The sequence below is a fragment of the Daucus carota genome, chromosome 3 (assembly GCF_001625215.2).
Source record: "Daucus carota subsp. sativus chromosome 3, DH1 v3.0, whole genome shotgun sequence".
Taxonomy (NCBI): domain Eukaryota; kingdom Viridiplantae; phylum Streptophyta; class Magnoliopsida; order Apiales; family Apiaceae; genus Daucus; species Daucus carota.
Genome location: NC_030383.2, coordinates 2,272,948 through 2,330,129, shown reverse-complemented (window position 1 = coordinate 2,330,129; position 57,182 = coordinate 2,272,948). Strand labels below are relative to the sequence as shown.

Here is a 57,182-nt window from a genome sequence, read left to right as displayed (position 1 = left end):
TATAATGCTAAAAAAATAACATATTGTTAATAATCAAATCAAAACATGTCGTTCGTGACCAAAAAAATCCAACATTTTTTTTTGAAGGAAAAAAAAAAAATCAACGTTAAATTTTATTCAGAAAAAATAAAATAAAACAATTTTCGAAACTAAATTTTTTAGGAGTCTCAAAATGCGTGTTCAACTCTGGTCCTCCAAAGTATACTACCTAGGACACATACGTAGTAATACATATAAGGATATAGACACATATCAGATCACCGTAATATTGCAGACTAACACTATATTTTAATAATGCTAAAAAGAATAACATAGTGTTAATAATTAAAATCCGAACCTAACGTCAGTGATAAAAAAAAAATCTGAACCTAACATTAGTGACAAAAAAAAAAAATAGTTCAGTGGTAGGTTTTTAAATAAATAATAAGTTGGGTGGCAAAAAAAATCTATTTTTCCCAATTTAATTGAAAAACAAGCAAAAACAGGTTGTCAATAACTAATTTTTGGCCTTTACCGAAAGCACCAAAAATATTATTTTTTATATTATAATTTAAAATATGTGACTTTTACCGGAAGCTGTCGTAGATTTTAATATCAAATCTCAACAAAATAATATTGTTTCAATATGTGACAGGCTTCTAGTTTTTCTGCCTTCTGTTCACACCCTTCAAAGTAAATATTTTCGATCTTTGAATGTAAAACCTTCATAAACTACTCCTATTTTCTAAACGATATTGAGAACTAATATTATGCAAAAATGGTACTGTTGAACTAACATCTACGATCAGCCCGAGAGAATGTTACTTCTGATTCATCTCTTAATCAAGAAGCAGTTCATTCTTCGAAAGGCGATAGGAAGTGGTTATGTTGATTCAAGTAGCCTTTTATGTGTTTGATACAAGTTCTCTGTACACTATCAATGCTGTGAAACAGAAATGGTACTGCCTTTCTGGTTTTACGTTTATGTTTCTTGTTTCTTCTCCTCTTTTTAACAATTCTTACAATAAAATCAGATTGTTTTTTACAACAAACTTTGTTAAGATAGAAAGAGATTCCATGTACAGATACTTGTGTCATACATTAAACATTTGCATTTATCGCTAACTATGAATTAGTGTACATGTGTTATATCGGAGCATCTATTGACTATTTGATCTCTTCTTGGTAGTTGCTGTGAACTGAAGATCGTGTTCAGACCACTAGTGCCGTAAATTGCATGTTACTGCTAGCTAATTCTGGATTACTAGTATATGTAGATAAGCATTCATTGACTTTTTTGTTTTGCCAGGTTGTTAAGACGTGATTAGATGAGTTTACTATGATTTAAATATTTGCATTTTTGCTAATTACTAATCCTATGAATTAGTGTACTTGCAGTAGCAGCTAAGAACCCATTGACTTCTTAAATGCTCCAGGCTGTTCAGGAAGTAATGTCAGATGAGCATATAATATAAACAAGGGGTTTGTCTAGTGTGTGCCCATGGGCACATTCTAAGCGCGGAGTTTTATAAGTTTGGCAGGTTTTGATTGGTGTGGTTGTTGCATTTGCGGGGGGGTCCACCATTATTAACATGCAAAAGCCAATCAAAACCTCCCAAATTTATAAAACTCCGCGCTTAGCATGTGCCCATGGGCACATACTAGAAAAACCGTATAAACAATGCTAGTAATACTATAGCTGCAACTATTTCATCAATCTCAATATACATATATCCAATATTAGGCAATAATCATTATTGTTAATCTTTCTGAAAAATAAGCAATAATCATGGTGGGTTTAGCGGACATTCCAATTGTGGGAAAGTTTGTGGAAAAAGTATCTGAATATACAGTTGATGCAGTGTTTCGTGGTTTGCACTACATGTTCTGTTATCAAACTCTTGTTAACGATCTCAAATCTGAAATTGAGAAACTTAACATCGAGAAGGAAAAGATATCCAGGAAAGTTATGGAAGAAAAAGCTAATGGGAAGACAATTGAAGACTATGTAGTGAAATGGGAAATCGACGTGGAAGAGATCCAGAAGAGTGCTCAAGAGCTTTCACCTTCATACAGCTGCATCCAGCATCTGCCCATTCCTAATCCCATCTCCCGTTTTCGAATTGGCAGGAATGCAATGAAGAAGGCTGAGGCAGTAACTCAACTCACCAATTCCGGAAAGGAACATCTAACTGGAGGGATTGCATACCTTCCAGAGGTTATAATCATGCCAAATTCTGATACCACATTCGAGGAGTTTCAATCCAGAAAAGATGCTTACCAGAAACTCTGGGACTCGCTTGTGAATGAAGATGGTCCTCTGATTCACGGCATATATGGAATGGCCGGAGTTGGAAAAACTCGCATGATGGAACAGTTTTGGGAAGATGCCATAAAGAAGAAGATTTTCAAAAAGGCGGTACGAGTTAACGTAGGCAGTGAAAACGTGGAAAAAACAAAGTTGCAAGAACAGATTGCTGGCCTTCTAGATTGCAATTTGGCGTCGGAAGTTATGGAAAGAAGAGCTTCTCAGCTGGAAAACAGTTTAAGGAATGGGGATAAGATTCTTCTTATATTAGATGATGTTTGGAGGGACATTCACTTGGACAATATCATTGGAACTCCATTTGACAATGGTAGTAGTTCTTCCAAGGGTTCTAAAATTCTCTTCACATCTCGAAAGAAAGAAGTATGCCTGCATAATAACTGCAAGAATTTTATTGAGGTCCAAACCTTAAGTCCTGATGAAGCTTTGTATCTGTTCAAGAAGACTGTTGGTTCTGCTGATTCAAATAATCCTCTACCGGATGAATCCCTGGTGAAAGAAGTTTGTGATAAGTGTGGTCAATTGCCATTACTCATTCATGCGGTTGGCAAAGCATTAAAAGGCAAGCCTCACTATTGGTGGAAGGACGCACACGATCAACTTAAGAAGGGCAAATTTGAAGAAATTACTGATGTAGATCCGCAAGTATACATCGGTATTAAACTGAGTATTGATTATCTACAAAATGATGATGCCAAGTCATGTCTTTTTCTCTGTTCCATGTTTCCTGAAGATGCTAACATTGATATGAAGATGCTGATCCAGTTAGCTACAGGCTCGCAACTTATACCCAGTGGAGAATCAAGAGTACTTGCTATGGTTGATTATCTCAAGAAATCTTCTTTGTTGCTCGACTCTCGTGATAATGCTGAAACTAAGGTTCATGATATTATCAGAGACGTAGCAAGATCCATAGCTTTCACAGATTCAAAATATGCATTTTTACAGGTAACATGCAGCTCACGGTACTTGCCTTCTCAGGCCAATAATAGTACCCGAAGATTCTTACGTTTAGATGTAGAGACTGATGTTGATTTTGGCGAGCATCAGGTATTCCCAGACCTGCATACCTTGTGGCTACAAAGCAACTACCATCCCTGGTGGGGACAATCCAACCGTCCGCAACAGTTCTCAGGTGGCTTCTACAGTATGTTTGTGAATCTTAGTTGTCTGATGCTACAAAGTGTGGACATTTCTTCGAAGCACTTCTCTCTTCAGCCTTTGGGTAATCTTGGGACGCTTAGTTTATTAGAGTGTGAAATAAGCAACACGGATGCTAGACTTTTTCCCAAAAGTCTAGAATCTCTTTGCATTTATGAATGTAAGCTCCCAGAGCCGCTGGATGTAGAAAACCTGGAATGTCTTCGAAAGCTAGAGATCCAAGGACGGAGAGCTGTATTGGTAAGGGAGAATGTCATATCTAGTCTATCCAGTCTCGAAGAATTACATGTGTCACATGGATTCGTCCATAGCTATTACGAATATCATATGGAGCCCATAGTGAAGGAGATTAGTAAATTGACTCGTCTCACAAGTCTACATTTTGAATTCTATGAGGATAATACTTTTCAAGGTACAGATATATCTTTTAACATAGACAGATACAATATATTTGTCGGTCAAAGGCCACATGAGTATTCTCGCTATGACCAACACTGGGAAGTTCCATTAACGAGGTCGATTGAGTTGATGGGCAATCACTCGAAGCCTTGGGAAGGTTTGATTGTGAGCGCTGAACAAGTGGTTTTGTGCTACAGCAATGTAGACGCGAGTAGCATTTTCAATGATCACAAAGGAGCATTTGATGACTTGAAAATACTGAATATTTATATATGTGACAACATGGGGCATCTAGCAAGAATATCACGGGATGGGATTCAGGACAGTGTTCAATCAGCAACATGTTTCTCCAAACTAAGCATTTTGAAGATTAGTAGGTGCTCTAAATTAAAATACCTCTTCTGCAACAACATTGCAAAAACTTTGGTACAACTGCAGGAGCTGTCCGTAGATCATTGTGATTCTATGGAAGCGATCGTAATGAATGAAGGCACAAGTGATGGAGAAATCATAAATTTCTCCAAATTAAGATCACTCGATATAGAAGATATGCCCAAACTCAGAAGCTTTTGCGCAGAAAATTCCGACTACCCCTCTGCTCAGTCTCTGGTCCTTTTGGATAGAATGGTATGTTTTTCTTCTTTTCTTTATATCAGGAAATAACAATGGTTGAATTAATTTATGTTATTAATCAAATTTTCGTTCAATTTATTATAATATTAATTAGGAATTTATGTTACATACTCATCTCTCACGAGGATGTCAAAGAGTAATACTCCACTATCCCCACAATATTTCCCTACCTTGTATTTAAAGTGGTAGTGCACTTGATTGATTATATATATATGTTGCAGGTTGCATTCCTTTCCTTAGAATATATATCCATACGTGAGTGTGGAAGCTTGAGAAGAATGTTCGCATCTTCTGTTGCCCGTGATCTTAAGCAGCTTAAGAAAATGATAGTAAGAGAATGCAAGGAAATGAGAAGTATAACTAGAGTTGATGAACAAGAAATCAGTGATGGCATACTGTTCCCTGAGTTGACATATCTAGAGCTAGTTGATTTGCCAAATTTGATGAGTTTTTGGAGTAATCAAAATGGAAAAGCTGATACTTGCAAGGTAATACAGCTAAACCACCTATTTTAACTTTCATTGAACTAGCTTCTAAGTTCTAACTGCATGTAAATGAAGCTTCTTACTTTTAACTGTTATAATTTTCAAGGGGAGTATTTAAATAATTCCCACCTTTGTTATCACCCAATTTGACATTGCATTGATTTATGTAGCAGGCACCGCTCATCCCTCGACTCTCGCCAAATGTTGTTCCAGACTTCCCTGATCCCAAAAGTTTTTTTGATGATGAAAATTTCAAGTTGTATATGCCGATTTTAAACAAGGTGATAGTTGATAATTGTCAAATCACAACTCTTTTCACCTTCTCAGTTTCAGGAAACTCCAACTCGAAACATTAAGTGTAAAACATTGTGAATTTTTGGTGAACATTGTTGAGGATTTACCGGGTGATCAGATTTGTGACCAGATTATCACACTCTCTCTACTCACAACAGTTGAACTTGCAAGATTGCCCAACCTCAAAAGGTTTTTCCATGTTGCAAATTATGAATTTCATATGCCGGTTTTGAAGATGGTGGAAATTTGTGAATGTGGATTATCTGATACTCTTTTTACGCGCTCTATCTTTAATAATCTCCAACAACTAGAAGAATTGCATATAAGTGATTGCAAACTGTTGGATGGCATCTTTGAGGATGCAGTTGGTGATGAAATTGTGGATATGAGTGACAGGATCATCACACTTAATCGAGTCTCTACGGTATATCTTGACGGATTACCAAAGTTTAAAAGTGTTTTCTATGGTGCAACTTACGAGTGTCGTATGCCGGCTTTAAGGAATGTGACAATTGCTGGATGTGAACTCCATATTCTTTTTACATGCTCGGTGTTTCGAGAAATCAGACAAGTTGAAAAATTAAATATAAGGAGCTATGAATCGTTGGAACACATTGTTAAAGAGGTCGGTGGTGACGAAACCTTTGGGGTAAATGGTACAAGTATCATCACATCCCCTCAACTCAAATCAGTTGAGCTTCAAGATTTGCGAAACCTCAAGAGTTTCAGCTACAGCAGGAGCTATGTTTTTAATATGCCCAAACTAGAGTACTTTCAACAGAATGACTGTAATAAGATGGAATATTTCAGTTTCTTGGATACTAGCGCCCCGTTTGTACATGTTCATCCAAATCCTGACGGAAGTGAAGCATTTCAAAACGTGAACGATTATGTAAGAGAACTGGCAAAAGCGAGAGCTGCTAGGTGACTCTTGGGTACTTAGTGGTCAAGAGTTTTACAAACATTTTCTCACATTTCCAGTGATATAGAGTTGTAACAACATGTGGTGGTTAACAAGACAAAGGGAAGCATGTGTGTTATCTTTTAGTGTTGTTTCTATTTTTTGATTTTCAAAGAATGTTTGTCTAACACTAACCTTTATATTCTCCTGTTGTGTGTTTAAGAGCAGACAGATGAGCTTATAGTTTCTTCTGGTACACATGCTTTAAAGTATTTTTATATAATTTTCGATCATCGAATGTAATTCCTCCATAATTTATTTTCTAAACAAAATTTAACAACTAATATTATGCAAAAATCAAACATCTATCATCAGCCCGAGAGAATGTTACTTTCTGATTCATTTCTTAATCAAGAAGCAGTTCATTCTTTGGAAGGAGGTAGAAACCGGTTATGTTGATCCGGATTAAGTAGCCTTTTTATGAGTTTGATTCAAGTTCTCTATACACTATCAATGTTGTTAAATGGTGCTGCCTTTCTGGTTAACAAACTTTATAATAAAATCAGATTGTTTTTTTACGATGAACTTTGTCCATAACTTCCAATGCACAAGTAGAACCTTGATAAATAGTATAATGTACTCCCTCCGTTTCAAATTAGATGTCCACTTTAAAAAATCACACAGTTTAAGAAAAGTGGATGTTCACAAATTAATTGCATTAAATGATTATAATATGTGGAGTGAGATTGATCTAGGAAATATAAATAAGAGATATGTGGAGTAGAATTGACTTAGAAAATACTCCCTCCGTCCCTTTTTATCTGTCCATTTTGGGAAAAAAAAACACATACCAAGGAATAATTGATTGTATGAACTTTTTCATTAAATACCTCTAATTAATATCTTGAAAATGGTGAAATACCCCTACTTTATGTCTTGAAAACATGAATTCAACCAAGTTTTAAATAAGTCAAGCCTTGAAAATTGAAATTATGGAGATATATTTGAAAACTATCATTAAATTAGTTTTGAAAGTATAAATGGACAGATAAATATGGACAAATTTTTACATCCAAAGTGGACACATAGGGACGGAGGGAGTATGAATTTGTATTGAAAGTTGAAGTGGACAAGTAATTTGAAACAAAAAAATTTCTTAAAAGTAGACATGTAAATTAAAACGGAGGGAGTATAAAATTTTCGAGTCTCAAAATTATTCATGTAAGAACATATAAGAGTTACACAGAATATAAGATCATGTAATGGTTGCCACATTATTCGGAAACATTTTCTCGGAATCAAATCGAAATACCTGGCATTACACGTTGATACACCCTGCAACTGATTCATCTAACACTGCTGTTGCTTAGTTCAGTTACTAGCTCTTTGTTCGGTTCTCTCCCTTTTTTTGCTAAGTGCTCGGTTCTTTATTTTATTTCTACCTCCGATCTTTTTCCTTTTAGCTAAATATTCATTTGTTGTTGTCCAAGCAAGCTACTAGTAACACTCGTAAGTAGTAATCATGTATTCATGTGTGTATAGATTCTTCGGTGGCTAGACAAGTGGAGAATTAAATCAAATTCTTATGAACTTCATCTTGGCTTCATTTTTAAATAAACAATATTATATCCAGGAATCAAAATTAGGCCAGTGCATAATTATCCCGAATCGATAAATCTGGCTGATTCAAGCCGTAAAAATCAAAATTCTCGATTTTTTATTTGATTTGTTACCGGTTTTGATAATTGAATATTTCTCGATTTACTTTTCAATTTCAAATCGACTGAAATAACCAAACTTAACTGTCAATACATATATTTTCTAAATAATATTTTTATAATTAAACTTAAGTATCTTAATATAGTGCATTATCAAGATTATTTCTCTATTATAAAACTATTTTCACTTTTGTCTACGTCCTTATTCATGATCACTAGTTTACTACTAATTAATAACTAGCTGTTTTTCAATTTTAAATAAATAATATTCTTTTCAAATGAAGTGGATTATTTTTATTCATAACAATAAACAAAATATCTAGAATTTTTTTTAATTAAAGAGTTAAATAATGTCATCTTTTTCTTCTAAGTGTTTTGTAAATAAAGATAAAATACAAAATTATTTTTTTAATCTAATAAAATAACGTAATTTTTAAAAATATTTTGACTTTACCGAGCTGAAGGATTCTTATAATATTCAGTTTGGATTCAGTCTCTAGATTCTTAAAACCTAAAACCGCCCAAACAGAGACGTGATCGGCCTTGCCAAAATCCTATATTTCAAATGACAACGGCAACTCTCGTATTACGAGAAAAGGAAGAAGACTACAGCGGCCAATCAATGGGTGGGAAACCGAAAAGGAAGAAGACTACGGCGGCCGATCGGCCAGCTGATCCGCCGGGAAATACTCACCCGACTCCCGGTCAGATCTCTGGTACGTTTCAAATCTGTATCCAAATCGTGGTGCAAGTTCTTTTAGTTTTAATTATAGCATTTGATAATTCAGATGTGCTTAGGGATAAAAAGGTAACTTAAATAAGCAGATTTGTAAAACAGCTTTTAGAGTGAAAGAAACAAATGTACTAGGAATGAATACAAACACTGATACCTATGTTAGTGGAGTTCAAACTGACATAATCAAAATAATGGTGCAGGTATTATAGTTCATGTTGCAGCGCCATACACGCTAATTGGTACTGGTACGAAGAAGAAGCATTTGCGGACGTAAACGACTACGTAAGACAAAACACAAAAGTAGAAGCTACTTAAGTTACTCTGATGTAGTCAAGTGATTTGCGAACATTTGCCTACATTTCCGGTAATACAGAGTTGTAATGCTACTATACCATTATAAATACGGTTTTTCTAGTAGGCACATGCTAAGCACTAAAACTCATAAGTTTTGACACATTTTGATTGGTAAGTTTCTTAATAATGATGGACCCCCTTGCATATACAACAATCATACCAATTAAAATCTCCCAAATATATAAAATTCCGCGCTTAACATGTGCCCATGGGCACACACTAGACAAACCCTTATAAATATAATTAGTATAACAACCCGTGTATCTAGCACTTAGATTAGATAACTCTCATAAAATTGAATGTGCTTTTCTGAAACTTGTGTTTGTATATTATTGAATCAGTTCAATAGCCATAATTATTGATTTGGTGCTGGCCATGTGATACAAATATAAAATATTTATACTTTTTAAACAAAAGAATTCCCGCATGTTAATTCCACTAGTCTTGTTCTAAGCATCCACTGACTTTTTAAACACTCGAGGCTGTTAACAAAGCAACTAAATGCTCCAGGCTTTTAATAAAGTGATGTTAGACTAGTAGCAGTACTATACAGGATCTTCTGGTGTGTGTTCATACTGCTACTGCCTCCTTGCTTCCTTTAATTCTCTCTTTTATTACTGTCCGTGTTCTTTTTTCCTTCTGTTTGGCCATTCATATATTGCAGTCTAAGCAATTAGATCTGCATCTTCGTTTTCTTACAGTTCAGACATTAGCAAATCATATTCAATATTGTGCTTTTTGGGAAAAAACAAACAATCATGGTGGGTTTAGCTGACATTCCAGTGGTGGGAGTATTTGTGGAAAAGTTATCTGAATATACCGTTGAAGCTGTGTTTCGTGCCTTGCGCTATATGTTCTGTTATAAAGCTCTTGTTCATCAACTCAATTCCGAAACTGAGAAGCTTAATATTGAGGAGGTCAACATGTCCAGGGAAGTTGAGAAAGAAAAGAATAATGGTAAAATAATCAAAGACTATGTATCGAAATGGCAAGTCAATGCGCAAGAGATTCAGAAGAGTGCTGCTCAAGAGCTTTCACCTTCATGCAGCTGCATCCAGCATCTGCCCATTCCCAATCCCATCTCCCGTTTTCGAATTGGTAGGAATGCGGTGAAGAAGGCCGAGGCAGTGACTCAACTCACCACTTCTGGAAAGGAACATCTAGCTGGAGAGATTGCATACCTTGGAGGGCTTATAAACATTCCAAATCCTGATACCACTTTCGAGGAGTTTCCATCCAGAAAAGATGCTTATCAGAAACTCTGGGATTCGCTTGTGGACGAAGATGGTCCTCTCATTCACGGCATCTATGGAATGGCCGGAGTTGGAAAAACCCGCATGATGGAACAGTTTTGGAAAGATGCCATAGAGATGAAGATTTTCAACAAGGTGGTACGTGTTAATGTAGGCAATGAAAACAAGGACGAAATAAAGTTGCAAGAACAGATTGCTGGCCTTCTATATTGCGAACATCTGATGTCAAAAGTTTTGGAAAGAAGAGCTTCTCAACTGGAAAACAGTATAAGAAATAGCGGTAAAGTTCTCTTTATACTAGATGACGTATGGGAGGATATTCACTTAGACAAAATCATTGGAACTCCATTTGGCAATGGCACTAGTTTTTCTGGGGGTTCTAAAATCCTCTTTACATCTCGAGAGAGAGATGTATGCTTGCTTAACAGTTGCGAGAATCTTGTCGAGATCAAAACTCTGAGAACTGATGAAGCTTTATATCTATTCAAGAAGACTGTTGGTCCTGATACAATTAACTCTCTTCAGGATGAATCTCTGCTACGAAATGTGTGTGATGAGTGTGGTCACTTACCATTACTCATTCATGCTGTTGGCAAAGCACTAAAAGGCAAGCAACACATTTCGTGGGAGGATGCTCACAATCAACTTAAGAAGGGCAAATTTGAAGAAATTGGAGTGGATCCACGAGTATATAAGGGTATTAAATTGAGTATTGATAATATAAGATATGAAGATGCGAGGAGGTGTCTTTTCTTGTGTTCCATGTTTCCAGAAGATGCTAACATCGATATGAAGATGCTAATCCAGTTAGCAACAGGCTCCCAGCTTATACCCGATGGAGAATCGAGAGTACTTGCTATGGTTGACCATCTCAAAAGATCTTCTTTGTTGCTCGACTCTGGGAAAGCAAATGAAACAAAGGTTCATGATATTATCAGAGACATAGCAAGATCCATAGCTTTCGCAGATTCGAAATATGCATTTTTACAGGTAACATGTAACTCACCGGACTTGCCATCTAATGTCAATTATTGTAATCGAAGATTCTTACGTTTAGATGCGGAAGCTGATGATGTTGAATTCGACGAGATATGCCCAGACCTGTGTGCCTTGTGGCTACAAAGCAACCGCCATCCACAACAATTCTCGGGTGGCTTCTTCAGTATGTTTTCGAATATCAGTTGTCTGATGCTACAAAAGGTGAAAATTTCTTTGGAGCACTTCTCTCTTAAAGCTTTGTGTAATCTTGGGACGATTAGTTTATTAGAGTGTGCCATGAGTGACACAGGTGTTATTCTTTTTCCCGAAAAACTAAAAACTCTTTGCATATGTCAATGTTGGCTCCCATCGCTGGATGTAGCTTACCTGAAATGTCTTCGAAAGCTAGAGATCCAAGAAAGGGAACCTTTATGGGTAGCGAAGAATTTCATATCTAGTCTATCCAGTCTGGAAGAATTGCATATATCAAATGGATTCACCCAGAACGCATTTAAATATGATTTGGAGCCCATAGTGATGGAGATTAGTAAATTGACTCGTCTCACGAGTCTACATTTTGAATTTTATAAGGATGGTAGCAGGAATCCTTTTCAAGGTACAGATATATTTTGTAATATTAATAGATACAGTATATTTGTGGGTGAAGACCAAGATAGGACTTTCATGCCCCGACGAGATTGGAAAGTTCCATTAACCAGGTCGATTGAGTTTATGGGCCTTCACTCGAAACCCTGGGAAGGTTTGATGGCGAGGGCTGATGAGGTGGGATTAAGTTACAGCGATATACAAGTGAGCAGCATTTGCCATGGCCACGAAAGGGCATTCCAAGACTTGAAAAGACTGCGCATTAATCAATGTCACAGTATGGAGCATATAGCAAGTATATCATCACTGGATGAGATTCAGTACAGTGTTCAACCGGCAACATGTTTCTCCAAATTGACCAACTTAGAAGTTATCGAGTGCTCTAAATTTAAATACCTCTTCTGCAGCAACATTGCAAAAGGTTTGGTACAACTGCAAGAGCTCAGTCTACGATATTGCAACTCTATGGAAGCCATCACAATGAATGAAGGCACAGGAGAAATCATAAATTGGTCCAAATTAAAATCACTAAAGTTGGTGCATATGCAGAGACTCGCAAGCTACTACGTTACAAACTCTGCCTACCCCTCGTCTCAATATAAGCCACTTTTCGATGGAATGGTATGTATTTCTTGCTTGTATACATTATCTTTTGTTAAATTATGTTATATTTTTAGTATTTAATAACTTATATATCAATTTATTTAATTTTTGAATTGTTTTTTCTAATTTAATTATAGATTATAATTATAATGTGTAATGATCATATATTATCCATATATATTATATTTGTGATTAATAATATATAATTGCTATATATGTATATATAGTACTACCGCAATACAAACCCTCCTATTTTACAAACTAAAAACCTAGCTGAAATATCACTAAATTCTAAACACAATATCACTAAATGCTCGAACAACCCCACCTCCACCTCCATCTTCTCTGGCTCCACCTCTATTTCCGGCGACACCATGCCAATATGTGGAGGTTTACATCAAGTTCTAGAGATTTTCACGAATATCACTAATTTCTATAGGGAATACCACTAATTTATAAAGCAAATATCACTAAAATGTATAGTTGATATCACTAAATCGTACATCAGAATATCACCGATTTTCGTAAACATATTAGCAACAACAGGTGGCAGAGGTGGTGGTGATGATGAAATCGGAAACGGTGACATGGATGGTAGGAGTGTGTCGGCAGGGATATGGTAGCAGAAGTGGAGGGAGAGGAGAGAGATGAAGTGGGGTTGATGAAAGAGATAAGGTGGAGTTGTTGGATCGTATAAAAGAATTGATTTTTAGTTTATATTTAGAGGGTGGTTTAGAGCCTATATATATAGTCCTACTCCAATACAAACCAAATTAGCCTACAAATTAAAAACCCATTTTTTAATCATTAATTTTAATTGCAGTAATCACTATTTTGTACATAACATATCACTATTTTGTATATAACATATCTCTAAAATATAACTATATATAGATACATACACACACACACACACACACACACACACACACACACACATATATATATATATATATATGCAACGTATATGACCATTAACTTCAGTAATAATGGACTTTTTATCATCATTAATTACCAGCCGTTTCCATGACTTGCCACCATCGCCTACCATCACCGATAGTCATGGAAACTTGTCATTATAACTTACAAAGACTAGCGACTGCTTACCACCATCATACACTTTCTCTTACGGCTTCTTACCGTCAAGATCTTCCTAAAATTGAAATTGATCATTTATAATCAATCATCAATAGTTTAGGGAAGTAGATTTTCTCAATTTTGAATAATAAAAATCGTTGCTTTTATAGTATAAATTAGTGATACTCGTAGTTATAATTAGTGACAGAAAACCGGTTTTTAGTTTGTATTTAAGAATTGGTTTGTATTTGATCACTTGCCTATATACAAAATTAGTATTTTCTGGACAAAAAAAATTGTATTTTTAATATTATATGTATGATTTTAATATATAGTTACTATATTTTTTATATATAATATATAGTTATAGTATTATAAACATATAACAAAATTATAATTTGCATATATGAAAGAAAACTGCTAAAATGATCATATAATTTTTTTTATCACATTCAAAATTTAGGGTTCTAAATTTTTCTAAGTATTTTATTATATTAATATTTCTATTGTAAAACTGAATAAAATATTAATTTAATTATTTATGAATATGCGTGAAATGACAAACAGTCCTATCAAGTTATCATCAAATGACACTGTGAATAAGATAACAAATACATGTGCTTGATAAGGGAATTCAAGAAGCAGCTTTGCTAATTTATTTATTAAAATTAAAAAGATATTTAGAAATTATATTAATATAAAACAGAAAAAAAACAATTTAAAAAATTTATAAGTCGTATCATCTCTCCCTTCTCTATATTTATAGAATATAATATAATATAAAATAAATAAATAATAAATATATGTTCCGTGTTTGTTTTTGTGCATTGATACTCATAAGCATTATATAAAAATTTATTTTTTGTGAAACTTTCAATATTTAAAATAAGCACTTCAAATAAAATTCTAAAAATCGCCGAATCTAATAAACTAGAATTGAGGTATCTTGTAATAAAATTAATTAAGTGACAAATAATGCCAATTCAATAGAATAATCTTTCGCCAGAATGTGATAGGATAATTTACTCAGACCGTCTAGGTACTATTCCTACCTTTAAAATAGGTTTTGTGATTCTTATATTATATGCTGCAGGTTGCACTTCCTAGCTTGGAATATATATTAATACGCGAGTGCCACAGCTTGAGCAGTATATTCTCCCCTTCTTTTGCCGGTGATCTCAAGCAGCTTAAGCAAATGAATATAAGAGACTGCAAGGAGATGACAGGGATAACCGGAGTTGATGAACAAGCAATCAGTGATGGCATACTGTTTCCTGAGCTGACGTCTATGGAACTAGTTAATTTACCATGTCTGACAAGTTTTTGGTGCTACAGGAAAGCTAATTTATCATGTTTGACAAGTTTTTGGTGCTACGGGAAAGCTAATACTTGCAAGGTAATATTGCTTAATTATCTGATTTCAGCTTTTATATGGTAGAACCCTCCTCATGACATGACACATGCACAAAGATTTATAAGGGTCTATATTAACATTGAAACTTATATAGAATTTTATATTAGAAAAAGAAGAAGGACAAATAATATGGGAACTTTTTTCTTAATAAACAAAACTATAAATATGGAAAGGAGGGAGTATTAATTGTAACATGATTTATTAAATTTTAATACTTCTTGGAAACCTGCTTTTATGGATTCACATAAAATTTATAATTATGTAAAGTAAATATGAAAAGTGGTTCTATTTTAATATTTTTTTGATGTTACCTATTTATATATCTGTACCCGTTTATAATATCATATAAATAGGTAGACATGAGAATTATATGGTTATACCCGAACACTATTAATAAGTTCAATCGTGGAACAATTTATGGTGATACTTGCATAGTAGTAGTTTATAACCCGTGCCAACCACGGGATTATATAAATTTTTAAATTTATTATTTATTAGAAGTATAATATTATTGATATACTTATTGAAATTATTGTTGTTGGGATACAAAATTTATTATGTATTAATATTTAATTATGTTTTAAAATTTAGATTTCTTTAAAAAAAATTAAAATACATGATAGGATGTTATTTATTTCAGAATGATACGTTTTATTCTAATAAAATTAATATGTTATTTGTGATTCTAAAATATTCAACACCAACATATATAAATTGACTCCAAGGATATTCAATCTTTAACAAAACTTTTTTTTTAATTCGTAATTATTTTAGACGTATATTAGGTAATATTTGTGTAATGATTGGACTTCTTGTAATCTAATTTAATATTGATAGTTATTTGAAAAAATAATATTAAATTGTAGCAAATTTTAAGTTAAATAAATCAAAAGTGATTTATTATTAATGGCAAAGGGTATTCATGATTCTTGAAATGAAGGAGTATTTGACTATTTCGTTGCTAATTAATGGCACATGCAATAGCTGCAGCCACCATTCTTACGGCTTCTCCAAGGTGCTCATAAATCATTTCTTAAACAATAATATAAAATGTGACTCCTAGTAAGTTAATACATCAGAAAACGTGTGAATTTTATATAAATGAGAGAAAAAAGTTAACTAAAAGAGAGAAAAGATATGAAAGAAATTAATATTATATTGAGTTAAGAGCTACATGCTCTTTGAAAGGAAGGAGAGAGTACACTCTCAAATTTATAAAAAGTTTCTATTGGAGTTCTAATTCTTGGTTTGCTCTTTAAATTTAGAGTTAAGAGCTTGTTTAAAGAGCCCATTGGAGATGATGCTATTATTACCCAATCTGACGTTGCATTGATATCTGTAGGTACCACTGAAACTCTCCCTGTTGTCTTCAGTTGTTCTTATGGACTTGCCTGATCTCAGAAGCTTTTTTCATGATGAAAATTTCGAGTTTGATATGCCGGCTTTAAAGATGGTGATAGTTGACGGGTGTCGACTCTCAACTCTTTTTACCTTCTCTATGTTGAGGAAATTTCAACTCAAAAAATTAGGTGTAAAGAATTGTGAATTTTTGGTGAACATTGTTGAGGATTTGAGGGCTGATGAGATTTGTGACCAGCCTATCATGCTTTCTGAACTCACAGAAGTTAATCTTGCTAATTTGCCAAAGATGGAAGGGTTTTTCCATAATGCAAATTTTGAGGTCCATATGCCAGCTTTGAAGAAAGTCAACGTCACTAGCTGCACACTTTCAACTCTTTTCACGCTCTCTAAGTTCAGAATATTACAACTTGAAAAATTAGAGGTATTGGACTGTGAATTGTTGGAGAACATTGTGGAGGATTCAAGGGGTGATGTGACTTGTGACAGGATTGTAACACTCTCAAAGCTCGCAGCAATCACTCTGGAAAAATTGCCAAAGCTCAAAAGTTTTTTCCATAATGCAAATTATGAGTTCCATATGCCGGTTATGAAGAAAGTGAAAGTTCTTAAATGTGGATTATCTAATGCTCTTTTCACGCGCTCCATCTTCAAAAATCTCAAACAAATGGAAGAATTAAGTGTATGTGATTGTGAATTGCTGGAAGGCATCTTTGAGGATGCGAAGGCAGGTGACACTCTAGATACGAGTGACAAGATTATCACACTCAATCGAGTCTCTACAGTTCATCTTGAAGGTTTACCAAAGTTCAAAAATATTTTCTATGGTGCAACATACGAGTGCTATATGCCGGCTCTAAAAGATGTGAAAATTGTTGGCTGTGGACTCTCTGTTCTCTTCACGTGCTCAGTCTTCCGAGTTTTTCAACTTCAAAAATTACATGTATCTCACTGCGAATCTTTGGAACACATCGTTGAGGAGGTTGGGGGTGATGTGACTTGTGACAGGATTGTAACACTCTCCCAGCTCGCAACAATCACTCTGGAAAAATTGCCAAAGCTCAGAAGTTTTTTCCATAATGCAAATTATGAGTTCCATATGCCAGTTATGAAGAAAGTGAAACTTCTTGAATGTGGATTATCTAATGCTCTTTTCACGCGCTCTATCTTCAAAAATCTCAAACAAATGGAAGAATTAAGTGTATGTGATTGTGAATTGCTGGAAGGCATCTTTGAGGATGCGAAGGCAGGTGACACTCTAGATACGAGTGACAAGATTATCACACTCAATCGAGTCTCTACAGTTCATCTTGAAGGTTTACCAAAGTTCAAAAATATTTTCTATGGTGCAACATACGAGTGCTATATGCCGGCTCTAAAAGATGTGAAAATTGTTGGCTGTGGACTCTCTGTTCTCTTCACGTGCTCAGTCTTCCGAGTTTTTCAACTTCAAAAATTACATGTATCTCACTGCGAATCTTTGGAACACATCGTTGAGGAGGTTGGGGGTGATGTGACTTGTGACAGGATTGTAACACTCTCCCAGCTCGCAACAATCACTCTGGAAAAATTGCCAAAGCTCAGAAGTTTTTTCCATAATGCAAATTATGAGTTCCATATGCCAGTTATGAAGAAAGTGAAACTTCTTGAATGTGGATTATCTAATGCTCTTTTCACGCGCTCTGTCTTCAGAAATCTCAAACAAATGGAAGAATTAAGTGTATGTGATTGTGAATTGCTGGAAGGCATCTTTGAGGATGCGAAGGCAGGTGACACTCTAGATACGAGTGACAAGATTATCACACTCAATCGAGTCTCTACAGTTCATCTTGAAGGTTTACCAAAGTTCAAAAATATGTTCTATGGTGCAACATACGAGTGCTATATGCCGGCTCTAAAAGATGTGAGAATTGTTGGCTGTGGACTCTCTGTTCTCTTCACATTCTCAGTCTTCCGAGGTTTTCAACAACTTGAAAACTTACATGTATCTAACTGCGAATCATTGGAACACATCGTTGAGGAGGCCGGGGGTGATGAAATTTCTGAGATGAACAGTAAGACTATCAAATCATCTAAACTCTCATCAGTTACTCTTGAATCTTTGCCAAACCTCAAAAGTTTCAGTGGCGCTGTGAGCTATGTCTTCGATATGTCCAAATTGCAGAATTTTAGGCTTATTAATTGTCCCCGGATAGATAATTCCAGTTCCTCGAAAATAAACACATCGTTAGTGTGTGTAACTAGTGACTGGTGTAGTGAGGAAGAATTCCAGGACTTGGACGACTTCATAAGACAGAATCAGATAAGAGGAAGCTACTCCCGTGCGAGGGTTGGAGAATCGAGTTATAGTAAATGTGAAACCAACATTTCAGTCTAGAGCCCAATCGGATGACTCAAGAACAGACTAGAGGCTAATTACATTCATGTTTGTAATCTTTTAGGTCCGGTTTGGTATTAGTGTCGTAGACAACATCAGTTTTTCCTGAAAAACGGGTAAAAAGCTAGCTTTTTGGAATAACATATTCTAGCTAAAAAATTGCTTTTAGGAAAAACAGGTCTCCAAAATTAATGTGTGGCTTTTGCCGGAAGCTATCATAGATTTTATTGTCATATTTTACCAAATTTATTATTTTTTATATTATAATTTAAAATATGCAAATATAAAAAAAAATTACCAAACAGCTATTTAAAAACCACTTTTCGACTTTGACGGCAAGCTGTCATAGATTTTAATATCAATTCTAACCAAAATTTTGTTTTTTTATATTGTAGTTCAGAATATACAAATATCAAAAATATTGTCAAACAGTATTTAAAACAACACTTTTCTACCGGATTTTTTTTCAATCATTAATATAATTTTTAACTGGATTTTCAACAGACAAATGATATATATTGCAGAGCTCAAACCTCTATATTATGCCCATTAATGCATATTAACTATGATTTTTCAATAATATAGGAAATTTTGATTAACAAGAATTTTTGTGCATGTAGAAGATCATCATCATCATTATTATTTTTATTATTTTATATTTGATAAGACCATCATTATTATTAATGGAATGAAAACCAACAAAAAAATAATAATAAAATAATCATTAGTGTGTGGTAATGGTGAAAAACCGTTGTTTTAACGTGTGACAGGCGTATAGTTTTTCTGCTCACTTTTCACACGGGTTAATGTTCTATTTGGTCACTCTACTCGATCAAAATTTTCAATTAGCCTACCGAGTCAAAAAAGTTTTCATTTGAATAATAAAGTATTTAAAAATTTTCAATCGCGAGATTAAACACAGAAAACATTTCAGCGGCGTTAAGTATGTCTTTGACTTTAATGGTTTGTGTTAACTTTAACCTTGTGTATATATATATACTGTGTTTATGCAGTAAAGAGCTTCATTGTCAAGGACCATGCACTCATCAGCATTCTCTACCAACTGATGAACAGAGAGGGTGGCATTGTAGGGCTCTACAACCGTGTCGGAAACCTTAGGAGAGGGGAACACAGAGAAAGTAAGCATCATTCTGTCAGGGTATTCTTCCCTTATCTTTGAAATAAGCAAAGTTCCCATTCCAGATCCAGTGCCACCTCCAAGAGAATGACATACTTGAAAACCTGAAATTATTATCAACACTCAGAACAATGGCCTTTTCCAACCTTTTCGATTTGACTTTTTGAAATTAACTCAATGCTAATTGATGATAAGATTTTAAAGAAAATTGAAGCTTGTCACGCTGATCAGTTATCACTAACCTTGTAAACATTCACAATTTTCAGCTTCCTTCCTAACAACATCAAGAACAGAGTCAATAAGCTCAGCACCCTCAGTATAATGCCCCTTAGCCCAATTGTTGCCAGCACCAGACTGTCCGAAGATAAAGTTATCAGGCCTGAAAATCTGTCCATGCGGACCTGTCTTGACGCTGTCCATGGTGCCTGGCTCGAGGTCCATGAGCACTGCCCGTGGCACGTACCTCCCACCACTAGCTTCATTGTAGTACACATTAATCCTATCAAGCTGAAGGTCAGAATTTCCCACGTACTGGCCAGTAGAGTCAATGCCATGCTCATCACAAACAACTTCCCAGAACTTTGATGCAATCTGGTTCCCGCATTGCCCTCCTTGGATGTGAAGACCAGGAATGATCCTACTGACCAAGACAGACACCATTTCTTCCCAAAGCATCCTCCGGGGCTGGAGAGGCGGTTTAAATGATTTTTTTCTTCACTCGGTAGCCTAACTGAAAATTTTGGTTCAGTACAGTTACGAAATAGAGCATCAACCCGTTAAAAACTTAACAGAGACTTAACGGAGTGACCTACTTGAAAGTTTTTAAAGGTACAATTAGTTGACTGAAAATTTTTTAGGCTCGATAGTTTAACTGAAAGTTTTAGTTGAGTAGAGTGACCAATTAGAGTATTAACCCCTTTTCACACCCTTCAAAGTATTTTTATAATTTTTTCGATCTTTGAATGTAAGACCTTCATAAATTACTCCTATGTTCTAAACAAAGTTTGAGAACAATATTATGCAAAAATCAAACATCCACGATCACAGCGAGAGAATGTTACTTCTGATTCATCTCTTAATCAAGAAGCAGTTCATTCTTTGAAAGGCAATAGAAAGTGGTTATGTTGATTCAAGTAGCCTTTTATGTGTTTGATACAAGTTCTCTGTACACTATGAATGCTGTGAAATGGTACTGCCTTTCTGGTTTTACGTTTATGTTTCTTGTTTCTTCTCCTCTTTTTAACAATTCTTACAATAAAATCAGATTGTTTTTTACAACAAACTTTGTTGAGATAGAAAGAGATTCCATGTACATTGTGACCTCTGGATCGCGTCAAGTGGTTATGCCATGCATGACGTGAAACATCTGCATTATTGCCGATTATAATTGTGTCATACTTTAAACATTTGCATTCATCGGTAACTATGAATTAGCGTACATGTGTTATATCTGAGCATCTATTGACTTTTAGATCTCTTCTTGGTAGTTGCTGTGAACTAAAGATCGTGTTCAGACCACTAGTACCGTAAATTGCATGTTACTGGTAGAGTGGTAGCTAATTCTGGATTAGCATATCTATGTATAATAAGCCTTCATTGACTTTTTGTTTTGCAAGGTTGTTAACATGTGACTAGATGAGTTTACTATAATTTAAACATTTGCATTATTGCTGATTACTACTCCTAGGAATTAGTTTACTTGCATGTGTTATAGCAGCTAAGAATCCATTGACTTGTTTGATGCTCCTGGATGTTCAGTAAGTAATGTTAGATGAGCATATAATTTGAACAATGCCAGTAGTACTATATATATTGCATGTTATAGCTGCAACTATTTCATCAAATCTCAATATCATCTTACTTCTATCCCCACGAATTCATTCAGCTACTGCCTCCTTGTTTCCTTGTCTTAGCCAATAATCATTATTGTTATTCTTTCTGAAAAACAAGCAATAATCATGGTGGGTTTAGCAGACATTCCAATCGTGGGAAAGTTTGTGGAAAAAGTATCTGAATATACAGTTGATGCAGTGTTTCGGGGTTTGCACGACATGTTCTGTTATCAAACTCTTGTTAACAATCTCAATTCTGAAATTGAGAAACTAAACATCGAGAAGGAAAAGATGTCCAGGAAAGTTAGGGAAGAAAAAGCTAATGGGAAGGCAATCGAACACTATGTAGTAAAATGGGAAGCCGATGTGGAAAAGATCCAGATGAGTGGTGATAAAGAGCCTGCACCTTCATGCAGCTGCATCCAGCATCTGCCCATTCCTAATCCCATCTCCCGTTTTCGAATTGGTAGGAATGCGGTGAAGAAGGCCGAGGCAGTAACTCAACTCACCATTTCTGGAAGGGAACATCTGATTGGAGGGATTGCATACCTTCCAGAGGTTATAATCATGCCAAATTCTGATACCACATTCGAGGAGTTTCAATCCAGAAAAGATGCTTATCAGAAACTCTGGGATTCACTTGTTGGCGAAGATGGCCATCTGATTCACGGCATCTATGGAATGGCCGGAGTTGGAAAGACTCGCATGATGGAACAGTTTTGGGAAGATGCCATAAAGAAGAAGATTTTCAAAAAGGCGGTACGAGTTAACGTAGGCAGTGAAAACGTGGACAAAACAAGGTTCCAAGAACAGATTGCTGGCCTTCTAGATTGCAAATTGGAGTCAGAAGTTATGGAAAAAAGAGCTTCTCAGCTGGAAAACAGTTTAAGGAATGGGGATAAGATTCTTCTTATATTAGACGATGTTTGGAGGGACATTCGTTTGGACAATATCATTGGAACTCCATTTGACAATGGTAGTAGTTCTTCCAAGGGTTCTAAAATCCTCTTCACATCTCGAGAGCAAGAAGTATGCTTGGTTAACAAGTGCCAGCATATTGTCGAAATCAAAACCTTAAGTCCAGATGAAGCTTTGTATATGTTCAAAAAGATTGTTGGTGCTGCTGATTTAAATAATCCTCTACCGGATGAATCCCTGGTGAAAGAAGTTTGTGATAAGTGTGGTGAATTACCATTACTCATTCATGCGGTTGGAAAAGCATTAAAAGGCAAGCCTCACTATTGGTGGAAGGACGCACAGGATCAACTTAAGAAAGGCAAATTTGAAGAAATTCCTGGTGTTGATCCCCAAGTATATACCGGTATTAAACTGAGTATTGATTATCTGCAAAATGATGATGCCAAGTCATGTCTTTTTCTCTGTTCCATGTTTCCTGAAGATGCTAACATCAATATGAAGATGCTGATCCAGTTAGCAACAGGCTCGCAACTTATACCCAGTGGAGAATCAAGAGTACTTGCTATGCTTGATTATCTCAAGAAATCTTCTTTGTTACTAGGCACTGGTGAAAATGATGAAACAAAGGTTCATGATATTATCAGAGACGTGGCAAGATCCATAGCTTTCACAGATTCAAAATACGCATTTTTACAGGTAACCTGCAACTCAAGGTACTTGCCCTCTAAGGCCAATTATAGTACCCGGAGATTCTTACGTTTAGATGTGGAGACTGGTGATGTTGATTTTGGCGAGCATCGGGTATGCCCAGACCTCCATACCTTGTGGCTACAAAGCAACTACCAAACCTGGTGGAAACAATCCAACAACCGTCCGCAACAAATCTCAGGTGGCTTCTGCAGTATGTTTGTGAATCTCAGTTGTCTGATGCTACAAAATGTGGACTTTTCTTCGGAGCACTTCTCCCTTCAGCCTTTGGGTAATCTTGGGACGCTTAGCTTATTAGAGTGTGACATAAGCAACACTGATGCTAGACCTTTTCCCAAAAGTCTTGAATCTCTTTGGTTTTATAAGTGTAAGCTCCCACAGCCGCTGGATGTAGCAAACCTGGAATGTCTCCGAAAGCTAGAGATTCGAGGATCGACAGCTGTATTGGTAAAGGAGGATGTCATATCTAGTCTATCCAGTCTGGAAGAATTACACGTGTCACATGGATTCGTCCATAGCTATGACAAATATCATATGGAGCCTCTAGTGAAGGAGATTTGTAAATTGACTCGTCTCACAAGTCTACAGTTTGCATTCTATCAGGATAATACTTTTCAAGGTACAGATTTATTTTTTCATCTAGACAAATACAATTTATTTGTTGGTGAAGTGTTACATGGGTATACTCGCGTTGACCAAGACTGGGAAGTTCCATTAACGAGGTCGATTAAGTTGAAGGGCAACTCGAAGCCTTGGGAAGGTTTGATGGCGAGGGCTGAACAAGTGATTTTGGAGGACAGCAATGTAGACGTGAGTAGCATTTGCAGTGATCGCAATGGAGCATTTAAAGACTTGAAAATACTGAAGATTCATGGATGTGACAACATGGGGCATCTAGCAAGTATATCACGGGACGGGATTCAGGACAGTGTTCAATCGGCAACATGTTTTTCCAAACTAACCATTTTGAAGATTAATAAGTGTTCTAATTTGAAATACCTCTTCTGCAACAACATTGCAAAAACTTTGGGACAACTGCAGAAGCTGTACGTAGATTATTGTTATTCTATGGAAGCGATCGTAATGAGTGAAGGCACAAGTGATGGAGAAATCATAAATTTCTCCGAATTAAAATCACTCGAGATAAGTAGTACGCCCAAACTCAGAGGCTTTTGCGCAGAAATTTCCAACAACCCCTCTGCTCAGAATTTGGCCCTTTTGGATAGAATGGTATGTTTTTCTTCTTTTCTTTATACCAGGAATTAACAATGGTTGAAAATAACTTGATTGATTATCTATATGTTGCAGGCTGCATTCCCTGCCTTAGAATATATATCCATATCTAATTGTGACAGCTTGAGAAGCATGTTCGCATCTTCTGTTGCCCGTGATCTTAAGAAGCTTAAGAAAATGATAGTAAAAACATGCTTTGGACTGACAAGTATAACTAGGGTTGATGAACAAGCAATCAGTGATGGCATACTGTTCCCTGAGTTGACGTATCTAGAGCTATATAATTTGCCAAATGTGATGAGTTTTTGGGGTTGTCAAAATGGAAAAGCTGATACTTGCAAGGTAATACTGCTAAATCACCTAATTTCAACCTTCATATTTCTTTAATTGTTTCTTTACTGTTATCTTACAAGTTACAACTTGCTTCTAAACTGCATGTAAATGAAGCTTCTTACTTTTAACTGCATACGCATATTCTATTTTCAAGGAGTATTTAAATATTTGTATGTGGGCATATATGCACTACCTGCCACCTTAATTTTTTATTATTACCCAAATGACGTTGCATTGATTTATGTAGGCCCCGCTCATTCCTCGACTCTCGTCAAATGTTGTTCTAGACTCTCCTCATCCCAAAAGTTTTTTTGATGATGAAAATTTCAAGTCGTATATGCCGGTTTTAGAGAATGTGATAGTTCAATGTTGTCAAATTACAACTCTTTTCACCATCTCTGTGTTCAGGAAAATCCCACTCGAAACATTAAAAGTAACACATTGTGATTTTTTGGTGAACATTGTTGAGGATTTAAGGGGTGATCAGATTTGTGACCGGATTATCACACTCTCTCGACTCACAGAAGTTTATCTTAGAAGATTGCCCAACCTGAAAAGGTTTTTCCATGTTACGAATTATGAATTTGATATGCCGGTTTTGAAGATGTTGAGAATTTATGAATGTGGATTATCTAGTACTCTTTTTACGCGCTATATGTTCAAAAATCTCCACCAACTAGAAATTGTGCATATAAGTGATTGCGAACTGTTCGATAGCATCTTTGAGGATGCAGTTGGTGATGAAATTGTGGATACGAGTTACAGGATCATCACACTCAATCGAGTCTCTACTGTATCTCTCAAGAGATTACCAAAGTGTAAAAGTCTTCTCTGTGGTGCAACTTACGAGTGTCATATGCCGGCTTTAAGGAAAGTGAAAATTACTAATTGTCATGATCTCCAGTTTCTTTGCACATGCTCTATGTTTCGAGAGTTCAAACAACTTGAAGAACTATATGCAAGTTGCTGTCTATCTTTGGAACACATTGTTAAAGAGGTTGGGCGTGATGAAACCTTTGGGATAAATGGTAAGAGTATCACATCCCCTCGACTCAGATCAGTTACACTTGACTATTTGCGAAACCTCAAGAGTTTCAGCTACAGCAGGAGCTATGTTATTTTTAATATGCCCAAACTGCGGTACTTTACACAGAATGGCTGTGATAATATGGAATATTTCAGTTTCCTGGATACTAGCGCCCCTTTGGTTTGTGTTAATCCAGCCCGGTTCGCGACAGAGGTATTTGATCACGACGTGAACGATTATGTAAGAGAACGCGCAAAAACGAGAGCTGTTAGTTGATTCTTGCTTGCTAGTAGTCAAGAATTTTGCTAACATTTGCCCACATTTCTAGTGATACAGAGTTGTAAAGTTTGATATGTTTGTCTTGTTGTTTGGGTTATACATTTTTCAAAAGCAATTATACATGTTTCACTTTAGAACAATTTTCAAATTGTGTTCGTGTATGCTTATTAAAAATTACTAAACTTTACATAAAAATATTGATTACAATGAAAATAAATTTATGTGATAATGGACCTTGCAAAAAAATAAAATTATGTGATAATGTCATTGAGAATACAAAAAGGGATCAGAGAATATATTTTCGAGAGAATGATAAATAATTATATTAAGTTATAATAGCCTATAATTTTTAATTTTGTATTTAAATCTGTCTATTCGTTAAAGTTTTCAACTAAAACTGGTGTCAACTGCTTACATATAGTAATACTGAAAGAAGTTCTTACAAATATCTACGGTTCAGGTCACACCAAGAACATATGAATTTTAATTTTTATACTATTGATTTTCAAAGTAAATAATATAAAACCCTGATAATTATATTATTATTAGGTAAGAACATCTGTCCTAAACAATTATAATAGTGTTATAATAGAGGATATGACACAAAACACCACTCTAGCAGAGTCAATTCTTTAAGAATTATGAGGCCAGCTTCATTCCTCATTTTTAAGTATCGTAGAACCATTCCTCATACTAGTTTGATGAATAAAATATTCACCTCTTTCTTTTTTTCCACTTTTTCCCTCCTTCCTCTCACAATGTTATAATAATAATAGGATATATAAATAGCGAATTTTGTTGGAGTTCTCATTCAATAAGATGAAGTAATTTTATAAAAATATAATATTTTATTATATATTTAGGAAACATATCAGGAGGAGATGCTTTAACACTACTATTGATTACTAATTCAGTTGCTAGGAGCCTCTTTGTCTGGGATTTTATGTCAGGGTTAAACCGAAAAATGTCTGAACTTAGAATTAGAAATAAGTTAAATAGAGCCCGTGTGATTGAACTTATAATTTATTATTTAACGTGACTTATGTGATAAGTTGAAAGTTTCGAATGTTTGTTTGGATAATCTTAACTTATTGACTTATGGATTATTAAAATTATAATAATAAAAATAAAAGTGATTTATGGGTAATTTATGATTAATAAATAATTTTATCAAAAAAAACTTAAAAAAATTAAGTCACTGTAAAAAATATCTCAAACCAGTTATTGGTTTTAAGTCAGTTTGTAGCTTGTTCCTACCTTTAAACTGACTTAGAGTATCTCCGGCAGTATCTTAACTAGGTTCCCTAAATATATAATAAACAATTCAAATTCTAAGAAATAGGGATCTTATATTGATTGAAACTCCAACAATGATCTTTATTTGTGTTCCTTATTATTATTATAGTATTAAATTCAAATTTTTTAAACAAAAAAATAATAAGGAAAAAATGGGAAAGAGTGTTCAAAAAGTGCAAGTTGAATATTTAATCACTAAAAAACAAATGATGAATGAGTTAGGGGTTATATGAGGAATGAAAGGTGAATCCTAACATTTAGGGAATGAGTTGGGATTCTGCTGGAGTGAATTTTTGTCCATATTCCTTAAATTTTTAGCTTAGGACATGGTATAGATAATCTGCTAGAGATGCTTGACTTATTACATAAACAGACGTTTTTCACTTTGAAGTCAGAATGACTAAAATCTGGATTTTAAGTCCAGACAGACAGATAGGCTCTTAAACGCATAAATTGTTTTCTAAATAATTTAATTTTCCAAAATTTTTATGAAAAGTATTCATAATCAAAAAATACTTCGCAAATCATTGTTTTCTAAAAATTACTTTAATAATTTATATATTATTAATAATTCAAAATTATGCGGCTTATGACGTTAAATCGCAACGGTCTCTATTTTGCTTCGTTAGCTCCCGGCTACTTCGATTGATTTAAAACCCTACTGTACTTCATATTGCAAGTCTAACGGTTTTGCTCGTAACGCTAGGGGAATGGGTGAAAAACCTAAAAAGAAGAAGGCTGCGGCGGCCGATCTGCAAGAAGAACTGGTCCGCTCCATATGTTATCGTTATGAACCCGGCAACACATCAATCCAAGGAAGCTTTCGCTCCGGTACGCTTTGCTGATCGAAAGTGCAACATAGGGTTCGGTTATGATCCAGTAAGTGATATTTAAATGAATTATAGGATGTCACCACAACTGCTTTGTACTTGTCAATCCTCTTTTCTATTTCCATACTCTGGTTTGTTTGCTCTAATACTTGATATTTTGCTTGTTTTGTTCAAATATATTGTTACTCTATCCTCGACTTCTCCTCAAGATTAATGAAATATTCATGAATCCTTTTTCAGATATTTTTGTAAATGGAGGGTTTAGGAATGACAAATTCGATTCACCTTGAACTCAGTTATAAATTTAAGGGAAAAGTCTCCACTGTCCACTTCTTATTTCTCTGATCATGGGTTCAATCGAGAAAGAGAAGCACGTGACACGCGGTCCAAAACAGCTTTTAAAACTAGGTGAAAGAAACAAATGTACTAGGAATCAATTCAAACACTAATACCTATGTTAGTGGAGTTCAAACTGACATAATCAAAATAATGGTGCAAGTATTATAGTACATGTTGCAGCACCATACATGGCGGATTTTGTCTGATCCTCAGCAAAACAAATAGATTCCCCCATGTTGATTTCACTAATCACTTAGCCTGCTAATTATACCATCTCCACCATCTTAATTATTCATTCTTTGCAGTCTTAGCAATTGGAGTAGATCTGAATTTTCATCTCTTTTTCGGAAAATAAACAATAATCATGGTTGGTCTAGCTGACATCCCATTCGTGGGAAAATTTGTGGATAAAGTATCTGAATATACAGTTGATGCAGTGTTTCGTGGCTTGAAGTATATGTTCTGTTATAAAACTCTTGTTGACCAACTCAATTCGGAAACTAGGAAGCTTAAAAACGAGGAGGGCAACATGTCCAGGGAAGTTGAGAAAGAAAAGAAAAATGGTAAAATAATTAAAGACTATGTATCGGAATGGCAAGTCAATGCGCAAGAGATTCAGAAGAGTGCTGCTGAAGAGCTTTCACCTTCATGCAGCTGCATCAAGCGTCTGCCCATTCCTAATCCCATCTCCCGTTTTCGAATTGGTAGGAATGCGGTGAAGAAGGCCAAGGCAGTGACTCAACTCACCGATTCCGTAAAGGAACACCTAACTGGAGGGATTGCATACCTGCCAGAGGTTATAATCTTGCCAAATTCTGGTACCACATTCGAGGAGTTTCAATCCAGAAAAGATACTTATCAGAAGCTCTGGGACTCGCTTGTGAACGAAGATGGTCCTCTGATTCACGGCATTTATGGAATGGCCGGAGTTGGCAAAACTCGCATGATGGAACAGCTTTGGGAAGAGGCCATAAAGAAGAAGATTATCAACAAGGCGGTACGAGTTAATGTAGGCAGTGAAAACATGGACAAAACAAAGTTGCAAGAACAGATTGCTGGCCTTCTAGATTGCAAACTGGAGTCCGAAGTCATGGAAAGAAGAGCTTCTCAGCTGGAAAACAGTTTAAGAAATGGGGATAAGGTTCTTCTTATATTAGATGATGTCTGGAGGGACATTCACTTGGACGATATCATTGGAACTCCATTTGGCAATGGCACTAGTTCTTCTGGGGGTCCTAAAATCCTCTTCACATCTCGAACGAAAGAAGTGTGCTCAGTTAACAAGTGCCAGCATATTGTCGAAATCAAAACCTTAAGTCCTGATGAAGCTTTGTATATGTTCAAGAAGATTGTTGGTCCTGCTGATTTAAATAATCCTCTACCGGATGAATCCCTGGTGAAAGAAGTTTGTGATAAGTGTGGTGAATTACCATTACTCATTCATGCGGTTGGCAAAGCATTAAAAGGCAAGCCTCACTATTGGTGGAAGGACGCACAGGATCAACTTAAGAAAGGCAAATTTGAAGAAATTGCTGATGTAGATCCGCAAGTATATACCTGTATAAAACTGAGCATTGATTATCTACAAAATGTTGATGCCAAGTCATGTCTTTTTCTCTGTTCAATGTTTCCTGAAGATGCTGGCATCGATATGAAGATGCTGATCCAGTTAGCAACAGGCTCGCAACTTATACCCAGTGGAGAATCAAGAGTACTTGCTATAGTTGATTATCTCAAGAAATCTTCTTTGTTGCTCGACTCTGGTGACAATGCTGAAACTAAGGTTCATGATATTATCAGAGATGTAGCAAGATCCATAGCTTTCACAGATTCAAAATACGCATTTTTACAGGTAACCTGCAACTCAAGGTACTTGCCTTTTAAGGCCAATTATAGTACCCGAAGATTCTTACGTTTAGATGTGGAGACGGATGATGTTGATTTTGGCGAGCATCGGGTATGCCCAGACCTGCATACCTTGTGGCTGCAAAGCAACTTCCATCCCTTGAGGGGACAATCCAACAACCACCCGCAACAATTCTCAGGTGGCTTCTACAGTATGTTTGTGAATCTCAGTTGTCTGATGCTACAAAATGTGGACATTTCTTCGGAGCACTTCTCTCTTCAGCCTTTGGGTAATCTTGGGACGCTTAGCTTATTAGAGTGTGACATAAGCAGCACGGATGCTAGACTTTTTTCCAAAAGTCTAGAATCTCTTTGCCTTTATAGGTGTAATCTCCCTGAGCCGCTGGATGTAGCAAACCTGGAATATCTTCGAAAGCTAGAGATCCGACAACAGAGAGCTGTACTGGTAAGGGAGAATGTCATATCTAGTCTATCCAGTCTGGAAGAATTACATGTGCCACGTGGTTTCATCTATAGCTATGACGAATATCATATGGAGCTCATAGTGAAGGAGATTAGTAGATTGACTCGTCTCACAAGTCTACATTTTGAATTCTATCAGGACAATACTTTTCAAGGTACAGATATATCTTTTAATATAGACAGATACAATATATTTGTGGTTGAAAGATCACATGACTATTTTCACTGTTACGAAGACCGGGAAGTTCTAATAAAGAGGTCGATTGAGTTGGCGGACAATCACTGGAAGCCTTGGGAAGATTTGATAGTGAGTGCTGAACAAGTGACTTTGTCCCGCAGCAATGTAAACGTGAGTAGCATTTGCAATGATCACAAAAGAGCATTTAAAGACTTGAAAATACTGGATATTGATGAATGTGACAACATGGGGCATCTAGCAAGTATATCACGGGATGGGATTCAGGACAGTGTTCAATCGGCAACATGGTTTGCTAAATTAACCATTTTGAACATTCGTAGGTGCTCTAATTTGAAATACCTCTTCTGCAACAACATTGCAAAAACTTTGATACAACTGCAGGAGCTGTACGTAGATAGTTGTGATTCTATGGAAGCCATTGTAATGAATGCAGGCACAAGTGATGGAGAAATCATTAATTTCGCCAAATTAAAATTACTCGAGATAGAAGATATGCCCAAACTCAGAAGCTTTTGCGCAGAAAATTCCAACTACCCCTCTGCTCAGTATCTGGCCCTTTTGGATAGAATGGTATGTTTTTCTTCTTTTCTTTATATCAGGAAATAACAATGGTTGAAATAACTTGATTGATTTATATATGTTGCAGGTTGCATTCCCTTCTTTAGAACATATACGCGTAATTCGGTGTGGCAGCTTGAGAAGCATGTTCGCATCTTCTGTTGCCCGTGATCTTAAGCAGCTTAAGGGAATGATAGTAAAAGAATGCAAGGAAATGAGGAGAATAACAAGAGTTGATGAACAAGCAATTAGTGGTGGCATACTGTTGTTCCCTGAGTTGACGTATCTAGAGCTAGTTGATTTGCCAAATTTGATGAGTTTCTGGAGTTATCAAAATCTAAAACCTGATGCTTGCAAGGTAATACTGCTAAATCACCTAATTTCAACCTTCATATTTTTTTAATTATTTCTTAATAGTTATCTACAATTTACAACTTGCTTCTAAACTGGTATGTAAATGAAGCTCTAAGCATCTCTAACCATAGAAAACTCTTAACTAAAAAGTGAGTTGAAATACTAAAAATAAGAAAATATAGTCAACCTCTTGAAAAAATCACACTCCAACCGTACCTATCTCTTGTCTATAATTTTAGCCAACCTCTTACGGATGATTATATTTGTCGAACCTCTACAGGCCGGTAAGAAATCTGTAGGAAGATTATATATCATTTATTACTATATTGTACTGATGTATTTTGTTTTAACAATTTAAAATATTAATAACATTCTATTTTTAAATTATCGCCGACCAATATAGTCAATACCATTGAAGCACAATGTCTTACAAATTGAGCAAATTTTACATAATATCCTATAGGTCTAATTTAACCAACGATTATGACCAACCCCATTGGAGATGCCCTTGTTACTTTTAACTGTTACACGCATATTTTATTTTCAACAAGTATTTGAATAATTCGTATGTGCACATATGCACTACCCGCCACTTTAATTTGACGTTGCATTGATTTATGTAGGACCCGCTCATTCCTCAACTCTCGTCAAATGTTGTTCTTGACATTCCTGATCTCAAAAGTTTTTTTGATGATCAAAATTTCGAGTTGTATATGCCGGATTTGGAGGAGGTGATAGTTGATAATTGTCAAATTACAACTCTTTTTACCTTTTCCGTGTTCAAGAAATTCCAACTCAACAAATTAAGCGTAAGCAGTTGTGAGTTTTTAGTGAACATTATTGAGGATTTAAGGTGTGATCAAATTTGTGACAAGATTATCACACTCTCTCATCTTACAGAAGTTGATCTTAATAATTTGCCCAACGTCAAAAGGTTTTTCCATGTTGCGAATTATGAATTTCATATGCCGATTTTGAAGAGGGTGAATATTTGTGAATGTGGAATATCTGATACTCTTTTTACGCGTTCTATCTTCAAAAATCTCCAACAACTAGAAGAATTACATGTAAGTGATTGCGAACTGTTGGATGGCATCTTTGAGGATGCAATTTGTGATGAAATTTTGGATACAAGTGACAAGATTATCACACTTAATCGAGTCACTGATATATATCTTTACGATTTACCAAAGTTTAAAAGTGTTTTCTATGGTGCAACTTACGAATGTCATATGCCGGCTTTAAGGAATGTGACAATTTTTGGTTGCAGTGAACTCCATATTCTTTTCACATGCTCGGTGTTTCGAGAAATCAGACAAATTCAAAATTTGTGTATAGTAAGCTGTGAATCATTGGAACACATTGTTAAAGAGGTAGAGGGTGACGGAACCTTTGGTAAGAGTATCACATTTCCTCATCTCAAATCAGTTGAATTTATGTTTTTGCGAAACCTCAAGAGTTTCAGCTACAGCAGGAGCTTTATTTTTAATATGCCCAAACTGCAGTACTTCAATCACTGTGGCTGTTATAAGATAGAATATTTCAGTTTCTTGGATACCAGCGCCCCGTTCGTAAGTATAAATGCATACCGGAATAGAGTTGGACCAGGATTGCAATACAATAATGTAAGAAACCTGATCAAAAATGACGATCGATTCCAGGACGGAATGGAAGAAGCATTTCAATATGTGAATGATTATGTAAGAGAACTCGTAAAAGCGAGAGCTGCTAGGTGTCTTGACTAAGAGAGTATATTTGAGCTGCTAGGCTAGATTAAATTTTGGGAATGGGTTACCCCCAAGTTGGCCTCCTGCTTTGCACCTCATTTTCATAACGGGTTCCCATTGCTGCCCACTCAGAAGATACATGAACTTTTCAGAAAGTTGTGAATGCTGTCAATCTTTGATCTTGATTCTACCCTCTAGCATATTGTTTTTAAGCTCATTTTAGTTTTTTTGTTCAACAACTATGCATGCTACAATTCACTTTATTTCCAGATGAAATCTACAGAGTAATATTAAGTAATTCTGTCATGGTTTTCTAGGATTCTTGAATGTTTATTTTTCTCGTTGCAGACTTAAGGTTAGCAGTGTGTTTTTAGTAAATTGAAACCAATACATTGATGTAGTAATAGAATAATTTAAGAGTACAACCCTGACCCCGCTGACCCTGCTTCTCCTTCTGTATTGGAGCTTTTTTGGCCATTAAGAGAAGTGTTTTTTTAGCACTTTAAATTGCTTCTTCTTATTGTGTTGACAAAAGAAGTAAGAGTGCTTATTTTGAACTTTACAAGTCAGAAATTGGAGTCCAAAAATACTAGTTTCTTTGAGTGTTTTTTAGTGATTTGCATTTTAGTGTGAAATTTTTAAATTTTTTAATGTATAATTACTTTTATTTATTAATAAAGTTTCTTGTATTATAATAATATAGTTTTATTAAATTTATAAATTTAAATTACCAAATACTCAATTTACTTACAAGTATAATTATCCAAACACATTTAATTTAATAACTTAAAAAGTCAAAATCACTTGTCATCATAATCCACCTTTTTATTTTGAATAATAAATAAATTCTTTTAAACTAAGCCAAACAATCCCACTTAAACTCTTTGTGATTATTTGATTGTGTGTTCTTTCGCTAAAGTATGCACGAGAAAAGTTAGGAAATACTGTACACGAATAGAAGAAATATTACCCTTAGAGTTGATAGAAAGATACTCAAACTTAACCAACAAACTAGACCAGCAGTGGGCTTTCCATTGTAACGGAATAGAAATTAAGACCAGGCACTGAATTTACACTTGAGATAAAATCAACTAAATTAAGTACCAGTAACAATGACCATGTCTAGAAACTAGGAAGACTATCAGCGACTACATATTTCTGAAACTTGCAAATGGTATACTAACTCTATCTAAGTAAATAGAAGCATTATAATGTAGTCTATATCTAGCTTTCTCTCTCGTACATAAGTTGCAGTATTCTATGTGTGTGTAAACAGTTTACATCATTGTATTAATTTCAACATGCTATAGTGTTACTCTCGAGCAGCTCAAGTCGGTTACTATCTTCCTGACCACCGTGTCAAGTGCTAGCTTGGACAAATTTCCTCAAGTCTGGACAGATTTCCTCAAGTCGGTTACTATCTTCCTGACCACCGTGTCAAGTGCTAGCTTGGACAGATTTCCTCAAGTCGGTTACTATCTTCCTGACCACCGTGTCAAGTGCTAGCTTGGACAGATTTCCTCAATTGTACCGGCATAGTTCTAAGATTGCAAGACTAATCCTGGTGGAGATCTGCTAAAAGTAGTGATATTGTTGTAATTCTCACTATCTAACAACCACCAACAAACATATACAAATCTTATTTAAACATCATACTGTATAATTATTTTGAATGCAACTTGATCTAAAGAAACCATCTGCTTTTGAAACATTTACAATGAGTCAGCCTCTATGATTACAATTATATAGAATCTCAAACAAAAGGAGACGAAGAAGAATAAACATACATACCTAACAACCAACAACAAACATACAAGTCTTCTTTAAACAGCTGCTTTGAAACATTTGTAGTTAGTCGGCCTGTTACTAGAATAATGAGACCGTTTGGCAAACCTTATTTTTTAAAAGAAAAAAAAGCTTATTTTTGAAGAAATTTACCTAAAATTCTACTTTTTTTCAGAAATAAACTCTTTTTTTTTTTTATCAAATAACAAATATGAAACACCTCATTAAAATTATATCCAAAATAATTCTAAAAAAAATACATTTTAAGAAAAAAAGAGCTTATTTTTGTAATAGTTATATAAAATCTTAATTAAACAAAAGGAGACTAAGCAAAATAAACATACCTACTGATTAGGTTTACCAACTAATTTGGTTTGTTCAATTGTTCCACTAGAAGCTGGAAATGGTCCCTCTCGGCTAACAACCTAGTAATCTGTTTTTCACGCGTGGCGGCTGTTTGGAGTGTTTATTCCTGAAAAAAAAAGTAATTGAAATCCTACTTTTTTTTATGAAATAAACCTTATTTTTTCTCGCATAATAAATAGTAAACATATTCTTAACATTTATATCTAACTAAAATTTTAAAAATATATATTTTGAAAATAAAAATCCTTAATAAGGACTTTATTTATTTAGCCAAAGAGGCTCAATATAAATGTATACCTCAAACTTCTCCTCATATATTATGATTGAAAATTACAAGTATAAGGCCACTCTCTCGCATTTTGAGTATTTTATAAAGTATAAATTTCATAACGTTTTTTTAGTTTATTTATTTAATTTTTTTTGAAATATTAATCTATTTATTTTTGAAAGAAAAGTTAATATACTCCCTCCGATTTCTATACACTTTGTTTTTTTGGATGTCCCACTTAATTCTATACATTTCAAAACCTTCCCAAAGTGGTAACCTTTTATATTATAAAAATCTCAACCACCCACTACTTTCATTCACTTTTACAAATCTATCGATTATATATTGATGGGTCCCACCACTTTACTCATTTTTCTACATATCAAAGAACGGTGTGAGTATTTTATACTGTAAGAACATAGAATGTGCGTCATGCGTGACATCAAACATTTGCATCACTGTTTTAAATTCTTAGAATCAAAAAGTAGTGCTGTAGAGCACTATATATTGACTGTTAATGCTGCAACAATTGTATCAATCTCTCAATCCCCGATTTTATATTATAGACCTACTGCCTCTCTTTTCCTGCTCTCTTTATCAATCATGGCGGGTGTACTGGTGGGAGTATTTCTGGAAAAAGTATCTGAATACACCGTTAAAGCTCTGTTTCGTGGCTTCACGTATATGTTTTGTTATAAAACTCTTGTTGATCAACTCAATTCGGAAACTGAGAAGCTTAACATCGAGGAGGGCAACATGTCCAGGGAAGTTGAGAAAGAAAAAAATAATGGTAAAATAGTTAAAGACTATGTATCCAAATGGCAAGTCAATGCGCAAGAGATTCAAAAAAGTGCCGCTGAAGAGCTTTCACCTTCATGCAGCTGTATTCAGCGTCTGCCGGTTCCTAATCCCATCTCCCGTTTTCGAATTGGAAGGGAGGCGGTGAAGAAGGCGAAGGCAGTAACTCAACTCAAAGACTCCGGAAAGGAGTATCTAACTGGAGAAATTGCATACCTTCCGGAGGTTATAGTCATGCCAAATTTTGAGACCACATTCGAGGAGTTTGAATCGAGAAAAGATACTTATCAGAAACTCTGGGATTCACTTGTGGACGAAGATGGTCCTGTGATTCACGGCATCTATGGAATGGCGGGAGTGGGAAAAACTCGCATGATGGAACAGTTTTGGGAAGAGGCCATAAAGAAGAAGATTTTCAAAAAGGCGGTACGAGTTAATGTAGGCAGTGAAAACATGGACAAAATGAAGTTGCAAGAACAGATTGCTGGCCTTCTCGATTGCAAACTGGAGTCAGAAGTTATGGAAAATAGAGCTTCTCAACTGGAAAACAGTATAAGAAATAGAGGTAAAATTCTCCTGATACTAGATGACGTATGGAGGGATATTCACTTAGACGATATCATTGGAACTCCATTTGGCAATGGCACTAGTTCTTCTGGGGGTCCTAAAATCCTCTTCACATCTCGAAAGAAAGAAATGTGCTTGGCTAACAAGTGCCAGCATATTGTCGAAATCAAAACCTTAAGTCCTGGTGAAGCTTTGTATATGTTCAAGAAGATTGTTGGTCCTGCTGATTTAAATAATCCTCTACCGGATGAATCCCTGGTGAAAGAAGTTTGTGATAAGTGTGGTGAATTGCCATTGGTCATTCATGCGGTTGGCAAAGCACTAAAAGGCAAGCCTAACTATTGGTGGACAGACGCACACGATCAACTTCAGAAGGGAAAGTTTGAAGAAATTGCTGATGTAGATCCGCAAGTATATAGCGGTATCAAACTGAGTATTGATTATCTACAAAATGATGATGCCAAATCATGTCTTTTTCTCTGTTCCATGTTTCCTGAAGATGCTGACATCGATATCAAGATACTGATCCAGTTAGCAACAGGCTCGCAACTTATACCCTGCGGAGAATCAAGAGTACTTGCTATGGTTGATTATCTCAAGAAATCTTCTCTGTTGCTAGGCTCTGGTGAAGATGCTCAAACAAAGGTTCATGATATTATTCGAGCCGTAGCAAGATCCATAGCTTTCACAGATTCAAAATATGCATTTTTACAGGTAACATGCAACTCAAGATACTTGCCTTCTAATGCCAATTATACCCGAAGATTCTTACGTTTAGATGTGGAGACTGAGGATGTTGATTTTGGCGAGCATTGGATATGCCCAAACCTGCACACCTTGTGGCTACACTGCGGCAACTATTGGCAACCTTTCTCAGGTGGCTTCTACAGTATGTTTGTGAATCTCAGTTGTCTGATGCTACAATATGTGGACATTTCTTCAGAGCACTTCTCTCTTCAGCCTTTGGGTAATCTTGGGACGCTTAGTTTATTTTCCTGTGACATAAGGAACACGGATGCTAGATTTTATCCCAAAAGACTAGAATCTCTTTGCATTTATGAGTGCAGGCTCCCAGAGCCGCTGGATGTAGCAAACCTGGAATATCTTCGAAAGCTAGAGATCCGACAACAGAGAGCTGTACTGGTAAGGGAGAATGTCATATCTAGTCTATCCAGTCTGGAAAAATTACATGTGTCTCATGGATTCGTCCATAGCTATGACGAATATCATATGGAGCCCATAGTGAAGGAGATCAGTGAATTGACCTGTCTCAGAAGTCTACATTTTGAATTCTATCAGGATAATACTTTTCAAGGTACAGATATACCTTTTAGTACAGACAGATACAATATATTTGTGGGTGAAGCGCTAAATGGGAATTTTAAGTTTGACCAAGACTGGAAAGTTCCATTAACGAAGTCGATTCAGATCATAGGAAATCACTCGATGCCTTGGGAAGGTTTGATGGTGAGCGCTGAAAAAGTGAATTTGTGCAACAGCGATGTAGACGTGAGTAGCATCTGTAATGATCACAAGAGAGCATTTGAAGACTTGAAAATACTGGTTATTTTTGGATGTGACAACATGGGGCATCTAGCAAGTATATCACGGGACCGGATCCTGGACAGTGTTCAATTGGCAACATGTTTTTCTAAACTAACCATTTTGAAGATTTTTAGGTGCTCTAAATTGAAATACCTCTTCTGCAACAACATTGCAAAAACTTTGGTACAACTGCAGGAGCTGCGCCTAGATCAATGTGATTCTATGGAAGCCATCGTAATGAATGAAGGCACAAGTGATGGAGAAATCATCAATTTCTCCAAATTAAAATCACTCCAGATAGAATATGCGCCCAAACTCAGAAGCTTTTGCGCAGAAAATTCCGACTACCCCTCTGCTCAGAATCTGCCCCTTTTGGATAAAATGGTATGTTTCTTCTTTTCTTTATATGAGAATATATATCACTTTAAAGTGGTAGTCACTTGATTGATTATATATATATGTTGCAGGTTGCATTCCCTTCCTTAGAGTATATATACATATGTAGGTGTGGGAGCTTGAGAAGCATGTTCGCATCTTCTGTTGCCCGTGAACTTAAGCAGCTTAAGCAAATAAGAGTAGAAGCATGCGAGGAAATGACAAGTATAGCTAGAGTTGATGAACAAGCAATCTGTGATGGCATACTGTTCCCTGAGTTGACGTGTCTAGTGCTATATAATTTGCCAAATTTGATGAGTTTTTGGAGTAATCAAAATGGAAAAGCTGATACTTGCAAGGTAATACTGCTAAATCTCCTAATTCCAACCTTCATATTTCTTGGGCATTATATATATTTGGCGTGTTTTCATTGGTGTGGTTGGTGTGAATGCTGGAGGTCATCATTATTATTAAAGTAGTGTAAGCCAATCAACATATAGAAAAACTATCAAATTTTGTGCTTATTGTGTGCCAATGAGCACACACTAGAAAAACCGATAATTCTATTCTATAAAATCCCTTGTATAAATTATTTTTATAGGAGTATATCAATAGCTATTATTATTAAATAAAAAACATTACATAATCTTAATATATACCTAAATCAAGAACGTACCTAAATCAAGAACGTGTTTCGAATCATAATATGAGAATACAAAATGAACGAAAGTTATAGGTTTTGAATCATCAAAAATCATCGAAATTTGAAATTAATTGAATTTATTACGAATTTTTACAAGTTCTCTAATTTTTATAATCTATTAAAAAATTACAAAAAAGATTTCAATAATTTTGAATTTTATTGTTTTAAAAGGATCTTTTCGTTCTCTACAACTTTTGTTCTTTAAGAATTTTCAAAAAATATCGTTTAAGGGGTAAAAAAAATAAAGATCTATCTATAATTAATTTTTAATATTGCCCAAACTACCCCTGAGTCTTTTAATGGAAAGGGTGCAAAGTTGTGCCAAAAATAGTAAAGGGATGCATAGTGCAATTATAGAAAGTATAGGTAGTAAAATGATTTTGGCGAAAATCAATGGGGGTGTAAAAGGGAATAAACTTTTAAATATAGGGCTTGTTTCGGAATCGGAATCAGCTCGCTTCTGCTTTTCTTAACTCGTTTGTGTAAGGAAGTGGAAGTACTTTTAAGAATCTGAGAATGCTAGCTTTTCTCTCACAGATTCTGCTTCTTTTCCAAATACTTTATTAACTTATTTACTTCTCACTTCTACTTCACTTCTTTACATTAAGCAAGAAGCCACTTTTTTTAAGTTTGGTCAAACGGCCCAATAATATATAATGACCAAATTGTGGTTATGTAGGATTTGAATTTTAGAATTTTTCCTAAATTAAATTGTATGACTTTTAATTAAAAATGAATAGTTTTGTTAGCGATTTAATTATGTTGGTGGTATAATTGTTGCATTACAAAATCAGTACGGTAGAAGTATTTTCATCATAGTATAATTATAAAATCTTAATAAATATAAAATACTGACCTTATAAAAATCTTTTCATAATAGTATAATGATTATAACTATTAAATAAAAAAATTTGTATAATTACAAAATCCTGATAACTATATAATTCATTTCATAATAGGATAATAATTATAAAATCTTAACTAATATCCAAATCTTTAATTATAAATTCATAATCGGTACGACTTTTTCATAATAGTATAATAATAATTATTATTAAATAAAAAATTATATGATTACAAAATCCTAATAACTCGTATGTTGGCATGCGCTACCTGCCACCGTTGTATTACCCAATTTGACGTTGTATTGATTTATGTAGGCACAGCTCATCCCTCGACTCTCGTCAAATGTTGTTCTAGACTTCCCTCATCCCAAAAGTTTTTTTGATGATGAAAATTTCCAGTTGTATATGCCGATTTTAAAGAAGTTGGTAGTTGATAGTTGTCGAATTACAACTCTTTTCACCTTCTCCGTGTTCAGGAAACTCCAACTCGAGACGTTAGAAGTAAAATGTTGTGAATTTTTAGTGAACATTGTTGAGGATTTCAGGGGTGATCAGATTTGTGACCGGATTATCACACTCTCTCGACTCACAAAAGTTGATCTTATGAATTTGCCCAACCTCAAAAGGTTTTTCCAGGTTGCAAATTATGAATTTCATATGCCAGTTTTAAAGACCATGGAAATTCGTGGATGTGGATTGTCTAATACTCTTTTTACGCGTTCTATCTTCAAAAATCTCCAACAACTAGAGGAAGTGCATATAAGTGATTGCGAACTGTTGGATGGCATCTTTGAGGATGCAGTTGGTGATGAAATTCTGGATCCTAGTGACAAGATCATCACCCTTAATCGAGTCACTGATATATATCTTGACGATTTACCAAAATTTAAGAGTATTTTCTATGGTGCAACTTACGAGTGTCATATGCCGGCCTTAAGGAATGTGACAATTTCTAGATGCAAACTCCAAATTCTTTTCACATGCTCGGTGTTTCGAGAAATCAGACAAGTCGAAAAGTTAAATATAAGCAGCTGTGAATCGATGGAACACATTGTTAAAGAGGTTGGCGGTGACGAAACCTTTGGGGTAAATGGTACAAGTATCACATCCCCTCAACCACTACAACAGATTCAGCATCACACAACGGTTTTTGCCCGTTGTCTGAGACCACAGAAAACCGTGGTCTATCGAGACGCCGTCTGATATGCGTATCAGACAACGGTGCGCATCGTTGTGTGATAGTGGTGAACACGATGGTTTACGTTAAAAAAATTGTTGTGCAACACCCAGAACCAACAACGTTTTCTCTTAAACGTGGTGTTGTTAGAAACTCTTCATAACAATAGTTGTTTTCAAAAATGATGTTGTTAGAGAGGATATACACAACAGTTTTTGGATATATTTACTTGTTAATAAGAGTATCAGACAAGATTGTTTGTGTTATAGAGGCTCGTGTTTTACTATCTTGTACAACGGGTTTCGATCAGTGGTCACTTGTGTAAGGCTTCTTATAACAATAATTTATATAATGAAACCATTGTATGAAAGCTCTTCTACAACGGTTTTTGTTCTGAATGCTCTAATAATATTGACTTAGACAATGGTTTGTTACTACTATATACTTCTTTGTGTATGTCTTAAACAACGATTTTATTCTTAAAATTGTGTTGTTTGTAGGACTTGGGACAACTGTTTTCTTTTTCTTTTCCTTTTGCATTTAGTTATGTCAGACAATGGTTTTACATAACATAATTATACTATGTTGAACAATATAATTAACAAGCAATAAATTAGTAACAAAAGTTTTCATTACCAACTATAGTAACAAAATACAATCACAAAGTTGTCACAGCTAATCTAAAGATACAATATCTAAAACCAAAGGTCATCACCAAAATGTACATAAGTTAAATGACGGGGAAAACTTGCATACTACATACGGATAGAACATATACTAGAATCTAAAACACCATCGGGTTGGACCTTAACGTGCAGAAGGTATGCCACATTGCCACCCAATTTGCTTGCAAGCACTAATTTCTACTAACAAAAGCTCAACTGGGAAAGAGAGGAACTACTTTGCATAGGCAACCAGTGCAGCTCTAGCGCGTGTGAAAGTGGCAATCAAATTAAGAGCCAAGTTGCAATTTATCATTGCATCCAAAACTCAACCTGCATTCAAAGTCAGCCAGGCCGTTGATGAGACCAACTCTAACACCTGAGGGCATCCTGATCTTAAAGACAAACATGGTCACTTCTTTAACAATATCCACCAAAGCAAATGGGGCAGATTGTTCTCACTCATAGCTACTTTGAATATTTAGAATAAGAATGGGCTCTGCACCTGAAAACAAAAGTAATAAGTTGAAGAGAGTAATGATAGGAGATAAAAAGATTTGATAGCTAAAATAGAGGAAGACAGTTACCAGGGAACGACCAAGTAAAAACAAATGGAGGTTGCTTAGAGGCTTGGCAGTATATTTATAAGCAAGGGGATATTGCATGGTATGTTGTGTTAGTCAATAAGAAAGATTTGGAGAATGATGAGTTAGGTCATAGGTCTGTGTTTGATGTTTGGAGAGTAATTTTGTAGATAAACAGATGAGAAGACAAGGGAGGGGACTGGGAATTGACATCACGCCCATTATAAATATTGACATAAACATGTTAGAGTCATGATATGATAAAGCTTGCAGTTTGAACACCCTGTTTAATCGCAGAATTTTCATTTCAACTATTAAGAGCTACACTGGATGTATTATGTTTTACTGCTTGCTGTCTAGTTAATTATTTTATTGTATGGGCATGTAATAATTCTACAAGCAGACAATATTAGAAGTAAAAGTAGCATACCCTTGTATAAAATCAAATTCTTTTGCCATCATTTGATCACAACAACCTATGTGTTATTAAAACAATTGTTTAGTAGTTTCCAGGAATTGTTTATCAAACCAAATTTTCATATCTAATATAGAAATGAGAATCTGATCTCTAATGATATGTCTTAAAAATGACCAAGGTAGATGATACCCTTTATGATAAAATAGAAAAAAGACACAGCCCATTAAGATCTACTGCAAGAGAGATAGCTACCCAACTGACTGAGAGCTATCGCCTATTGGCAATGCAAAGTCATGCACCTTTTTTGTATAAACTAAAAGCATACCACAAATGATTCTAGTGTTCCAGCAGACTGAATCAATGCTGCAAGAAGTCCTCTGGCATCAAGTTCTCCATTTTGCATAGGCACAACACATTTACCTGAATTTGGCTAGCTAGCGGCTACAAAGTATAAATCAAATAGAAATGGTAAAGAGCAAGGAAAAAATTAGAAATCTAGATTTGTGGCTAATGTGTGAAGAAATTCTAAATATTCAAAACCATGGCATCCTCCATATCATATCTGCAGAACACATAAGCCAAATCATGCCAAGTTCTTAGAGGATATCCTTTTCTCTCTGAATTAAATTAAACTTGATAGATTTAAGTTAAACTTACCCTGAATAAGCCAAAACTGTCACGATTGCATTTGTACCCAACAGAAACTCATAAAAAGCCATACTTTTCATATGTACCAGTGCGTACAATTAGAGTTTGGGGAGTCTGATAACATAAAAAATAACAATCAAACACTCGAAGTTAAAGTCTGAACAGGGATAATTTAAATAAAAGTTTGGCAAAAGCTGCTTTATAACAAGTGTAAAATACAAAAACAGCTACTAAAAAATGAAATACAGGAATTTTAACGATCCCTAAAATGAATTCACACAAATTTCTCCAATCAAAACACAAAGCAAGCTCAAACAAACCGCAAACATCCATCATCTAGAACAAACAAACTCCAGTAGCAACATAATAGGGCATGTATTATGAAACAGGGCAATTACAGGGAGAACATGTAGAAAACCAACAACAAATCAATAATTACCATCCCATAAAATCCCACCCATAAAATCCAAGATTATAAGTTGAATAGTCTAGAATGCACACAACAAAAAATCCAAAATAACAATGAAAGTATAAAATGATTAGATGTATATACCTGGTCTTGACATTTGCGAAAACTGAGAGAAGAGAAAGGAAGAGGGAGGTTGGGGGGGGGGGAGAGGGGGAGAGAGAGCAGATCTGGAGTGAAGAGAAGTAGAGTTCCATTTCTATTTGATCAGAGACGATATGAAAATTAGGGATCTGGTGAGAAGGAGAAGGGCCAACAAGATTGTGCAGTGTATAGAACAAAGCATAGGAGCTAAGGGGGGAAATGAAAATTTGGGATGATGCTAAAGGAGGGAAACGGAAAATTATACCGAGGAAATTGAATGGCTTATCTCCAAAGTGGAGATACAACAACTGTATATTACAAATAATAAAAATATTATATTTTGATATATTATATACAGTAGTTGAATTTGAAAAAAAATGAATTTTGTAAGTATGTATTTATAGTTGATTACCAAAATATCATAAAAATAGCATTTTAAATATATAATAATTTAGTGATAAAAAAATAAATATTTTATAATTATCTTATACGATCTTTTAACAAAAAATTAGTAGGATTATTGTGTCTAGTAAACAAAATATTTGATCCTAGTAATATTTGATGTATAAATATAAGAAAATTAGAAAAATAATCTTGTAAATTTTTTTAACAATAATCCTAAAAAAAGTTTAACAATAAAAAGGTAATTTTTGTCATTTTGTGTCCTAGTAATTGTTGTATAATAAATTCTTCTTTTGAAGAGTTAAAAATTCTTGCATCCTTGATCTATTCTTATTTTTATACTTTTTATCTAAAAGAATATATTTATATTATGCATATATGCAAATATGTATTGTTTATTTGTAATAGCAAGACAATTTTGTACTTCGGACGTAAGTATTAGTATATGTTTTATGTTTACAAATTAGAATATACTAGATAGAATCTTTGTTATGTATAAGATTAACTTTATATCAATTTATAAATATTTTTTTTCGATGATCTAACCGTACGGATGTCAAGAACTAACAATATTAGTCATGTATAAGAAAAATAAAAAAAAAATATGTTTATTTTGTATGTTTTTTTAACAATACTAATCAAACGTAAATTTTGTCTTATTCTAAAAAGTTATTTTTTGTCCTGTAGTGTGTAGTAGACAACGGTTTTTATACACATCTATGTTGTATCACTAAAAATGACACAACTGTTACGGAAATTATACCGTTGTAAAAGAAACCATTGTCTAAATTAGACTCAAACAACGCTTTAGGGATAATCCGTTGTATAAAAGTAATGTAAACAACGGTTTATGGGATGGAAACCGTTGTATTATAGTTTTCATTTTTATGAGTTAAAAATTCGTATTTTCTTGATCAATTCTTGTTTTTGTACTCTTTGTCTTTACAAATATATTTATATCATACATATATGCAAATATGTATTGTTCATTTGCAATATCAAAATAATTTTGTAGTTCGGACTTATGTATTAGTATGTGTTTTATGTTTACAATTTAGAGAGTACTGGACAGAATCGTTGTTATGTATAAGATTAGCTCAATATTAATTTATAAATATTTTTATCGATGATCTAACCGTACGGATGTCAAGAACTAACAATATTAGTCATGTATAAAAATAATCAAAAAAATTTATGTTTATTTTGTATGTTTTTTTAACAATGCTAATCAAACGTAAATTTTGTCTTATTATAAAAAGTTATTTTTTGTCATGTAGTGTCTAACAGACAACAATTTATATACGCACTTATGTTGTATCATTGAAAATGACACAACGGTTATGGAGGGTATATCGTTGTAAGAGAATTCATTGTCTAAATTAGGCTCAAACAACGCTTCATGGAAAATCCGTTGTATAAAAGTAGTGTAGACAACGGTTTATGGGAAAGAAACCGTTGTATAATAAATTTTCATTTTTAAGAGTTAAAAATTCGCATTTTCTTGCTCAATTCTTGATCTATTGCAAGAAAAACCTATGACTATGAAGAAGTTGACTATTTTGTTATAATTTTGGTTAGGACATTTGAATATTTGCACTCTCTTATGTACGTTTATTTTCTTAAAAGTCATTCAGTCAGACAATGTTTTATTAGTTAAAAGCTTGTCTATAAGGCTATGATACGATGCTAACAAAAACACTTGTATGTTCGCTTTCCAGTCACACAACACTATATAGAACCCTTGTTTGAACTGCTCGTAAACAACACAACAAATAAAACACTTGTCTCATTACAACAACGGTTTCGTGAAATATTGTCTGAAGTTTTTTCACACATCGGCTCAAAAAACAGTTGTCTAATGTGCATCATTACACAATAACACAGTTAAGAAACCGTTGTCTGATTGAATTTACTAGACAACAGTTTTTTAACCGTTGTAGGTCGTAGGTGTTAGACAATAGTTTTTCGAGGACGAAAAGAAAGTGTTGTGTCTTTTTTCCAAACAACGCTTTTTTCACCGTGCGTTGTCTGATCAGTGTTGTCTAATGGTGTTTTTGTTGTAGTGAACTCAAATCAGTTGAGCTTCGATATTTGCGAAACCTCAAGAGTTTCAGCCACAGCAGGAGGTATGTTTTTAATATGCCCAAACTAGAGTACTTTCAACACTATAACTGTAATAAGATAGAATATTTCAGTTTCTTGGATACTAGCGCCCCGTTCGTCCATGTTAATGGAAACGGGTACAAAAATGAAGCGTTTCAAGACGTGAATGATTATGTAAGAGAACTTGCAAAAGCGAGAGCTGCTAGGTGACTCTTGCGTACCTAGTAGTCAAGAGTTTTACAAACATTTGCCCACATTTCTAGTGATATAGAGTTGTAACAACCTGTAGTGGTTAACAAGACAAAGGGAAGCATGTATGTTATCTTTCAGTGTGGTTTCTAATTTTCGATTTTCAAAGGATGTTTATCTAACTAACACTAATCTTTATATTTTCGAGTCGTGTGTTTAAGAGCAGACAAATTGGCTTGTAGTTTTTCTGCCTACTGTCCACACCCTTTAAAGTATTTTTATAGGAGTATATTTTTTCGAACTTCGAATGCAATACCTTCATAAATTATTTTCTAAACAAAATTTACAACTGATTGCGGACTTAAGCCATGGCATACTGAAATAACAACCCCTTTTTAGACTGCAATGAGTTTAAATGCATTATTTAGTTGAGTTTGAATGCCTTTGTAAGCACAGGGGCACACTGCAATGAGTTTAAAATCGACGTGCTCTCTGTTTTGGATTGGCATGGAATAGTTCTTGCTTGATTAATTTGTATAAACTCTGTAAACCAATACTAGAATACCAGAAAGAAAGTGATGCGAATAAATAAGCATAAGGAGTACTCATTAATCATTCCTTTGTTTTGCATTACTGACATAACTAGTTGTAAGATCTTATGAGTTTAATCTAATATACTAAACTAGTTGAGAAGACGCGCGTTGCGGCGGCCTATAAAAATTATATTAATAATTCAATATTAATATTTGTATAATAAAATAATTTTGTGACTATCTATAAAATGTATATTAATGCTTCAAAATTAATATTTATTGGATAATATAAATTTTATATTATAAAAATCTTGATGTAATACCAATACTAATTTATAAAATTGCAAAATTGGACTATAATTCATGGTGAAAAAATGAAAATAAATTTATACACGTAATTAACAATTTAAAGCACGACGAATCTTAATTTTATTTGTTTGTTTTTTCAAACAGTAATCATGTTTTTACATTGTCACCTTCCTCCAATTTTTTTGGATTGATTGCGCACAAAAACATTTAATTTAAATCCGTAAGAGAGCGGTCTATAACTACCCTTACTTATAACAACTTTTATTTTTTAATACTGTATAAATAGTCTTCACTTAAAAGTTGCTTGAACAGAGCAAACAGATTATGCATGAATAATTTTTTCATGTATACAAAGTAAATCATATAAAATTAACAACAACAAACATGTTCGATAAACAAAACAAATATTATAAAACAATAACCAACAAACATACATCAGTAATAGTTAATTTATTGATATCATCCATCAATATCATGTCAAGACTATATTCTTTTCCTGTGTTTGGATTTGTCGACTCCCACGCAACGGTCTATAACTACCTTGCTTGCAACAACCAACCTTTATTTTCTTAATACTGTATAAACAACCTTCACTTATCGTTGCAGAAGAACGGCACCGCCGAGTTAGAAATCGAGCGAGAGAATTATCACCAGAGAGAGGTAGGGTTGTGGTAGATGATCCAAAACCCTACAATCTATAGGGATATTTATAGGTGCAGAAAGACTTGTGTGCTACTATTTTCCATAATTAAATAATCTGAAACAAAATCAGATTAAAATTTTCAAGCTACTATATTCCATAAATAATCTGAAACAAAATCAGATCCTGAAACTTACTTCTAATATACCGGAAACTAAAAAAGGTAGTTCTAATTTTTGATATTTTTCATCCAAAAATTCCAGAAATTTAGAAAAATAGAACGGAGCGATGTGAGAGGCGCCACCTACACGCCCCTCGCTTCTCCTTTATATAAGTATATTGATTTTGATATTTTTCATCCAAAAATTCCAGAAATTTAGAAAAATAGAACGGAGCGATGTGAGAGGCGCCACCTACACGCCCCTCGCTTCTCCTTTATATAAGTATATTGATTAAGAGTTTTAAACTTAATTCTAGGTGCTGACGGGCCGATGACCGATTACGTTAATTTCATCACAGTCTTTGTTTTTGCTTAAGATGTTAGTAATTCCAGCAACAGATATATTTTTGTCTTCCTACTTTGCCACATCTAGCTCATCATCTGATCCAGTGGCAGCAGGAAGATTCAGATCAAATGATAACAATAACAATAACTTGTTTCTTAATTTAAGCCGACCCGTGACTTATTATACAAAAGACATTTCTCAGTTTAAAGTCAGACTTAAAGCGTGATTTTAACAACAATAAACAAAATATCTAGAATAAATTTTTTTTTTTGAAACAAAGGTGTTAATCTAATAATAGAAAGTCATACGCATCTATACCAATGATCGAGTCGAACAAACTTGAAATTGCAATCACCTGTTCTCATGAAAAGACAGTTAAACGATATTTTGAAGATAAAGTATATACAACTACAAATACCTGCTTCATACATCCTCGTTGAATCACCGGTATCCTCTTCATCATATCCTAATAGACCTATCGTTTGAGTTATCGACCAGAACTGTGATTCCATGCAAATTTTCATCATTAAATCAAGACACCCGCTTACAATGAAGAAGCGAATTTTTTTTTTCTGAATAAAAATTTTGATTATATATTATTATTCAGGAAAAATAAATTTTAAAAAATAATATTTTTAACTACCCGGTCAAAACACTTAAAAGTGTGTGCTAAAAGTTAGAGTCCTGTGGAAAACAAACAAACAGAGGGAGTAATATTCAATTTGGATTCAGTTTCTGGATTCTTAAAACCTAAATTTCAGTGTGGTTTTGTTTAGACGTTCAAACCGCCCAAACAGAGACGTGATCGCCTTGCCAAAACCCTATATTTCAAATTACAACGGCATCTCTTGTATTACGAGAAAAGGAGGAAGACTACAGCGGCCAATCAATAGGTGGGAAACTTTCCCACCTGTACGCTTTGCTGATCGAAAGTATGGCGAAGGATTCGGTTTTGATCCTGTAAGCTAGAATTACAAGCTTGTCATTTTGTCAAATGATCTGAGGTTTGCTAGGCTTACTACTCTAATTCTGATAATTGGATTAATATATCTGTTCCTGATTATGTGTTTACTAATATTAGCGGAACCACCTCAACAAATTCTGTAATTATTGTAACGGATTGTCCTTACTTGGACATTTCTGAGATACACGAAAGACAAGCATATGAACAAACCAATAGTTTGATTACTCTCAAGTTTGATGTTGTGCGTAACGAGTTCAAGTTGATGCCTGGATTTTTTTGTGATAAAGCAGGTGGTTTTGAATTTGTGGATATGAATGATTCTCTTACTTTGATAGTATATGAGTACAACAACTATCCTTTTTCTGAGCTTATGCTCAATCTATTTTCTTTGGACGGGGAGAAGGGATGCTGTGTTTGGAGTAAGATATACAGTATCGGACCATTTAATCGTTGGTTTAATTGTGGTGGTATAGGGGTTTGTGGTGAGATTGTGTTTCATGATTGGGGTAAGTTTTGCTGTTATGGTCGCAAAACAAATACGATTTATAAACTCCTTAATACGTCTTCTACAACTGCAACTACAAATGATTCGAGAATAAGCTGCTTCAGATATACTCCTAGTTTGCTTTCATAGAGGGAATAAAGTCTGTTTTTTATTTAACAACCTGAACTTGTTGTGCAAGTGTTCAGTATTCCAGAGTTCCTCATGGAGTAATCAATGCACTTAAATATTGATCATTTGCTTAAGGTCATTTGGTTTTATAACCTACGTAAGTGCTTACTCAAATGTTTAGTTAAACTTTAAATGAATTATAGGATGTCACCACAACTGCTTTGTACTTGTGGTTTGCAATCCTCTTTTTCTATTTCTGTACTCTGGTTAGTTTGTTCTGATACTTGATATTTTGGTAGTTTTGTTCAAATATGTTAGTAGTTTATGTTTGACTTTTCCTCAAGAGTTTTGAAATATTAATGAATCCTTGTTCGCATATATTTGTAAATGAAGGGTTAGGTGCAGTCTGGTTGCTGTATATTATGGTGCAAGTTCTTTTAGTTTTAATATAGCATTGATAATTCAGATGTGCTGGAGGGATAAAAATCACATTTGTGAAACGAAATTTCCCAGTTGGAGCTTTAAATTAGAGGATTTTGAGAAGCTGGAGCATTTGAACAAGGATGTACTGTTTTGGAGGCTTTTGGAGCATTCCTGTTCAGGCTGTCCTCAGGCATTTGGAACTTGCCAGTGCTATATGCCGCCTCTAAGGTATGTGGGAATTGTTGGCTGTGCACTCTCTGTTCTTTTTACCTGCTTGGTGTTCTGAGAAATTCGACAACTTGAAACATTATCTAACTGTGAGTCACTGGAATGCATTGTTGAGGAGGTCGAGGGTGATGAAACCTGGGAGATAAATGGTAAGACTAGTACCACGTCTTCTTAAGTCTCATCAATTACTCTTCACTCTTTGCCAAACCTCAGAAGTTTCAGTTGCAGTGTAGGCTTTTATTAATTGTGATAAGTATTAGACTAAAATACCCCTTTAAATATCACAATTATATCAGTTAACGTTAAGATTTTAACGGGACTTAACGAGAGCCACTGTTTCAAAAAGCGGAAGCAAAGTTTAGCCATTTTTATAAGAAGTTGAATACCTGGCCAACCTTATTATAACTCGGTGTAAAGTTTGGCCATAAATGTGAAGTTTAGTCTTATGTAATTTAATGTGCTTTAAGTGTCCCCAGATAGAAAGTATTTCAGTTCCCCAGATACAAACGCACCATTCGTACACGTTAATTGGTACGAGTACGAAGAAGAAACATTTATAGACGTAAACGACTACGTAGGACAAATCACAAAAGTAGAAGCTACTTAAGTGACTCTGATGTAGTCAAGAGATTTGCGGACATTTCCTGCTGTTCCTGTAATATAGAGTTGTAATGCTATTACACCATTATAAATATAACTAGCATAACATCCCGTGTATCTAGCACTTGGATTAGAACATGTGTACTCCTGTTGTTTACCTCACAAATTAAACCGAGACCTCTCGGTTACAAACAGAATAGCCCCTAAATTCGTTTTTGCTGGCCCTACACTGAGAAGTGCTTGGCTGCAAGCTGTTCTGCACGATAATCCGTCGAGCTCTTGTAAAAAGAAGCATACTAATGCTCTCAAGATCATTTAAAGATCTTAGTTAGGTGGTGGATTTCGATTGGCTGCCATCCTATTAATAATGATGGTCTTAGTTTGGTGGTGGATTTCAATTGGCTCTCATCCTATTAATAAAGATGGCTCATGTATGCAAAAAAATCTCCACCAATCAAAATTTTCCACCTAACTAAAAAATACTCCCTCAGTCCCACCAGGTTTTTTACGTTACTTTTTGACACGTATTTTGAGGCTCCTATAATGTATAGTTCCATAATATGTTTTTTAAATTTTTTTCTCTGAATAAATGTTTGACATTTAAACTTTTATTCATCTTTGTCTAGTTGTTGATTTTATTATTATAATTAATGATGAAATTGATTAATCTTTTTCTAAAATATCTAAATTCAAAGTATATAAATATAATAAAGATGAATGAACTTGGATTTATATTTGGATCATATGGTTGGAATGAGATTTGGATCCCGCCCTAAATTTGGATCATTTGGTGATCCAAATTTGAATCTATGGTTGGAGTTGGCCTAGCAACCAAACAACTGCTCCTTGATTGCTATATTGAAATTCACCCAAGTCTACCCTCCTGGAATACAAATATCATACTTCGGGTTGCAGCGCCATACATGACTGATCGCAGCGCCAATGCGCCATACAGGCATACATGACTGATCTTGTCTCGTCCACAGTAAAACTAAAAGATTCCCACGTTAATTCCACTAGTTGATCAATATTTAGTATACTATTAACATGCTTGTGCTAAGCATCCACGGACTTTTTAAACCCTCCAGGATGTTAACTTATAAGTAGTAATGTTTGGATGAGTTAATATTTTAAACATCTGTGTCACTGCTAATTACTACTATAACTAAGCATCCATTGACTTTATAATCGCTCCAGGCTGTTAACCAAGTGATGTTAGACAATTAGTAAGTAATTTAAACACTAACACTAGTTGCAATACTACATTGCATGTTATACCTGCAATTATTTCATCAATCTCAGTATCAATTTTATACCCCTTTGCTTCCTTTAGTTCTCTCTTTTATTACTGCCCGTGTTCTTTTTCCCTTCTGTTTGGCCATTCATATATAGAAGTCTAAGCAATTTGACCTGCATTTTCGTTTTCTTACGGTTCAAACACCAGCAAATAACAAACAATCACGTGATTAAAGAAAATTAAAGAAATGTATCATAATTTTTTTTCATATTTAAAGCTTAAACATCAAAGAAAAGTAAAGAAATATGTCATAATTATTTGAGAGGTCATGTTGAGTTCCTGGTTTCTCCTTTCCTTTATATAAGTGTATATTTTTTTTAATTAATTTTAAAAAAAAGGCAAGAAGAGTAATTTAACAATGATCAAAAATATCTAAACAAACGGTAAATTATTCTTAGCTAATTATTGGTTAGTATATATATGTATCGGATGAATTTAATGAGTTCGACTTTAGCTAAACAATGTGGAACACCCAAGCAATGATTGCTTGCAGCTTGTAGACTAATTCGAACAAGGCGGGTTGATCAAAAGCAAATCGGAATGAGGCGGATTGTATGTTATACTCTCATTGAGCAGCTCAAGTCGGTTATTATGTAGGTTCCGAACCACCGGGTCAAGTGCTGGCCAGACAGATTCCCGCGACATTCATGTACTGGCATAGTTCCAAGATTGCAAGACTAATCGTGCTGGAGCTCTGCTAGAAGTTGTATTATTGTTGAAATCCTCATTATTTAACAACCAACAACATACACAAATCCTATTTAAACATCATATTGTATATTTTGAATGCAACAGGAATTAAAGAAACCATCTGCCTACCTTTTGAAACATTTATAATAGTCGGCCTCTGTGATTGACAATTAAATAGATTCTTACATTTATAATAATCGGTATCTATGGTTGATAATTAAATAGATTCTTAAACAAAAGGACAAAAAAAAGCATCTCCAATGGTGTGTTGGCTATAATCATTGGTTAAATTGTACTTTAAAAAATTATGTAATAATTGTTGAACCTTTAAGACATTGTGCTTCGATGGTATTGGCTGTATTAGTTGGTTATAACTTAAAAATAATATATTATTAATATTTAGATTGTTATAAATTGAATATATCAATTTAATATAATAATAAATGATGTGTAAACTACTAATCTTCCTCTAGATTTCTTATAGAGTAGTGGTTGGACAGATATAATCATCCACAGGAGGTTGGCTATAATTATTGAAAAGAGGTGAGTGTTGTTGTAGTGTTAATTTTTATTTATGATAAGCTTACTTAGCTAAAAGCTTAGGTTTGTTCAATTGTTCCGCTAGAAGGTGGAAACGGTCTCTCTCGGCTAACAACCCAGTAATCTGTCATTTTAATTATTTACACTTATTTTAAACATGCATGCAATATAAAAATGGCATGCATGTATTTTATACTCCCTTCGTCTCATTTTAACCGTTTTTGACTTTTTTACACGTATTTTAAGGTGTTGAAAAAAATTATATTTAAACATAATTATTCTTCATAAAATTTATATCAAATAAAAGTTTAGAATCTAAACTTTTATTTGAGATAAGAATTGAATTTTTTTATTGAGCGTAGAATTGAATTTTAGCTCTGTGTATGCTTGGTTAAATATGGGAAGTCATTTATTCCGCAACATTCATGTACTGTGGCATATATAGTTCCAAGATTGTAAGACTAATCGTGCTGGAGCTCTGCTAGAAGTTGTATTATTGTTGAAATCCTCACTATTTAACAACCAACAACATGCACAAATCCTATTTAAACATCATATTGTATAATTTGAATGCAACAGGAACTAAAGAAACCATCTGCCTACTTTTGAAACATTTATAATAGTCGGCCTCTATGATTGACAATTAAATAATTCTTACATTTATAATAATCGGCCTCTATGATTGATAATTGAATAGATTCTTAAGCAAAAAGACAGAGCATTTCCTGTTAGTTATAATTGTTGGCTAAATTGTACATTAAGACGTTATGTAAATTTGTTGAACTTTTAACATTTTAATACATTGTGTTTCGATAGTATTGACTATATTGGTTAACTCTAATTTAAAAATAGTATATTATTAATATTTAGATTGTTATAAATAAAATATATTTGTTTAATATAATAATAAATGATGTGTAATCATTCTACAGATTTCTATTTTCTTATAGACCTTATAGACCTGTACAGGTTGGACAAATATAATCATTCACAAAAGGTTGGTTGTCATTAATTTCCAAACACCACTTGTTTGACATATACACCATGCCCTACATATAAAAAGTATGAATCTTTAATAGAACTGATTGATGACATCTAGTCATATACATTGATTGATCAAGAAAACAGACAGTAAGTTTGCAAGAACATAAGTGCGTAAAAATCAAAAATTGAGATGCAACTATGAAACCATCCCTATTTTAATAGATAAACATTATGTTTATACGAACATTAATCATGTCGGGACGTATGAATTCCAACCCATGCAGGTGTATATTAGTGATTCCTTCCTCCAATTTATTTGGATTGGTTGTCCGCAAAAACATCAGTTTAAATTCATGAGATAGCAGTCTACTCCCACATCCAACAAGCTCTTACTCTTGTTAATCAATCATCTCAATCGTCATTCAAAACAGTGGAACTCATTATTTTATTAGATATGGAGGAAGATAAATAGGCAAAGATTTTTTTTTTTATAAAACGTATTCGCCTCCTCACCGTATGTGTAGAACGATAACTTTTCTGGATAAAACGGGTTACGATGTCGTTGCATAAGAACGACACCAACAGTGAGTAGGGTAGTGGTGTTGAGGGGTGTTTAGATGATCCAAAACTCTATAACCTATATGGATATTTACAGGTGCAGAAAGACTTGTGTGCTACTATTTTCCATAATTAAATAATTTGCCAAGCTACTATATTCGATAAATAACATTAAACAGAATCAGATTAATTTATGTCAAGATATATACCATATCAATTAATCTGAAACAAAATAATTTTTATTTTTGATTTTTTTTATCCAAAAATTTCAGAAGATTAGAAAAATAGCATGGAGCTATCTGAGAGGCGTCACCTACACGCCACTCGCTTCTCCTTTATATAAGCATATTGATGATTAGTATTAACTTTTTAGATGAGTGGTGACTGGTGACTTCTCTTATTTTTGGTAAATCAAACGATTAGATGGGTTATATTTTCTAAAAATTTTAAATATTTGAATATTCTCGCATCAACTTCTAAACGACTTTTATGTTTTATTAAAAAGCTGAGAAATTTCCACTCTTTAGAATAGATGCAATGAGACAAGACAAGAAAAGAAG

The 57,182-nt window shown here is 34.5% G+C and overlaps 5 protein-coding genes and 1 long non-coding RNA gene across 9 annotated transcripts; 5 read left to right on the top strand and 1 right to left on the bottom strand.

Annotated features, from left to right (window-relative positions):
* Nucleotides 1–628: 628 nt before the first annotated feature.
* Nucleotides 629–18,871, top strand: LOC108210594 (uncharacterized). Its single transcript, XM_064088559.1, has 8 exons — nucleotides 629–4,492; nucleotides 4,720–4,986; nucleotides 5,154–5,334; nucleotides 5,436–6,201; nucleotides 8,833–8,914; nucleotides 9,700–12,444; nucleotides 14,597–14,899; nucleotides 16,260–18,871. The coding sequence occupies exons 1-8, from the start codon at nucleotides 1,769–1,771 to the stop codon at nucleotides 18,651–18,653; spliced, it is 9,462 nt and encodes a 3,153-aa protein (XP_063944629.1). The 5' UTR covers nucleotides 629–1,768; the 3' UTR covers nucleotides 18,654–18,871.
* A 758-nt stretch (nucleotides 18,872–19,629) lies between these two features.
* On the bottom strand, nucleotides 19,630–20,473 carry LOC108212041 (tubulin beta-2 chain-like). Its single transcript, XM_017383771.1, has 2 exons — nucleotides 20,034–20,473; nucleotides 19,630–19,895 (listed from the first exon to the last, which is right to left on the bottom strand). Exons 1-2 carry the CDS (start codon nucleotides 20,464–20,466, stop codon nucleotides 19,630–19,632), a joined length of 699 nt encoding a protein of 232 aa, XP_017239260.1. The 5' UTR covers nucleotides 20,467–20,473.
* Nucleotides 20,474–20,612: 139 nt separating this feature from the next.
* Nucleotides 20,613–26,242, top strand: LOC108211208 (probable disease resistance protein At4g27220). Its single transcript, XM_017382742.2, has 3 exons — nucleotides 20,613–24,479; nucleotides 24,558–24,824; nucleotides 25,063–26,242. Exons 1-3 carry the CDS (start codon nucleotides 21,750–21,752, stop codon nucleotides 26,116–26,118), a joined length of 4,053 nt encoding a protein of 1,350 aa, XP_017238231.1. The 5' UTR covers nucleotides 20,613–21,749; the 3' UTR covers nucleotides 26,119–26,242.
* Nucleotides 26,243–28,095: 1,853 nt separating this feature from the next.
* LOC108211209 (disease resistance protein At4g27190) lies at nucleotides 28,096–34,041 on the top strand. 2 transcript variants are annotated; one of them, XM_017382746.2, is made up of 4 exons: nucleotides 28,096–28,296; nucleotides 29,091–31,683; nucleotides 31,760–32,029; nucleotides 32,649–34,041. In XM_017382746.2, the coding sequence occupies exons 1-4, from the start codon at nucleotides 28,289–28,291 to the stop codon at nucleotides 33,768–33,770; spliced, it is 3,993 nt and encodes a 1,330-aa protein (XP_017238235.2). In that variant the 5' UTR covers nucleotides 28,096–28,288; the 3' UTR covers nucleotides 33,771–34,041. The 2 variants fall into 2 exon arrangements, with proteins under 2 accessions (XP_017238235.2, XP_017238234.2); XM_017382745.2 differs by lacking the exon at nucleotides 28,096–28,296 and having other exon boundaries at nucleotides 28,346–31,683.
* Nucleotides 34,042–36,699: 2,658 nt separating this feature from the next.
* Nucleotides 36,700–47,967, top strand: LOC108211210 (disease resistance protein At4g27190). Of its 3 annotated transcripts, none has more exons than XM_017382748.2 (3): nucleotides 36,700–39,465; nucleotides 39,549–39,815; nucleotides 47,509–47,967. In XM_017382748.2, the coding sequence occupies exons 1-3, from the start codon at nucleotides 36,775–36,777 to the stop codon at nucleotides 47,509–47,511; spliced, it is 2,961 nt and encodes a 986-aa protein (XP_017238237.1). In that variant the 5' UTR covers nucleotides 36,700–36,774; the 3' UTR covers nucleotides 47,512–47,967. The 3 variants fall into 3 exon arrangements, with proteins under 3 accessions (XP_017238237.1, XP_017238236.1, XP_063944823.1); XM_017382747.2 differs by lacking the exon at nucleotides 47,509–47,967 and adding an exon at nucleotides 41,320–42,536; XM_064088753.1 differs by lacking the exon at nucleotides 47,509–47,967 and adding an exon at nucleotides 41,481–41,662.
* A 2,468-nt stretch (nucleotides 47,968–50,435) lies between these two features.
* On the top strand, nucleotides 50,436–54,668 carry LOC135151073 (uncharacterized). Its single transcript, XR_010289542.1, has 2 exons — nucleotides 50,436–51,459; nucleotides 51,769–54,668. It is a non-coding gene; the product is annotated as an uncharacterized LOC135151073 (long non-coding RNA).
* Nucleotides 54,669–57,182: the final 2,514 nt, after the last annotated feature.

Bases quoted from the DNA above. Each gene is read 5' to 3' on its own strand.
- LOC108210594 (XM_064088559.1), top strand. From the start codon at position 1,769: ATGGTGGGTTTAGCGGACATTCCAATTGTGGGAAAGTTTGTGGAAAAA. The intron at 12,445-14,596 runs GTATGTATTTCT...TATATGCTGCAG, and splicing joins AGCCACTTTTCGATGGAATG to GTTGCACTTCCTAGCTTGGA. The intron at 14,900-16,259 runs GTAATATTGCTT...TGATATCTGTAG, and splicing joins GGAAAGCTAATACTTGCAAG to GTACCACTGAAACTCTCCCT.
- LOC108212041 (XM_017383771.1), bottom strand. From the start codon at position 20,466: ATGCTTTGGGAAGAAATGGTGTCTGTCTTGGTCAGTAGGATCATTCCT. The intron at 19,896-20,033 runs GTTAGTGATAAC...TAATAATTTCAG, and splicing joins AAATTGTGAATGTTTACAAG to GTTTTCAAGTATGTCATTCT.
- LOC108211208 (XM_017382742.2), top strand. From the start codon at position 21,750: ATGGTGGGTTTAGCAGACATTCCAATCGTGGGAAAGTTTGTGGAAAAA. The intron at 24,480-24,557 runs GTATGTTTTTCT...TATATGTTGCAG, and splicing joins TGGCCCTTTTGGATAGAATG to GCTGCATTCCCTGCCTTAGA. The intron at 24,825-25,062 runs GTAATACTGCTA...TGATTTATGTAG, and splicing joins GAAAAGCTGATACTTGCAAG to GCCCCGCTCATTCCTCGACT.
- LOC108211209 (XM_017382745.2), top strand. From the start codon at position 28,951: ATGGTTGGTCTAGCTGACATCCCATTCGTGGGAAAATTTGTGGATAAA. The intron at 31,684-31,759 runs GTATGTTTTTCT...TATATGTTGCAG, and splicing joins TGGCCCTTTTGGATAGAATG to GTTGCATTCCCTTCTTTAGA. The intron at 32,030-32,648 runs GTAATACTGCTA...TGATTTATGTAG, and splicing joins TAAAACCTGATGCTTGCAAG to GACCCGCTCATTCCTCAACT.
- LOC108211210 (XM_017382747.2), top strand. From the start codon at position 36,775: ATGGCGGGTGTACTGGTGGGAGTATTTCTGGAAAAAGTATCTGAATAC. The intron at 39,466-39,548 runs GTATGTTTCTTC...TATATGTTGCAG, and splicing joins TGCCCCTTTTGGATAAAATG to GTTGCATTCCCTTCCTTAGA. The intron at 39,816-41,319 runs GTAATACTGCTA...TGATTTATGTAG, and splicing joins GAAAAGCTGATACTTGCAAG to GCACAGCTCATCCCTCGACT.